This window comes from Danio aesculapii, chromosome 3, assembly GCF_903798145.1.
Source record: "Danio aesculapii chromosome 3, fDanAes4.1, whole genome shotgun sequence".
In the NCBI taxonomy this organism is placed as follows: Eukaryota; Metazoa; Chordata; class Actinopteri; order Cypriniformes; family Danionidae; genus Danio; species Danio aesculapii.
The window spans coordinates 19,793,122-19,860,830 of NC_079437.1; the positions used below are offsets into that span (position 1 = coordinate 19,793,122).

The 67,709-nt window shown below is 34.7% G+C and overlaps 2 protein-coding genes across 2 annotated transcripts; both read right to left on the bottom strand.

Moving 5' to 3' along the window:
* Positions 1 to 4,264: 4,264 nt before the first annotated feature.
* Positions 4,265 to 28,286, bottom strand: slc35b1 (solute carrier family 35 member B1). Its single transcript, XM_056453329.1, has 9 exons — positions 27,677 to 28,286; positions 21,140 to 21,243; positions 18,837 to 18,967; positions 18,728 to 18,758; positions 15,288 to 15,448; positions 13,420 to 13,546; positions 7,572 to 7,678; positions 7,337 to 7,490; positions 4,265 to 5,294 (listed from the first exon to the last, which is right to left on the bottom strand). The coding sequence occupies exons 1-9, from the start codon at positions 27,796 to 27,798 to the stop codon at positions 5,242 to 5,244; spliced, it is 990 nt and encodes a 329-aa protein (XP_056309304.1). The 5' UTR covers positions 27,799 to 28,286; the 3' UTR covers positions 4,265 to 5,241.
* A 901-nt stretch (positions 28,287 to 29,187) lies between these two features.
* On the bottom strand, positions 29,188 to 60,246 carry fam117aa (family with sequence similarity 117 member Aa). The gene is made up of 8 exons (XM_056453330.1): positions 59,764 to 60,246; positions 49,023 to 49,171; positions 44,580 to 44,675; positions 41,873 to 41,992; positions 39,938 to 40,054; positions 39,715 to 39,841; positions 36,824 to 36,977; positions 29,188 to 32,108 (listed from the first exon to the last, which is right to left on the bottom strand). The coding sequence occupies exons 1-8, from the start codon at positions 59,879 to 59,881 to the stop codon at positions 31,853 to 31,855; spliced, it is 1,137 nt and encodes a 378-aa protein (XP_056309305.1). The 5' UTR covers positions 59,882 to 60,246; the 3' UTR covers positions 29,188 to 31,852.
* Between the last annotated feature and the right edge of the window lie 7,463 nt (positions 60,247 to 67,709).

A 67,709-nucleotide genomic window follows, 5' to 3' on the forward strand; every position in this document is an offset into this window, starting at 1 on the left:
TTGCCAAGATGACAGTAAATAATATTTGACTAGATATTTTTCAGGACACTTTTATACAGCTTAAAGTGACATTTAAAGGCTTAACTAGGTTCATTAGGTTAACTAGGCAGGTTAGGGTAATTAGGCAAGTTACTGTATAACGATGTTTTGTTCTGTAGACTGTAGAAAAACATATAGCTTAAAGGGGCTAATAATATTGACCTTAAAATCGTTCATAAAAAATTAAAAACTGCTTTTATTCTAGCCGAAAAAAAATATGATCAGACATACTGTGGAAATTTCCTTGCTCTGTTAAACATCATTTGGGAAATATTTAAAATAAGAAAAAAAATTCAAAGGGGGGCTAATAATTCTGACTTCAACTGTATGTTAGTCTGTTTTTCATCATCCCAAGGTATCCGTAATCCTGGACCAGGCTGTATCCTGAGCAGATGCTGTGGTTGTCGTGGAGGAGCGGAGAGCATGAGACTGATTCCTGAAAGACCACAGTGACAGACGAGTCTCCACATTGATACTGTGGGCCAGCCTGAACACCCGCCAATGACCTATTACACATGCAGCTTCTTCACAATGGACATCCAGCATTCTCCAGCCTTTGGCGCCTACACTGCAGCTCTGCACAAGACGTTTGGCCAGAGGAAAAATGGTTGTGCCCAACTGAGCCTGTTTCCTCTCAAGGTTTTTTCCTTCACTTTCGTCAATTGGTGAAGTTTTATTCCTCGCCACTGGCTTGCTTGGTTTTGGCACTCCTGAAGCTGTGCATCGATGGATTTTCTTCAGTGTTTGGACTTTCAGCAGTGAAGTTTAAACCACACTGAACTGAACTAAACTGAACTTCAACTCTGAAAGCTGGACTGACAGTTTCAATTTACTAGAACTTCTCTGTTAAGCTGCTTGGACACAATCTACATTGTAAAAGTGCTATAGAAATAAAGATGAATTAAATTGAATCTAATAAATGAGTACTTGTATCTAATAATAAGAACTAGTGTCTAATGAGTAAACACTGGTATATTTTTGTAAAGCACTAGTATCTAATAAATTAGTAGTAGTATTAAATGGAAAATATACTAGAATCTAATAAATAAGCACTAGTAACATGAAAATAGATACTAGTTCGGATTACAGATTAAATGTCAAAACAGCTTGCCATAGAGCACTGGCTAATCTAATCTAGAGAAAAAAAATATCTAGAGAAAAAAAAGGTTTCAATGCTAGGGCCTCATACCTGGAATTGCTTAGGGCCCCCAAATCACTAAGGCTGCCCCTGTGTATAATGTAAGATTAGTATATGTGGTGTAATGTTACAATATTTGCAACAAAAAAAACATGATTTATGATTAAATCTGCATTCTGACTCGTGTTTTCCCAATTGTACTCCTCATTTGTATACATTATGTACTTAAATTGATATGTACACACAATCATGCATACACACTTTGAACTACACCACAACTTTCAGAAGCACTCTGATCCTGCTTTTTTGCACCTTTATATTCATGGCATGTGTTAACAAAACCACAGTAAAAAAAAAAATTCAATTTACATAGCCTAAAAGAGCTCGGCTTTAAAATTGAGCATGAGATTAAAATAACAGAGAGGAAGAGAAAGGAGAGCAGCTCTTGATCATGGTTTTTATCCAGGACAGCCTCGGGCCAGCGTGTTCAAACGGTGAGTGTGGAAATGTAGTTTTTGCAGCGCTGCCACTTCTCCTCCGCTGCCTCTTTTAATCAGATTGCCTTCCCGACATCCGGCCGTGTTTGTTTCCCTCCGATTTCATTTTCTGCTTTCAATTGCACATTAACCTTTCCTCAGAGTTCCTGTTAAGCAAACGACGACTGTTCTCAATCGCGAACACAATTATCAGAGGAAGAAAAGGGCTGGCTCTTGTTAAAGTGGTAGTTCACATATAAAAAATTGTCATTAGTCCTATTCTGATGAGACTAGCTTCACTGGGAGACGTTCATGTTAGAGAAATTTTAGTTTCACAGACATGCATTGTGACTTTAATCCTGTCCGAATTCTGCCATGTCTGTTTTTATCCGCACAAGACCTCCAGAGCAAATTACCAACTGTTTTCATCAAATTCTGTGGTCTAATGATAAATCTAATGCCGTCCGAATGTGAATGTGAATGCAACTGCCGAAAATGTTTATTCCAAAATGCGTTTTTTTTGTGTGTGTTTTTTTGTCAATGCGACCTACCGTAGAATCTCTAGTGTTCTGTTTTCGGCGCACAATGAATGTAGAATTGTTTGTTACCCTGCAAAGAAAAAAAAATGAAATCAACAAGAGCCTAATCAGGTAAATAGTTTAGACAGGCTACTGTAATATGTAATATAAGTTTGAGGCATGAGTAATTAATTTTTTGCAGTCAGTTACATAACGTGAAAATTATATTAGCTAAATGTATTTATTCCAGTGGATTTATTAAAAGAAGTTCTATATTAAAAAATACTGAACCACCTTGATGACAAACTTTGTCTAAGACATTTTAGAATGACCAAAACAACATTTCAGGTGTTTTACAATGTGGTCAGTCAGCTTGTTTGTCTATTATTACCTGCCTTTTCGTACCCATTTTTGCCATCAAATGATCATTTAAAAGAAAATCACATTACTTTTTTGGTGCGCATGTTAGAATTTATTTGATAAAAGTGTTTTCATCGTATACAAAAATGTTGATACTACACACAGCTGTGTGTAAACATTTTTTATGCGCATTTTCAAAATATGTTGTTGGTTTAACATGCCATTAAAATTCTCAATTTAATGTTATTGTGCAATTTGTGAAATTATCAGTGTTAAATATACAAAAACAAGGAACTGTACGACGAGAACATTAAAATATACAAAACAAACTCACCTCTTGAATCTCCGACAACATCCCTTACTTAAAACAGGAAGCAGGATCATGCCTTTTGGAGTCTCCCAACACTAGGCACTATTTGCAGAGTGTTTCTACATTTGCATGTATTTGTTGTCAGAATGTGTGTTGTCAAACTATTAAAGATGATCTTTCGCTCTGATTTTCACATTTTTCTAACTTGCAGAGTGTTTGATCTCAGCCACCGTAATGTTCTATATACACTGTAAAAATGCAGGGTTCCACACAATTCATTCATGCTGTCCCAACACAAATCAGTTACGTTTACTTAAATTGAAGTGGACTGAACACTGAACAATTAAGTTGTCCCAAAAAGTACATTTTAAATAAGTACACTACCTGACAAAAGTTGTTTTCGATCCCAGTTTTAAGAGCAACAAGTAATAACTTGACTCCTTGTTGATCATTTGTAAAAGTTGCAGAAAGTCGATTTTTCTGAATCATCTGTTGAACTGCATCACAATCACCACAAATACTACAGAAGACCTATTCAACCCAAGATTCCCTTAGGAAGCAGTCAAGTTTGGTGAAGGAAAAATCATGGTTTGGGGTTACATTCAGTAAGGGAGCGTGTGAAAGATCTGCAGAGTGCATGGCAACATCAACAGCCTGAGGTATCAAGACATTTGTGCCGCCCATTACATTACAAACCACAGGAGAGGGCAAATTCTGTAGCAGGATAGCGCTCCTTCTCATACTTCAGCCTCCACATCAAAGTTCCTGAAAGCAAAAAAGGTCAAGGTGATCCAGGATTGGCCAACCCAGTTACCAGACATGACCATTATTGAGCGTGTCTGGGGTAAGATGAAGGAGGAGGCATTGAAGATGAATCCAAAGAATCTTGATGAACTCTGGGAGTCCTGCAAGAACGCTTTCTTTGTCATTCCAGATGACTTTATTCATAAATTATTTGAGTCATTGATTGTGGAGATGTATGGATGCAGTCCTCCAAGATCATGGGAGTCATACACAATATTCATTCTTTTTCCACTGCACCATGACTTTATATTCTATACTGAACATTATTTCTGTTAAGTGACAAGACTTTTGTCCAAGCAAAGTCAGATCTTACTGTCCTAATTGAATAAATAAAAATCAAGGCAGGATCATGTTTTATTTTGGTAAAATAAGCGTAATCTAGAGGCCAGCTAGAATGATCAGCTAGAAGTCAAGTTATTATGTTTTTCCTAAACCTTAGATAGGCGACAAGACTTTTGTCAGGTACTGTAGTTTGCATTCATATTAAATTCAGTTTTTTAACCTGATTTCACAATTCTGTCAATGCTTAATCACACGATATGTTCACCATGGCAGAGATACATTTTGTATTTACTACACTTTTAAAAGGTGCGACTACAAAACAAAAAGCACAAACCCATTGATGACCAGGGTGTGTGTTTAATGTCATTTGGTAGTTTTTTGTCGTTTCTCTCCCAAGAGGAGCGAGAACATGATGCTGGCAGACATGAACAACATTTTGGCAGACGCTCCCTAATGACAGCTGCTGGACGGCATCTTCTAGAAACATGATGGAGTTTGCCTTTTATTTAAGCACCCTGGCATCCCAAACCGATCCTTCTATAGACATACAGAGTAGATGAATCTATAAAATCCCATTTTTATTCTGACAGAAGTTTACAGTATAATGCAGATGGATTTTTTTTTTGTTGTAGTTTGTAAAAATATGTCAACTTCTAAATGTTTTTTTCCTTACAGGACATGAAACGATATATAAATATGACATCTGGTATGAAAAAAGCCATGTTTTGACAAATAAGTCATCTATACAGGCATTTGTGCATTACATACACAAAGTAAACACACCACACACACTTTCTGGGGAATGCAATGACCATAACTAGACATTTTCCAAAATAAACTGCCTAATTAAAGGCCAAACAAACTGATTGTTTCTTGTCTGGGATTTACATCTATACATCTGTCAAAAGTATAAATCAGGGGTAGTTAAAAAAGTGTTTGCCCCCTGTTGTGGGGTCAGAAAGTGTGTGCACTTTTACAGTTATGAACTGGATCTTCATATGAATCTTTCTCTTTTTGATTTTTAAGCATGACAGATTATGATTAGACACAAGTGCAATGTCCCTTTGTTACCATGGATACCACTTTAGAGAGATGATGGGCAAATAGATCCCATAATTAAATGTTCTGAACATCAGCATAATAACAATATTCTAAGTTCTTAAAACGTCATCTCTGAAGTACAGTGCTGATGGAATTATGTGTGCTGAAGTGTTTAGGGATTAAGTGTCTCAGGAGGTGAAACGCAGGCGTACATGTGAGCGAGCACACACACACACACACGCATGCACACGCGCGCACACACACACACAGTCTTCAGTGTGTCGTCTTTTTAGGAGACTTTCCAAATTTGGCATCGAGTCCAAGGCCTGAAAGACAGAGGAGAGTCTTATTATACATCTGCTCTCTCTGTGGCCACACAGCTCTGCACTGATGATGACTTCTGCTCAACTTTAACAAGCTCAGATCTTCACCACACGTCAAAATCACTGGCCCAACATCACTCAATGATAGAATGTAATCAATTTATTACTAATAATTCTTCCAATTAATTTTGGAAACAAAACAAAAATAAACTAAACCTTTTTTAAAATAAAATGTAATAAAAAAATACAAAATTAAAACAACCCAAAATACATTCACTTTTTATTTATTTTTAACTAAAATAACTTTTTTATTATTTAAAAAAAATAATAATAAATTGAACCTACTTATTAAATTTAGTTTTTTTATTAAATATTCTCCAAATTAAAATTAACTAAAATAAATTTAACCTATAGGTAATGTTTACTGAAATATCATTTTGTGTATATATATATATACAGTATATATCAATCAAACAAAAATAAATTAAACATGCATATTGACTTTTTAGCTTTTTAAAAACTTAATTGTATATTTTCACATTTTTTATTACACCAAAATAAACTGTACCTAAATATTAACTTTTTAGTTTTTTAACTATTAAAATGTCATTTTTAAATAATTAAAACAAACCAAAATAAAGAGAGAGAGAGAGAGATTTTATTTATTTATTATTATTATTATTATTATTATTATTATCATCATTAATAAAACAAACCAAAATAAATTGAACATGCATACTAACTTTTTAGCTTCTTTTTAAATTAATAAATAGATATTTTTATTATATATTAAAACAAACCAAAATATACTGTGCCTTCACACAATAACTTTTTAGTTTTTTATTATTAAAATATATTTTTTTTATTACAACAAAACAAAATAAATTGCACCTACATTTTTATTATTTAAAATATCTCATTCCTATTATTTATAAACATGTACACTACCGGTCAGTGATTTAGTTTTTATTTTTTAAGAAATTAATTTTGGTTTGAAAGAATAATTGAAAGTTCATCAAGAATGACAGTAAAACATGAGCTGTAATGTTAAAATGAATATTTAATCAAATACTGTTTTCTTGAACTTCCATCAAAACAAAAATTTAAAAATATGTAGCTTTGCCTTCAAATGAATAATCTAAGATTAAAATAAAAAAATAATTTTTCAAAATGTAAAATTTTACATTAGTCAGTATTCCTTTTCTTCAAATGAATGAATCTAATTTGCTTTAAAATGTATATAAACATATGCATGTAAAGATTTCCCAGTACTGGGTTGCAGCTGGAAGGGCATCCGCTGCAAAAAACATATGCTGGAATAGTTGGCAGATCATTCCAATGTGGCGACCCCTGATAAATAAGGGACTAAGCCGATGTATAGAATAATAATTAATATACAGAATAATAATAATAATAATAATAATAATAATAATAATAATATAGTATTATTCTACTTTTAATATTATATGTGCAAGGTATTTTTTCCTCATGCCTCATTCACACTAGCAGCGACTTTGTAGCTACCAGTCGCTCTGGGTGGTGATCTGCTGCAAACGCAGGTCTGTGTAGGTCTACAGCACAGAGAATACATCTGAGAGCGGATCACGTGAGCTCTGCTGGTGCTCTTATTGGCTGTCGCTCAAGAAATTTGCTCTTCATTTGCATGAAATTGAAGGATTCTCAACTTTGTTGCATTGCTCGACACGCCCACCTGGGCGCCAACGGTAACTGTTGCTCGCATAGATGTAGGTCACTAGATGTCGCTCACTCTCCATTGAAATGAGCGGTCGCTTGTTGCTTTGCTGCTGCGAGTCGCTCACAGTGTGAATAAGGCATTATTTTGTATTTCTTTCTGTTTTGTAATTGTTCTACTCCCTTTTCTGTACTGATTATTGCAATTAATTCACCAATGTGACTTCCATTTCATTGTTTCTCATTCAATCTCATTGTATTATTCTCTCTCTCACTCTCAAAAATGCACTTGACATGTTCTATAAATACAAAAAGAAGGTTTAAGACTTGAGTTTTGAGAAGTCTTCACTCACCAAGGAAGACCAGGATGGTCCCAAACCACTGCATATGACTGATGACGTTCCCGAACAGCAGAACAGAGCCCAGGATGGTGAAGAACTTGCGCGTGGTGGTGACGATGGAACAGGTAAGCGGCCCGAAATACACCACAGTCATGAAGATGAACGTCTACGTGAACAAAACAACTGGATTAATCAACTCATTCTCAATGCATGTGAATAAATGAGCAACTACACAAACCAAACCCACCTGTCCAAGAGCACTAGTGATGCCAAACAGGAGGATATTATAGATGATGCTGGGATAGCGGTCAGTAAAAGCCAAAAACTCCCACACCTCACCCGACCACAGCACAGCTATGAAGAGAAAGAGAGAGAATTACAAATTCAATATTTACTAGGGGGGAAAACAGATTATATAACTTCCATCAGCACAATACATTAATGCCATGTCACAAAAAAAGAGAGGAGACCAATAAAAACATCAGTGATTCGCTTTCAAACACACACACACACACACAGCCAAACTTGTAGATGATTATAAAAGAATCATTGTGTATAGATTATTATTATTTATTACCGTTTTATCCTGAAATGTGGAACAGTACATGTACTGTTTATTCTGATATATTACTATTTTATACTGCTACTGTTTACTGTGCTTTTAAAAATATATACATGTATTTTTGTGAACTTTATAAATGCTTTGGCAATACATTTTTAACATTTTTTATGCCAATAAAGCAATTATTGAATTGATTTGAGAAAGAGAGAGAGATGTTTGTTAGTAGAGGTTTGTGTGTGTTCCGAATCATATTATGCTAATAGTTATGCTACGCTAATCACTAGTTGATTGATTGCGGAAAAAAAAAATTGAAACTTTTTTTATATTGCAAGCTTTCAGAAATGTTACAATTAAATATGCAAATAAGCCATTTTTATCATTTAATATGCACTCATTTGCATACATTACTAGAAACCAAAATCTGCACAGTGAATGAAGCCAGCTTCGAAAGTCTTGTTTAGTTTTTTATTTTAACACACAATTAGAGTCAACGATTTTTTTGTCTCTTTCGACACTCCATAAAACACTATAAACCAGTGTTTCCCAACCCTGTTCCTGAAGGCACACCAACAGTACACATTTTCAACCGCTTCCTAATCAAACACACCTGAATCAGCTCATCAGAAGATTAGAAGAGACTCCAAAACCTGAAGTTAATGGGTCAGATAAGGGAGACATTCAAAATATGTACTGTTGGTGTGCCTCCAGGAACAGGGTTGGGAAACAGTGCTATAAACAGCTAAAAACTAAATACACTCTTTTTTTGTAGAATAAAAATGTTGTGTTTATCCAGACAAGTTAAGTTTGAACATATCCCCCTGAAAAGCCTCCCTCAGAATATAGATATGAATAAAGCGGTGTTGTTTGATGTGTGTGTGTGTGTAAAGATTAACTGAAGTGGATATTTATGACATGATGAGAAAACAAGCTTTAAAATGATGTGTTGTAACTGAAATCTACAGAGACAAATTGATGGCGACAAATGAAAAGCTTCAAACAGGGTTTCCAGCTTTCATGGACACCAAATTTTTTTGACACCTTTGTAATTTACACCCCCAGCATTTGTAGCACCATAAAAATCTTTCCTGTACTGAACATTTCACTTACACTTAATATTTACATTTTAATGTCATGATGTCGATGCCAATGTGCTCACGGCGAACTGAGTTCGACTGCCAACCCTTCCCCTCTCTCTACTCCCAATACTTCCTTGTCTGTAACCTCCACTACCCTATCCAAATTAAAGGGTGAAAAATCCCTAAAAAAATAATGATAATGAAAAAAAATCATAATGACGATGTTTTGAATGTCATTTTAAAAAATGTTGACTGCTTAAACAACCATTTTAAAGTCATGTTCAAAGAACTTTAATACAATTAGTTAAATTCTACACTGGCAATATTCAAATGTGGTTTCTGAAGTACTGATAAAATACATTATTTCTAATAGTTCATGTATAAAATTAAAATTAATCATGTATCAAAAGATTCAAGATTTTTTAAATTAAGAATTTCTGAGTTTTTTCGTTCAGGTTTTAAAAGCAGTACCGTACAATTGTTGAAACAACACCATAAACTTTCAATTCAAGCACTTTCAATGACCTATCAATGACAATGTTTGTCAAGTACTTTCCAGGTCCTGAATTCATATGTCTGAAGATAAAGCACTTTCAAGAAGCATGGGAACCCTGTTAAAAGTTAGTTCTGACTTTGTTGTGTGTGCTTGCCTTTTCACTTTTATTTAAATATTTTTTTTAAATTGCATGTACTCCCCCATACCATATATATATATTCCTCCCATTTTTTCTTTTAAAAATTATTATTATTATCATTATTAATGTCTTTTTTCTTCTAATTCATTCATTCATTCATTCATTCTCCTTCAGCTTAGTCCCTTAATTCATCAAGGGCTGCCACAGCAGAATGAACCACGAACTTATCCACCATGTTTTACACAGCGGAAGCCCTTCCAGCTGTAACCCAGTACTGGGAAACACCCACACATTCTCACATTAGTTTATTCAATTCACCTGTACTGCCTTTGGACTGTGGGGGAAACCAGAGCACCTGGAGGAAACTCACACCAACACAGTAACATGCAAACTCCACACAAAAATGCCAACTGACCCAGCCGGGAATTGAACCAGCGACCTTCTTGTTGTGAGGTGACAGTGCTTACCACCAAGCCACCGTGTCGCCTCTTATTACTATTAATTTGTAACTTTATTACACTTATTTGTCCATACATTTTATTATTGAGTTTAGTCTTATTTTCCAAGTACTGGGTTGTGGCTGGAAGAGCATCCGCTACATATTAAACATATGCTAAAATAGTTGGCGGTTCATTCTGCTGTGACAACCCCTGATAAATAAGGGACTAAGCCATTGGAAAATGAAATTAGTTTAGTTTTATTTAGATTAGTTAAGTCAATTATTCTGTCCATCTTTAACAGTACTTTTTTTATAGATTTTTTCTTCTCATTCCTCCCCAAGGGTTTGCCGCTGGGGGTGATTATCTGATGTTCTTTTAGTTCTAGTTTGAATGAGAACATTAAAAAATATATATTAAATGCTGAATAAAATTTCCTCACTGTTTTGTTCTTTGTTTTTTATTATTTGATTTGTCTGTCTAACAAAGCATACATCACAAAAAAGCGAATTTTGGATGCTTTGATTACATAAAACTGCAAAACTAAATAGATAAAAACACTTCACCAAAAGCCAAAAATCTCAATACTGACAGGTGCATCAAAAAAAGAAAAAGAAAAAAGTTTTTACCTAAAAGAGTCTGACAACTAATTTTACTCGGCCAAATGAGTTTCTCCCTCTCATTTGGGTTTGGCGAGTGTTAATAGTGGACTGTGCAATTTTCCAATCGCAGAAGAACTTTGTAAAAAGTCATCATTATTTGCGCTAACTTCAGAGAGAGCACCACAGGACGGCTCTGCTTTCATAATGAGAGGTTTGGAAGGAAGGAAGTTTGTTGCATGTGTGATGAGATTAAAGATTAAAAGTGAGGAACAGATGCCTTTCAGAGCAGAGGCAGACAGACTGAACAGCTGCTGGAGATCAGCGGGGGGCTTCAGTCAAAGCTCTGATAAAATAAAATAAACAGCTGAGACTGACCATAGAGCCAGAGCTCCCCCTGGTGGACGACAACAGCTCTGACCTGATGGAAATGACGCTCAAATAGGCACATGCAAACATATCACACATGCATTTGCTGTGAAACGGCTTGAAAAGGTGAATCAGTTTTAACCAAAATTGCAGTGTTGCTAAAACAGATGGAAGATACCGTAGAAAGCCAGGTCAGAATTTGAGTGATACTCAGCAAATAAACCCCAGAATGATTTTTAAAGGAATATGAATGCGGGAGACATTGGCAAACATAGTTTTTACATTGTTTTGGAGCATTAAGGTGTTCTTGGAGCTTTGATTGATTATTGTTTAATCACTGAAGTCTTGTGAAATGTTTTGACAATTTTTTGTTTGCTTTTCTGGACTGAATGTCTCATAAACATTGCCATCTATGAAGGTTGAGAGCTCCAGGATATCATCTAAAATATATTAATATTTATTCCTGAAGATGAACGAAGGTCTTTTTGGTTTCTTACTGGCAAAAGAGTTCATATTTAATAACAGTATTTTCTTTTTTGAGTGAACTAACCCTTTATTCATCTCGTTTATATGTTTTTTTACTTGCTTATCCCAAATCTTTCAACATCAACACTGAAATAAAAATGACAAAAATAAGCATTTCTGAGTAATAATCCAAATTAACGTTAAGTATTGGATTAACTGTTCAAGTTGATCATTAAAAAATAAAACATCAATCCTTTAAAGTTCGATTTGCTATTTAAGTCAAACTCCAATAAAGCTAAAATATCCATCTTAATCTCACATGCACAACTCAGACATGGATGAATCTAGAAATTTGCACATTTACACAAAACTGACAGCTTAAAAGGGTTAATTTACACATGGTAGTATGATAATTTCAATGCTAAATGCTAATACTAAAATAGTAAAAAAAAAATACATAAGATCGTGTAGTCTGCATTCAGCCATTAGTTACAGAAAACATTACTTTCTGCAAGCTTTATGTTTAATGAAAGAGTTATTAAATGATTACAGCTCTGATCAATGTGTTTAATAGTTTAATTTTGTGGTATCAACGTAATAGAAAAGTAACCCTATGAAAATTTCATAACATGATTATAGTGACAAAATGATCATAGTTATCAATATTATTACACTTCTGTTAAAATTATCTGAAAATGCTCAAAAATACATGTCTCAAACTTATTCCAGCAAGTTTGGTCTCTGAAAGTGAACAAAACGTCAACTAAAATTTGCAGCTTTACACAATTGTGACATGGATCCCACATTTTGGATTGTTTTACTAATGTTTGTATTATTTCATGAACATAATTTTTTGTGTGGATTTTTATATGTAATTCAAGGTATTGGTTGTTAAACAATTCCACAAAATTGCATAAAGCTTAAAAAAAAATCCAAAAAGGTTGTGCAATATGACGAAAATATGCCATTCTTCTTAATGATATTCTGATTTGATTTGCAATTTAATTTTGTGAAGTCAAGCTTTAGCCCCGTATTCTCAATAGTGTGCAGAATACACTTTAAATTAAACAAACCCAACATGCTTGTATAAACTGTATAAACATGCATTTACATTGCAGCCTTTAAAGCTTAGCTATTTGCAAAGTTTCATGATTCAGCAAAAGTTCAATCTAGCAAAAGATTTTAATGATAATGTAAATTTGAAATAGTAATAGTAACTGTCAAAAAATTACCATGCAATTGTGACAGCACTGCAATATAGCAAACCAGATAATGTACATCCAGAGTTCACACACATTTAAACTACTAAAATTCCAGGTCTTTCCCAACCTTTCAGGTAAATATTCATGACCTACTGTGTCATGTAATGTCTAGGAACGTGGTAAATAAGGAAAAAAAAATACACATTCAAATTAATTACAGCATATCAAAAATATGTTTCAATCCAGGTAGAAGATTTATTTTTAAAATATCTTTTAGAAAAACTCTTGCTGTCTGTATGAAAATATTTTTAGAAATGTTGGCTTGTGTTTTCATAAAACATAAATTTCCATGATTTCCCCCCCCCCCAAAAAAAAATTGTTTTTATTTGTTTTTCCAAAACTTCTCCAGGCCTGGAAAATGACTTGACAAAATTCCAAGACTTTCCCAGGTTAGCCAGGACCATATGAACCCTGTACATCTAAGAGGACTGTTTTCTTACAATAAAGCCCTATAGTCCTATACAACTGTCCTCCTTGTCATGTTGGACTGTTGATAAGCATGTCAGGCGTTATTCTGCAAAAAAAAAAAACGGCGAGATGTACATTATGCCTTACATAATGAGCCTGGCCTGACCACTTGTTATCTGCTTACAAAAAACATGTGTACACCTAGTAGAAATATCTGTACTAAGTTCTTGACTTGCAAAGTGCCTTGAATAATTGAATAGGACCTCTTTTGTAATAACTCACCTATTCCTAGGACCAGCGTGGACCACATGTTAACGTTCAGCATCATGTGATTGGCCCCCGTCTGAAATCGGCCCCTCATGTGGTCCTGAACTACACCCGTCAGCCCATCCAGAGTCAAAGACAGCAGCTACAATCAAACAGACACACAATAGATCACCTACACACACAGGTGGAGTCCAAGGCAAGGAATAGATTAAAATGGCCCTAATTTGCTTTTTATTTCAGATATTATCGGTCATGTAGTGTGAAATGTAGCTGTTTGTGAACGAAAAGGTTTGTAAGGTTTTAAAGGTGCAGTATGAAGGATTGATCTAGGTATTGCAGTCTAAATTCAAAATATTGGAGGGGTTTTTTTTTCACCTGGCCCCTCCTTCGACGACTCCACATACACACAGGTTGCCAGATTGATAAAACAAACAAGAGCAAGACAATTTAAGCTGCCCAGCTAATGTTTGCGTTTATAATATTTATAATATTTGCGATTTAAATACCAAACCCTAGATTTTTATAACTTTGAACCAGTGTCTCATTTCAGAGGCTGCTACTGTTCTTCGAAGGTCGCATTTTTGGTCATGCCCATAAACAAAGGCCGTCTTAATAGCTGAAATGAAAAATGCTATTAAAAAAAGATTTAAAAAAATAAATAAATAAATAAAAAAGCATGTTTTTAAAAATTTTTACAAACCAGGGGCGCCGCTGTCCGGTATGGGCCCTATGACAACATTTCGTGGGTGTCGTGGACTAAAGTGACGGAGTGGGACTTTAGAATCATCCAATCTTACTAGGCAGTATGAGTAATATGGATGTCAATGGTTACAACATTCTTCTAAATATCTTCTTTTGTATTCAACAGAACAAACAAAAAAAATCTAGCCAGTTTTTTATTTTGGGTGAACTATCCTTTAAAGACTAGCAAAATAAACATTGTAAATTTACTATATTTTGGAGAAAAAAATCTAGCATCATATAAAATAGACGTTCTATTAATCTTCCATGTTCAATAAATAAAATAAAAAAAATGTGGTAACCAATCTAATAACCAATCTCCAATGATTTCTGATTGTAAATGGTAGACCAATCACAACAAGGCAGACAACAGATTGAGCCATCTGACCAATAAAAGCAGAGTAGAGCCTATGAAAGAACAAGTTTTGAAGAACCACCTGTTAAACTGCATCCCAATTATCACAAATACTGCAGAAGACCTATTGGAACCCGCATGGACCCAAGATTCTCACAGAAAATGCGGGAAAGATCTGCAGAGTGGATGTTAACATCACCAGCCTGAGCTATCAAGACGTTTGTGCTGCCCATTACATTACAAACCAAGGGAGAGAGCAAATTCTCTAGCAGGATAGCGCTCCTTCTCATACTTCAACCTCCACATCAAAGTTCCTGAAAGCAAAGAGGTTCAAGGTACTCTAGGACTGGCCAGCCCAATCACCAGATATGAACATTATTGAGCATGTCTGGGGTAAGATGGAGGAGGCATTGAAGTCTCCTCCAAGCTAATGGGAGTCATACACAATATTAATTATTTTTCCACTGCATTATGACTTTATATTCTATACTGTACATACCATAATATACTGCAAAGTCAGACCTTACTGTCCTAATTAAAAAGTGTTTTTTAAATCGAGACATGATCATGTTTTATTTTTGGTAAAATAAGCGTAATCTAGAGGCTTTTTATATAAGCCACTTCTTATACCAAATGATCAACTAGAAGTCAAGTTATTATTTGTTGTCCCCAAAACTTGGATAAGCAACAAGACTTTTGTCAGGTAGTGTATATAAAATATTGCTTATATACCAAAATCAGAAACCTTCAAACAGCATAACAAGGGAACTTTAAATCAGAGACCAACCAGCAACATCTCTCCAAAGCCAAACGTGTGTTCATCTGATGTGCTGGAGCCTTTGTTGGGTTTATAGAGGAAGAGGGCAACACCGCCGACGATTAGAAACACACACAGATACTTGGCCATGGGGTATTTCTTCCTCAGGATTGTGACACCCAGAATCATCACTGTAGAAGCAAAGGACAAAAGCACAATGAGGACACGTGGCCAATAACGATCTGCAGAGAGTTGTATTGTGTACCTGAGATGAACGTGCACAAACAGAGAAAACAGTTGCCATATGGCCAAACAACATAAGCCAACAAACATGGCCATATGGGAATATAAGATTTCTCTGAACGTGAGAAACACCGAAATGTTCTTCCTTAAACAAATATGCATCCAGATGCTGATGATTATGAAAGGACACTCTGTAAATGTGGATACACAAGTCACACATTAAAGGGTCAAATATGAACAGGAGGTTTAAACATGCAAACAATGTGTGCAATACAGCTTTAGATTCTGCTTTTTTATTATACATTATAAAGTGTCCCATTTACATTTTTTTCACAATCACACAATTTAAAAATGTGACTCAAAATAAATCTAGTCAAGCATATTTACAACAGAAATCATTTGATGATGCATTAAAAACTTAATTTAAGGATCATAGTGTAAAAAATAACTCCGAAAAAATACCTCCAAAATAATAGTAATTGTCGTTTTACATTTATACTTTGCAATTATATCACTAGGTTTTACCAAGTGGTCAGCAAGACGCTTTCAATTAATCATTTACTATATAATATGATTTAATATGATCAATTATTCTTTATGTATATCTACACACTAAGCACAGGTTAGAGTAAGCAATGAAGGCGTGGATTTTGGAGGCTGGATATCCGCTCCAGGACGAAGCAACACATATTCTTTTTTCATGTCTTTATGATTATTAATAAAGTCGAATGTTTAAGGACCTAGATTATATGATGACTTTAGTGTCATCAGAGTAAAACTGGACTGACATGAGTATCATTTCTTTTTCTGAATGTCAAAAGATTTGCTTCCTCAGGATCTACCAATTCAGGTCAGATGTCATGTAGACCTTTTGAGTGGAACTGGACACTTGATGGATTGGAAACAACCGTTTCCTGAGTTATTGGCCATTTTGTGTGTTAATCCTTTTTAAGTAAATTCCTTTGTATGCAAGATATGCTTTCTGTGTTTTAGCGAGCTTGGATGTAGATCGTACCAAGTTTGAACCAGTTTTGGGTAAAACTGTCTGTTCCCCAACACTACATTCTTTCATTTCAACATAAATCTATCTGTTATGCTGAATTAAAATGAAACATTACTACACTCTTATTTTGACACTCTTAGTTTTTCAAAAACGCTTGAATAAATTTGAAATATTAAAGACGAAATACACAGTTTCTACAGGTTAAGTCAAATTTAAACTTTAAGACCTTTTTAAGACCATAATGAATGAAATTTCAGACTTACACAAGGCAAAATGCTAAAGATTTTTTAATGGCCAATTTAAAACCTTACAATAACATATGTCTTTAATGTTTTTTTAAGGAAGATAATTATACCAATTTAATAAGTTAACCAATAAATGATTCTTAAAACTTATTAAAATATATTGTTAGTTTTTGGGTGGGTGTTGGGCCATTTGGGTAAAGCTTTACATAGACATAGGAAAATTAAGACCTACAAGACAACATTTCAGTGAATTTAAGACTTTTAAAGGCCTAAAATTTGGTTTTTGAAATTTAAGAAAGTAAGACTTTTTAAGACCCTGCAGATACCCTGACACAAGTTCATGCAAACACCTAAATAAATTTACTTTTTAAATAAAATGTTCTATAACGTTTAATTTTTCTAGAAAAGCACTTTTCACACATGCATTTCAAAATATCGGTAGAATTCTGACAATGTTACAACTTATTCAGTAAAATTGGTGGAACTAATTTACCGGTGTTTTTTTGAAAAAGGGTCCATCAAAGGGTCTAGCAATTTACCGATTATCATCTACTCCAACTGTACTCACTTATTATTGAATTTAAACACCCATGTACAATTTAGGCCATTTGCTTACCATTTTGTACACTACTGTTCAAAGTTATTTTTTACTATTATTAAAAGAAGTCACCATGTCTACATATATTAAATCAGAAATACAAGGACACAAAAATGTCATACTTATTTTATGTAATGTACTGTAATGTGTATTTATATTGCGCATTTATCACCATACAGCCAAATCGCTTCACAATCATTGGGGGGGGTCTTCAGACACCACCAGCAGTGTGCAGCATCTACTTGTATGATGTGACGGCAGCCACAGGACAAGGGCGCCAGTTCGCTCCCCACACACCAGCTATTGGTGGAGTGGAGACAGTGATAGAGCCAATTCATGTTTGAGAGGCCATGATTTTTAAGGGCCGATGGTGAGAATTTGGCCAGAACACTGTGGTTACACCCCTACTCTTTACGAGAAGTGGGATTTTTAATGACCACAGAGAGTCAGGACCTTGGTTTATCGTCTCATCCGAAAGACAGCACTCACTGACAGTATAGTGCCTCCTTCACTATACTGGGGCATTAAGACTGCAGGTTGGTGCTGGCCTCACTAACAACACTTCCAACAGCAACCTAGTTTTCCTATGTGGTCTTCCATCCAGGTGCTGACCTGGCTCAGTCCTGCTTAGCTTCAGTGAGTAACCACTCTTGGGCTGCAGGGTGATATGGCTGTGGTTCTTTATGCACACAGAACAGGATTTGCAAAGAAACTGGGACAAAAGATCTGTTCCACCTCTCTGTGATCAGCTGCACCTCAAGAATGAGTTTCACAAGTTTGTAGAAAAGTTTTACAAGTTTCTATGATTGTAATAAAGTACAGACGGTAAAATCGCTATGTAATTCATAACTGCTGGAATCACCATGCTGCGCAAACAGCTACAAAAACAGGTACACTTTGCTCTGAGCCCAAAATTCTGCATTGTATAGTAAATAATCTGATGGGTATTTTGAGCTGAGATTTTACCAACACATTTTGGAGACACCTTAGACTTATCTTACATCTTGCAAAAGGGGTAAATAGGAGCCCTTTAAAGCTGAATGTCACATGATGTTTCAGAAATTATTATAGTATGTTGATTCAGTGTTCAAGAAAGATTTATTGTTTGTTGAATATATTATTTCATTTATTCTCTGATAAAATGAAAGTTCACAAGAAAAGCATTTACTTACAGTAAAAATCTGTGAAATTATAAATGCCTTTTTGGCACTTTTGATCAATTTAATGCGTCCTTTCTTGCCGAAGACAAGTATTTAAGTACTCTTACTGACAACAAATGAAACAACATCTTCCTGTGTGTCTACTCGCATGTTCAACATTCTTGTCTGAAACAGGAGTTCTGTTTGTGTGATTCAAGTGGGTAAAGATGTTTTTCTCTTACCTGGAATTGGTTTACAGGATTTCCCCAACACCTATAAAACACAAAGCCTTATGAGCATGATGTTGAGAGGAACGGAATGGGAGATATTGGAGTAAAAGGCTGCACTGACCTGTGTGGGGTAGTTGACATACTGCAGAGCAGAGTTACTGGACACCATGGCTCCCAGGTATGAGAGAGAACACAAGCCATACAGCCAGCTCCTCGTGTGGTCCTGCTTCGAGCCCTCAAAAAACTGAATTACTACAGAGAACAGAGAGAGTAATAAATGACAGATTTATCCCTTGAGTGCTGTTAGGGATGTTTTCATCTACTCTGGTGTGATTTTGAGTCTTAATTTGGCCACAAGTTTCTCAGGGTTTCAGCGAATGGAATGATTTTTGGTGGCAAATCTTATTTTGACACATATTTTAGGAAAATGCTTTTTTCTTTTGCTTTGCAATCAAGAAAATGTGTATATAATGGTCAATGGGGCAAAAACAGCCGTCAACATAACGAAAGGCTAGTCAATTTGAACAGTACACAAAGGTTAAACATATGGAACGACACATACAGGTAAATGTGATGTCAAGTATTTTTCAAGAGGGTGATTCCATTATTGGCGTTACAATTTCCTTTTCAAAAATATAAAGGATTTAAGTGACAGTAATAGTTCCCAGTATCTTATTGAAAACATACTCAATATTAAAAATTCAATACATGTCAAACTAAAATTATTTCCTAATTTACTTTTATTGGGAAAAAAAAACCTTGATAAATCTTGATAACAGGATAGATGGTAACAGAACTGACCATTTGAAACCTTTCAGCCAAAAGCTTCACTAACAAACGTATCAATAATGAAATCATGTTCAAAAGACTACTGAACAACCCACTGAGTGACCTTTTGCCATGGACTCTGTGTTCTTCTTGATCTCGTGGTAAGAAACAGTTTTGACGTTTTACAAAATAACTTGGTGCAGAATTTGGTGCTTCAGAAATCACCAGTGAGGGAAAGTGGCATCATTTTTTCCTGTACACAGCAGTGGGTGATCATTTTACAAATTTAAAGTCAAAGTACAGTACTGCAATATACAGTACTGACTTTTTGAACTGTTAAACTAACTGTTTTATCTTGTAAAATTAGGAAAATACGTATATTTTTATATATATATTTATATATATATATATATATATATATATATATATATATATATATATATATATATATATATATATATATATATATATATATATATATATACATATATACATATATATATATATATATATATATATACATATATATATATATATACATATATACATATATATATATATATATATATATATATACATATATACATATATATATATGTATATATATATAAAATACATAAAATATTAAGCAAAGAATACTAAAATAAACAATCATTATTGTTTTTTTAATAATAATAATAATAATAATATATATATATATATATATATATATATATATATATATATATATATATATATATATATATATATATATATATATATATATATATATATATTTTTTTTTTTTTTTTTTTTTTTTTTTTTTTAGCATTTTTAGTTTTTTATTTTGCTTTCATGCCCAAAGCGCAGCTGCACTACTACATCTTAACGCATTGCCCATGAGGTTATTCCAACTAATGTACTATATTATATTACTTTAGTCAAATAAATTCTGTTAATAATTACACAGTAAGACACGATGGAAAAATAATGATTTTTAGCCATTTAAGACACTTTCTGCAGAAAACAGTACAGAGCTGCAGTATCTGCAGTATCAATTTGGAATTAGAAAACCCTAATAGAGTGAATGATTTTTAAGGCCTGTCACTGTGTAAGATTTCAAGCAAAAATTGGCCAAAATAAATAATTCAATTTGTAGCTTCAACAAATATTTATTGTATTTAATAAATAATAGTTTCCCAGTACTGGGTTGCAGCTGGAAGGGCATCAGCTGTGTAAAACATATGCCGGAATAGTTGGTGGTTATTTCTCTTATGGCAATCCCTGATAAATCAGGGACTAAGCTGAAGGAAAATGAATGAATGAATAATAAATAGTACACCTCCCTATCAATGTAAAACAATGACTTCTTCCAAAGCATAGTTATTTAGATAAATTATATTCATATGGCAGAAGAAAAAAATAAATAAATAATAAAATAAAATAAAATAAAATAAAATAAAAAAATAAATAAATTTAAAAAATCACAATGTCGGTTTTTTTCCAATATCGTGCAGCCCTACAGTGTACTGTTATGGCCTGTAAGATACTGTGATTCATTTAGAAAAAAGCTGAAAAAAAATTAATGGACACCAACAACGATAATGGAATCACCCATTTAAAGGACTTTAACACAGATTAGCACACGCAATCAAAGCATCTGAATATTTGACTCACAGAGTCTGGCGAAAGCAGCGTTGATGATGCACTGAATGAAAACTAAAGTGGTGGCGTAACGAAACTTCTCCTTCTTCCCTGCATGAGTGTAGTCCGCTCGTGTGCTGTGCCAAACAGAAGACAGAGGCATTATGGGATTGAAGGCAGCAGCTGTCTGGAACAAGGAGCCTTCATAATCACTAGTGATAAAAATAACCAACAGTGGCTGGGGAAGAAACTGTTGTTTACAGCAGCGACTAACTGTAGCGCTTGACAAAAAAAATTATTATAATAATTATAACAGAGGTCATCTCTTGTAGCATGTACAGAAGTCAAAATGATTAACCCTTCTGTATTTTATTTATTTACTTCTCAAATTATGTTTAACAGAGCAAGGAATTTTTCACAGTATTTCCTATCATATTTTTTCTTCTGGAGAAAGTCTTGTTTGTTTTATTTCGGCAAGAATAAAAGCAGTTTTTATTTTTTTTAAACCAATTTAAAGTCAATATTCTAAGCAATATTTTGTGTTCGATCGTCTACAGAACAAGCCACCGTTATGCAATAAATTGCTTAATTATTCTAACTTGGCTAGTTAACCAAATTAACCTAGTAAAGCCTTTAAATGTCAAACTAAATACTAGTACCATGAAAAAATATCTAGTAAAATATGATGTACTGCCATCATGGCAAAGATAAAAGAAATCAGTTATTAGAAATTACCTATTAACAATATTATGATTAGAAATGTGTTGGAAAAATCTTCATCCCATTCAACAGAAATTGGGGGAAACATACAAGGGGCTAATAATTCTGACTTCAACTCTAGATTCACATTGATTTAAAACGGGGCAAAATAAATGTGGAAATCTGATGCTGTCCCCACCTTTGAAATTTGGGCTAGAGAACTTGGAAATACGTTACACTTAAAAGAACTGAGATTCACACTAAGTGACAAATTGTGCATTTTTCAACAGATTTGGGATCCAATCATACACTGTAAAACCCAATAAGTTAAGAGAACTCAAACCATTTGAGGAAACTGATTGCAACAAACCATTTAAGTTCAAAAACTAATCCTAATGAGTACTGTGAACTTAATTTATTTGAGCAAATGAAGCAATTTGAGCACAGTAAAACCCGATAAATGAAGAGAACTCAAACCAACTGAGTACTGTTGTAACACCCAATAAGTCAAAACAACTCAAAACATTTGAGGAAACCAATTGCAGCAAACCATTCGAGTTAAAAACTAATCTATATGAGTACTGTGAACTTGCTCCGTTTAAGTTGAAGTAATGATATATTTAATTAACTCTTTACCTTTGAGTTCTAATCTCTTTTCAAATGAGTAGAATTAACTTTCAGGCAATTTTGAGTTAACTACACGCATTTCATTTGATAAAGTTGACTGTTGGGTTTTACAGTGTACTATTTTTTGCAAATAGACTGAACTTATATAGACTTTTACAAGACTATTATATGTTAATTAATTTATTTCATTATTCATTTTATAATTATCTTATAATTGTTTAATGAAACTTTTGGTTTCATTGTCCTTGCTTCAACTTTTTTATTTCCATATTAAGAATGTAAATGTTACTCATGAATAATAAGCCTTTTATTTTATTTTATATGAGCCATCCACAAACACTTTGACTAATGTTAGATGGGTGGGGTGGGAGGTAAGATCGAGTTTCCTTTTGTTGTAAGCTAAATTCACTGTGATACATTACTTCCAAGAGAACTTTGACATATGGTCCATCTCTCTCTTGTAAGGATTTAGGTTGTACTGTATGTATGTAGGTTTTTTCAAATGAAAATGAAAATAAGGAGTAATAAAAAACTAACATAAAATAACATAAGAAAACATTCACATAATTCATGTGGGGAGGTAAAAGATCTCAAATTTCAAGAGGAAAGGTTATTGTGTTTCTGACCTGAAACATCAGTAAAGCACAGTTAAGTGATGACTTTTCATTTTGTAGCACATAAAAAACCCATCTCCCATACAAACATCACAGGTTGTGTTTAGTTAGAAATCACATGTCTTGAGAAACCACAGCTCTTCTCTTAATGATATATTTAATGGAATATCAATACAAATTTGTCAAATATATTAAATAAACCACTATTTAAAATATTAAATGAACTAACCAAAAATATAATCTCTCTCTATATCATAGGTCTCAAACTCGATTCCTGGAGGGCCGCAGCTCTGCACAGTTTTGCTCCGACCCTGACCAAACACAGCTGATCCAAAGAATGATGTTCATGACTCTTTTGAACACCTTAATTTGAGACCTCTGCTCTATATAGTAGCCATTTTCATTCTAAATCCATTTTCATTTAAGAAACTGCACTTAGATGAGTAGCAATGATCCATTTTGTTTTCAGTTTAACATCTTGAGGCAGTTATTTCAAAGAAGGGAGGTGGACTTAAATTTTTAGCCAATTAGAAACACTATCAGTAAATCATTTTGCATATTTGATTTTGCAGGCATTTATTTGGTGGGAATTGGGGAAAGTTACTTTAGAAAGTAATGCATTACAATATTGAGTTACTCCCCCAAAAAAGTAACTAGTTACATTACTTAGTTACTTAATTAATGTTAAGTAATGCAATACGTTACTTTTGAGTTACATTTGCGCTACTTTATCTGACCTGGCTGGGACTTGATCTCTTTCAGAACTTGCAGGGGTTTTTCTCCTTTTTTTATTTTAAAACAGAGGAGCTCTGCAATTAACAACGCACGGTTTAACCTGTGTTTACCTTTAAAAAAACATATGAAAAATGAATGTAGGATAATATTATCTTCACAGAACTTCCTGACCCCAGCGCTCTACATGCCGTATATACAGATCAATGAAAGTTTAAAGCAATGTGTTTGCTACTTTTGTACTTTTTGTCTTATTAAAAAGTAAAATCACTGTCCATTGAGATCACTGTCCAAAATCACTGTCCTCTTTTCTTTTTCTTCCATGTGTTCAAAATAAAGAGAATATTTCTATTCGCAGAAATATAAGGCTCTGCCATCTTCCTTTCTGTCTGTTCCTGCATTCTCTCATTACGTGCGGGATTCAACGTGACTACATTCAGTTTAATTCAGCAATTTATTTCTTAAAAGCAAATTAAATAAAGTAAAAAGTAACTTGCATTACATTTCTTAAAAAGTAACTCAAATATTATGATTAATTTTTAAAAGTAATGTGTTACTTTACTCATTATTAAGCCCAGAATCTACTACACGGAATCTGCGCATGCAGATTTTTGCAGATATTCAGCCCATCATTGAGTCTATGTATTTACTTGTGTAAATGTGTGCAGATTTATATTTATTCAGTTTTTAATTGATTTTTACTAATATTATTGTGATATATTAATAGTAATATGAAAATGTTAATATGATTTATGTACAATTCAGTTTGTAAAGTTATATTTTCTGTCTTTTAGTAGGTATATTATATGAAAGAATGGCTTTGTTTACCAAATAAATGGATCTAATTGGATTTGCATTGCAAACATCAAATAAAAGTTACAAATGTATTATTTTTTATTTTATATATTGAGTTTTTAGTTATGATACTCCTAAAATTATTCCACATAAATCTGCAGTTTTTTACAAAATTCTCAGCAGAAATAGCAAAAAATGTCTGCAGATTATGTCTGGCCCTACTCATTACTTAGAAAAGTAATATTATTATGTCACTTGCGTTACTTGTAATGCGCTAACCACAGCACTGGTGGTGACATATGTGATTTAGTTGTTGCTTGTATAGATTTTCATACTAGTACCCTTAATAGTTATTAATAGCACTTTATTTTATTATATTATTATATTTTATTTTTAATGTGTGCATAGATGTATCATATTAATTCCATAAACTGAGTAATAACAAGGTTCTATCCCTTTAACCACAAGACATGAATATTTACTAGTAAAATTTAAATAAGAACTGCAACACACGAGTAAGCACAAAACACATTAGTCAAATGTATTCTGAAAGAAATCAACAAGTGCATAATGAAGAGTTTAGCATACTAGTGAAGTGAGACTGCAAAAGAGACTCTTGAATTAGCAACTAGTTAATGCATTAATACTAAGTTAACACTGCTAATGAATAATAATGGTTCACAACCGCCTCAGCAAATATTCAGAGTGGCTAAAATGAGCAAAAATTATATGAAATAAGTAGTTAATCAGTTAATAAAATGCTTATACTCATACTATAAGACTCTTTATAAGACACACAGAGGTTTGTTGAGGCTATATATTAATGCTGTATATCAAATATCTAAATGTATCATCAGGAGCTTAAAGTATTACTTTTGGTTTGAAATTATGGATTGATTGATTGACCATCAAAGTGATGGTTGTTGCTGACTAAAATAAGAAATATACAGTTGAAGTCAGAATTATTAGTCCCCCTTTAAATTTTTTTCTTTTTAAAATATTTCACAAATTATGTTTAACAGAGCAATGAAATCTTTACAGTATTTCTGATAATATTTTTTTTTGTTTAGGGCTAATAATTCAAGGGGCTAAGGTTAGCTGCCAGGTTATATAGTGCTTTTGAACCATACTATTAGTAATGTGTAATATAGTATTTCATAATAATAATGGAAATAACCAGAGCAGGTGACATTATTATTAACATGTGAAGTGAATGAAAGTGTGCTGTCGAAACTGACACCCAGACCTGAAGGGAGGGGGAGATGACAGAATATTCAATGGGAATAAAAAGTTATGTGATACCCACAAGAAGTTCAGTTTTATTGTCATTTAATTTCAGGAAATTTGAGGTGAACCAGGACCTAATGTCAGAAAAAACAATTGGTGAAGGATGATGGTGGAAGATTGGAGCCTGGTTTGCTTGATAAACAGTGCTGGGTGTCATCTGCACAACAATGGAAATGGATCTGATGTTTGCGGAAAATATTATGCGGAGTTGTTTGCAGAGGGAGAAGATAGAAGATAAACAGCAGGGGACCAAGAACTGAACCCTGGGGCACACTAACAGTGATAGGGGCAGATAATGAGGTGAATGATTTTAATAGAATGAACTGAATTTATAACTCTTCCTTAATGAATTCTACAGCATACTTCAGTATTAACTATAGAGAAATGATAAATTATCAAACACTGGAGTACCTCAGTTTTTACTACAGCAAACTGTGGTTTATTGTAGCATAATATAGTGCCAAAAACTTATGATAATGTGTTTATTACTATAGCTGTTGTATTACCATATCCAAAGAACTTCCCACAAATACTTTACTGTAGTAATTGAGGTAAGGTTGGTTTTATATTCACACATTCAGACTTTCTCCTTAATATGTTTTTAGAACAGTACAACATTGTTCAGTCAATTAAACAGTGCTAATGTTGTTTTGAAGTCATACTTGCACTACCTGACAAAAGTGTTGTCGTCGATCCAGTTGTAAGAGCAACAAATAATAACTTGACTTTTAGTTGATCATTTGGAAAAGTGGCAGAAGGTAGATTTTTCTGATGAATCAAATGTTGATCTGCATCCCAATCATCACAAATACTGCAGAAGACCTATTGGAACCCACATGAACCCAAGATTCTCACAGAAATCAGTCAGATATCAGTCAGATTTGGTGAAGGAAAAATCATGGTTTGGGGTTACATTCAGTATGGGTTTGTGCGAGAGATCTGCAGAGTGGATGGCAACATCAACAGCCTGAGCTATCAAGACATTTGTGCTGCCCATTACATTACAAACCACAGGAGAGGGCAAATTCTTCAGCAGGATAGCACTCCTCATCATACTTCAGCCTCCACATCAAAGTTCCTGAAAGCAAAGGTCAAGGTGCTCCAGGATTGGCCAGTCCAGTTACCAGGTATGAACATTATTGAGCATGTCTGGGGTAAGATGAAGGAGGAGGCATTGAAGATGAATCCTAAGAATATTAATGAACTTTGGGAGCCCTGCAAGAATGCTTTCTTTGCCATTCCAGATGACTTTATTCATAAATTATTTGAGTCATTGCAGAGATGTATGGATGCAGTCCTCCAAGCTCATGGGAGTCATACACAATATTCATTCTTTTTCCACAGCACCATGACTTTATATTCTATACTGTACATTATTTATATCAAGTGACGAGACTTTTGTCTACGCAAAGTCAAACCTTACTGTCCTAATTAAATAATAAAAAAATCAAGGCAGGATCATGTTTTGTTTTGGTAAAATAAGTGAATCTAGAGGCCTTTGTCTTTCATATAAGCCACTTCTGATACCAAATGATCAGCTAGAAGTCATTATTTAAGTTATTATTTGTTGTTATACAAGTTATTATTTGTTGTTCCTAAAACTTGGATAGGCGACAAGACTTTTGTCAGGTAGTGTACATGTCATTTTGAATATTCAAAACACCATGGTATCTATAGTGAGCTGTCACTACATAACAATGTACGAATTGAAGACCAACTTTACCTCGAAACGGCTCAATGGTTTAACTGCAACACATATATAAACAAATACAGAAAATGGCAAAGAAATCAATGAAGCAATATGAATGCTACTCACATTGTCTCCTGCAGTATTCCGTAGTAAAAGTAACACACGAACACCCCGCAGAAACAGACGGCGAACCGGACCCGTTCGTTCTGCCAGAGAGACGGTTTGCTCGCTGCCTTCCCGGCGGCCATGCTATCGTCCAGCAGTCTCGGTATGGACACGGACACCGCTCCGCTCCCCGTACCCCGCGCTCCTGCGTCCCGATCCACTCTACCGGCGATCGGTAGCCCGGAAATGATGACGCGTCTCTAGATACCCTTACTCCACTGTACTCTCCTGCCTCTGATATCACATATGCAGGTCTTGACGTAACGTAACAGTAACAACGATAATACACGTCCACTCGTGTTGTTCTGTTAATTTATTGTTTTATTTTATTTAACGTCAAAATCCAGTCACGTTAAATTAAAAATAACGAGCTGAGTCCAAACAGCCGCATCCTGAGAACGGACGCGTTTGGTGAATGCGGGTAAAATTCGTCTTTTCTTCCTAAGTTTACTGAAGTAATTCTGTAGTCGAGGTGCTACGTAAATCGTCTGTTTTTGACATTTAATGATAGTGGATTATAATTACTCCTGAGGCAGTCTCTAATAAATGTTTTCATTTGACGCGTCAAATGACACTTGAGCTGAAGGACCCGATCAAATTCAGGTACCCTACTGATATGCCTGTATCTCTGTGAGGATGCAAGGCAGCATTAAAATACACTATAACACAGGTGTATGTCGTTATTCGCTAAATGGCGTTGACTTTACTCTCCGCGCGTTTTCTGCTCAAGTCTCCGTTCATTTTCAATGCACTGCTTGCTACTTTATATTAGGCATTACCTACAAGTCTCTGTAAACAAATATGCGGGTCTTTCCTTGAAAAGAAGCACTCGGGAATTTTACGTAGCGGTATGTGTATTACTTCGATTGGTCCAAATAAGCAAAAGCTGGCGACATGCAGCGAATCACAGAGCTGAAATCCTTAGGAGGGCGGAGCTTAGAGTTCCTCAACAAGCATCGCGTGTACATTTGTTATATTCTAAACGTTTTAATGTAAACTTCCAAAAGAAAATTATTACATTTAAACGCATATTTAAATATATTTCAATGCAATTAAATAGTTTTCTCTAACTTGGAAGTGTCTATTAAAACCTTGCTAATATAACATGCTCATGAATGCATATTTAAATGTTATATAAATAGACCGATTCATAATGGCAGAGATACTTAAACATAAATAGACAAGCAGACCCACTTTTAATGATGGATGGATGGATGGATGGACAGACAGACAGGTAGGTAGGTACGTAGATAGATAGATAAGATAGATGGATGGACAGACGGACGGACGGACGGATTGATAGATAGATGGATAGATGGATAGATGGATGGATGGATGGATGGATGGATGGACGGACGGACGGACGGACGGACGGACAGACAGATAGATAGATAGATAGATAGATAGATAGATAGATGGATAGATGGACAGATAGATTCCTTATAAGGCTGATCAAATAAACAGTAAACCTATTGTTGAGCTTGTTTCTCATTTATGCTGGCCAAAACTGAGTAGCATACATACACAATACATGGAACAAGGTTTGGTGTACAGTAACTGTACTCTAGATAACATTAACAGTCTGAGAACAGTGTCATTAAAACAGCACTCTTAATTAAAGAACAAACTTAACAAGTGAAACCTTAAAAAACAAAACAAATGACGTCAAGACTGAGACACAATCCATGCAAATATAGATATAGTTATGTGATCATAAAGGTCAGTGCTTTAAATGGCAGCAAATAATCATTTGCTGGAAGTCTCAATGATGAACATACTGTACCTGAATGCAGCAGATTTGCTTGTGTCCTACGTAAAGTGTTTCTACAAACAGCTTGGAGCTCAAATGAACTGAACAATAAAGACTACTTTAAGAACAGTAGTCGAGTCTTACAGTAAATCAAACGGCACACTCATCAAGTGTGCAGCAAAATATAATCCTAATAGGGTCCTGCTGGTTTTCTCATCTTACACCTAATGGGATAATTCATTCAACTCTTCATTACTTAATTCATTACTCTAGCTCAAGTGGTTTTAAACCTTCCAGAGTTTCTTTCGTCACTCAAACATAAAAATAGATATTCAGAAAAACAGCTGATAACTTGTAACCACTAAGGAAGTCAATGGTTACAGGTTTTTAGCTTTCTTCAAAATATCTTGCTTTGATTTAAACTCAGAAAGGTTTAAAACCACTTGAGGGAGAGTAAAAAAATGCCAGAATGATCAGTTTTGCGTGTACTATCCCTTTAAGTGCGAGCAAACAAGAAATAATGACCTCTGCCCTTCCCTTTACAACACGCTTTAAAAGGGTTGGTGAATTTTAAATAATCTACAAAGATATCCCCAGCATATTTCAAAATAACATCATAACAGGGTCCTGGTGGGTTTCTCGTCTTACACCTAATGGGAGAATTCACTCAAAACTGTAAATATTACTCTACGTCAAGTGGTTTTAAACCCTCCCAAGTTTCTTTCTTCATTCAAACAGAAAAGTAGATAAAAGCTGAAAACCTGTAACCATTGACTTAGTATTTGTTTTTCCTACTAAGGAAGTGAATGGTTACAGGCTTTCAGCTTTCTTCCAAATATCTTCCTTTGTGTTTAAAAGAAACTCAGAAAGGTGTAAAACCACTTGAGGAAGAGTAAAAAGTGCCAGAATATTACATTTTTGCATGGACTATCCTTTAAAGTACGAGCAAAAAAGCAATAATGACCTCTGCCTTTCTCTTTACAACACGATTTAAAAGGGTTGGTGAATCTTAAGGAATCTACAAAGAAAATACCCCCATCATATTTCAAAACAAAATCATAATGGGGTCCTGGGGTCTTACACCTAATGGGAGAATTCACTCAAAACTCTCTTATTATTTACTCTCTCTAGTGGTTTTTTCTAACTTTCCCGAGTTTCTTTCTTCATTCAAATAGAAAATTAGATAAAAGCTGAAAACCTGTAACCATTGACTATTATTTAGTATTTATTTTTCCTACTAAGGAAGTCAATGGTTACAGGTTTTACATTTTTTTCAAAATATCTTCCTTTGATTTCAACTCAGAAAGGTTGAAAACAACTTGAGGGAGAGTAAAAATGCCAGAATGATCAGATTTTGCATGGACTATCCCTTTAAGTGTGAGCAAATAATGAAATAATGACCTCTGCCTTTCCCTTTACAACAGGCTTTAAATGGTTTGGTGAATCTTAAGGAATCTACACAGAAAATATCCCCATCATATTTCAGTCCAAGCTAATAAGATACAACAGAAAAACAACAGTCTATTTTAGCACCTATACATTTTTATATATATTTATTTTTACTTTAATACAGTAACAAAATATTCGAGTCCGAAAAATTGACGCAATGTGAAAGAAAAAAAAAAGTGATCAATTGTTTTTCCCTTTTCTTTTGTTCTGAAATATGAAGGGAGCACTTTCCTGATGAGCTTAATAAGATTCACCCTCTTACTCTCTGAATCTTAGCTTCTCACTGAACACTTGTTGACATCCATGAAACATCTGCAGTTCTGAGTTCAGCCTAATGACGTCTAAATGCGCATATTCTCATCTACTAAATAGACGAAACAAACCCGGCCTTCACAACACCTGAAAGTTCAGTAGTCGGGATGAAATGCCACTGTGATAAACAGCTGATGACAGACTATTAGTGTCTCTTTTGTGTTGCTAAAAAGAGCTGCGCCTTTAAATACTGAATTAGGAACTACACATCTGATATCGATGTTGACTGATCCACAGCTCTGTAAAATCATCATGGAGTGGATCAGGTTTGATATGGTTTATGATATGACAAAATATACTCAATGTTCAGCCTGACTATTGTCTTTTCATAAAAATATAATCTTATACAGATGCGGAATTGTCATTAATACCGATTTATAGAATATATAGCAATAGATAAATGCTATAATGTGAAACGAAATGATCGCAAGTGCCGAGTGGAGTGTCCTGAGGTCAAAAAGTCACCAGCCAATCACATCGGAGTAAGTTCACCATAGTTTTAGATCACAAAGAGTTGTCCGTTTCATTCTTCTCTGTTTGATGGCACTTCTCTTTGAGACACTTTTAATGTCAGTGTCTCTGATAAAAGGGGACAAAGGCACGACGATCTTTTGCTTATGCCCTATTCATAGAGAGTCTGGGAGGGTGCCGCTCAAATAGCCGCCCACAGCATGTCCTGCTGGCTGGAGAGGGGCGACGCTTTGAGCCGAACAGCCAGTGACTGGTGAAACCGACAGGCCACGAAATAACAGGTCCATTGAAGGGAGGAGGGGCTTGAGGAGACTGACGGGGCAGAAGGCGGAGCCACCGTGAGGCGTGAAATTCACCTTGTTCGGGTCGGGACAGGAAGGCTGAAGAGGAGCGTTTCCCTGATGGGGAAGGCTGAGAAGAAGAGAAGTTTTCAGGATGGTTAGTATTAAGGTTCATAGATCAAATTATTTAGGATGTGTTCAGATCAAGGTTATTACTATAGGTTGTTTTCACATGACGACATTGATGATGCACAAAATTCAGATGGAGGGCAGGAAGTGATTCTTCTACATAGGAACACATCAGAACATCAAAATGTTTCTGTTTTATGTTGTTTATAATAACTGAAATAAGAAATGTTGAACAGCTTTTAAAGACTTTTCAAACGTTTTTGCTTGTAAAGGGGAGAAAGTTCAAGAACCTGGCTAAAAAAAAAATGGAAAAAGGCAATACAATACAAACATGTGTACAAGCCTTCTTCAATGCTATAATTCATTTGACAGTACCAATAGTCCATACAGGCCTAGCTGTGTATAAACATATTAATGTGTTATATAAAAATCAGTTACAAACACCACCACACTAATTGAAAAGCAGGAGGGAATATAAACAGTACCCTGCCATGTAATCACTGCAATGAAATCTCCATCTAGTTTTGCAATAATCCAAGTCTTTACTGTCGTTTCGGCAGTATAAACAACTGTACCCTGAACATCGAGATGTGTAGCAGCGGTGAATGTTGACGTCAAGTTCATTGTCAGAACAAAAAAATAAATAAAATAAAACACAATAAACCTAGACAGTTATTGTTTTTCACATAACATATTAATACAGTATTTACCGCTTCGATGACAGGAAAGTATATTTTAGTTCAGTAGAAAACTCTGCCTTCTTCATGATATGAGGATCATGCCCAACATATGTGCTTATTTTATATTTATATCTCCTTTGAAATGTGGTTTAAATCACAAAAATACAGACTTTCTTCTGTCTCCCATTCAGTTTATTTACTTCCTGCCCTCCATCTGAATTTCGCACATCACCAGAACCACATGATTGAAAACAACCTATAGTTTTGTATTTTTAAATTAGCTATTATTTTTGTTTTGCCAAATATGTTTATTAACATTTTGTGCAGATACAATATAATATACATACAAAAATAAGTAATACACTGTTCTGCTTTTTTTACAACTAAAAAACAATGACCATAAAAACAATAGAGTTATTAAATAACACAGTAAATTTAAAATAAAGAAAGAAAGAAAGAAAGAAAGAAAAAAGCATTTAAATAATAAAAAATAAATAAAAAAAGCTTTATTCCTCTTCTGCTTCAAGATCAATAGTGTCAATATACTTCAACAAAGGTTTCCATGTTTTGTAAAAAGATTTTAAAGACCCTCTTAATGAAAACCTAATTTGTTTCCAACTTTAAACACAAAAAATGTATTTTATCTGTCATATGAAGGTGGAGATGTTTGTTTCCACTTAAGGAGAATAAGCCTCCTAGCCAATAATATGGTAAAAGCCACAATGTTCTGTGTTGTTGAAGGCAAATTTGACCAAAAGAAATTCCTAATAGTGCTGTTAGAGGGTTTGGAGGGGCTGATATGTTCAGTTTCCTTTATTTTTGTCATTCAAATCATCACAATAAATTGTAATGCAAAACGAAAGACCGTTGCATCAGACCCAACAAGAACATAAAAAAAATCATCAAACACAATAAAAACCCAACATAATAAATAAGCTTTTATAACTTCATAAATATATAAAAATATAGTTATACAAAATACAACCCAATTTTGAAAAAAATAAATAAAAATCCCAGAATGGAAAAAATGAATACTTAAATAACTATTGCAGTTTGTTACGATAGTTATAATATTAACAATTTGTGCTAGTTGAACTATTTATTGATTTATTATTACATCCTAGCTCAATAGTATTTAAGATACTATTATACGTATAAGGTATTATTCAAAAGTCTTATAACAATCACGAAAACGCACTGATTTGCTCCTCAGGCTTCTATAACGCCTGCTTGATGGCATGAGTGAGAGCAGATTATGGCCAGGGTGGGTTGTTAAAAGTTTTTTCAAAAGCATCAAATATTTTAGACCAAAACAGTGTCTATCATGAACAAGACCAAAATGTGTGTGTGATTTGCTGGAGATTGTTGACACCTATTACAAGTATTACTTCTGTTTGGGTATATTTTGGCAAATCTGGCATTAGTGTAGTGTGTTCTGTGAAAAATCTTGCATTGCATTAAACTGTGTCGAGCACATATAGAAGAACTGTGTACAAAATAGAGTAAATAATCCCATTCTATTTCATGAATGGTGAGCCCCAACTCTTGTTCCCAGGTAAAATCAGTTTTTAGTTTGAACCTATTTTTAAATTCGCTCTTCACTTCAGTTTAGTTTTAGTTAGGTTCTTTAATGGTTTGGTTAGTTTTAGTTCAGTCAACATTTCTATTTAGCTTTATATACAAATGAAGTTGAGTTATTAGCCCTCCTGAATTATTAGCCCCCTGTATATCATGAAGAGGATTTTTTTCAACACATTTCTAAACGTATAATAGTTTTATTAACTTATTTCTGATCATAACTGCTTTCTCATAACTGATTTATTTGATCTTTTTGCCATGATGACAGTACATCATATTTTAAAGATGTTTTTCAAGAGACTAGTATTCAGCTTAAAGTGCAATTTAAAGGCTTAACTAGGTTAATTAGGCAAGTTAGGGTAATCAGGCAAGTCATTGTATAACAGAGGTTTGTTCTGTAGACAACAGAAAAAAAAATGTTGCTTAAGAAGGCTAAATACTGACCCTAAAAAAATATTCTAGCCAAAATAAAACAAACAGGATTTTCTCCAGAAGAAAAAAATATTATAAGAAATACTGTGACCAATTCCTTGCTCTGTTAACATCATTTGGGAAATATTTAAAAAAGAAACAAATTCACAGGAGGGCAAATTATTGACTTCAATTGTTCTAGTTTAGCAGAGTTAACAGAACACATCCAGTGTCGAACAGAGGCAAGTTTAGTGTTTGCACAGCTTAGATCAACTTATAGTAACATAGTAATAAAATAATTGTTTGAACATCCTCTGAATGCAAAGCCATTAAATGCTACTTAAATAAATAAGGGTAAAAAATGACGAAGAATTAAGAAACATCACCATATTAAAGATCATATATAGTTAAACATGCCTAGTTTACATTTACAGGTTACTTTTATAGTTTACATTTGAACAAATAAAAAAAAGTTTATATAGAAAAAACTTTTCTGTCCGTCCCTTAAGCCACATGAATAAAGCTGAATCACAGCGGATACAGAGTGGTTTCATGCTAGGCAGATGGGGGATTGTCAAAAACTGGAAATCATCCCGTAGATCTTCGAGCTTTTGTAAAACTTTCCTACAGTTTACATTGAAAGACTGAAATTTATTTTGATAAATAGGGAAAATTTCTGAATTTCTGTGACCCACAATGCTAGCAAACATGTAAGTAGACAAAATAATTAAGGCTATGACATTGGCAACCCACCCACCCTCTTTTTTTCTTGCATGTGTTTTGGTTTGGATTATTTACTTAATTTATATGAGGTTTTTTATTAATTTTATTTATTTATTTTGTATTGTTCTGCGTTTATGTGAATGCTCTGTATTTGATATTCATCTACACTATTTGCAAACAAGAAAAAGCAATAACAAAAGAAAACATGTTTTTGTACATAATCATGTGCTTGACTGTTTTGTCTATAAAAGCACATCTGCAGGTTTTTTTTCTCTAAACAGCCTCGGGTCAGAACATCAGCCACAGAATGAGTGTTTATGCATTCTTAAAAATGTATTTTAGTATAGTTAGTTAGTCTCAGCTTAAGTTCTTCATTTATTGTGATTTTTTTTACTTCAGTTAACAAAAGGATTTTGATCAATGGTTTTAATCACTGTTTACTAAAATAACCTTAGTTCAGACTTGATGTTTGATTCTATTGGCCACTAATGGCTTGTTTACACTGGTTCTGTACATTAAAGGATGCATTTATTTCATTTTCATTGTAAGTAGTACCAAAACAGCGAACCGTACTGTATCTTTTTTGGACCCATTCAAAAGATTACCTAAGCACAGCAGTAGAGTAGACCCTATGCTGAATATTATTGGTTTACTGAGAATCGTAAGTTGTGTGTGCAACAAACCGGAGAAACAACAACACAGAGAGCACCTTTTTAAATACGCCACACCGAAATAAAATCTACATTTAAAATAATGAACCTGAGCATGCAAAAGATATGATATGGCTTTCTTCTTCAAGTGAGAATGATGCCAATCGCAAATTTCTGGTGTACACCATGTCTACCAAATATGTACTGTTGGCAGTGGAAATAATAATCCTAATGAGTGCTGTGAACTTAATCTATTTGAGCAAATGAAGCAATTTGAGCACAGTAAAATCTAATAAATGAATGAAAAGAACTCAACTTATTGGGTTTTCCAGTACGCAGTTAGTTTAAGACAACTCAAACTGTTTGAGGAAACCAATTGCAACAAACCACTCGAGTTAAAAGTCTAATCTTTACGAGTACTGTGAACTTACTCCATTTAAGTTGAAGTAATGAGGTATTTAATTAACTCATTACCTTCAACACGGAGTTCAAAACTTTTTTCAAATGAATAGAATTAACTTTCAGTCAGTTTTCAGTTAACTACACTCATTTCATTAGATAAAGTTGACTGTTGGGTTTTACAGTGTACCAAATCATACTAAACAGTACCACTCAGTGGATACAAGGCATTAAATGTGTTTCTGTAGCAGTGTGTGTGTGTGTGCTGAACTCACATGGCCTCCTCAGACACGCGCACTCTCTCACAGCCCTCTGGAGGCTCTCTCTGAAACACGTATGTCATGTTGGGACGAGGAGAAGACGATGGTGGCTCAGACATACATGAAGGAGGAGAGGAAGCGGGACAGAGCGGCCCGCACACAACCATATCTAAACACAACAAACACACAGACCAAATAAACACTCATCAACCAAACATGTAAAAAAAAAAAAAAAATTAACAATTTCACACAGAACTTCCCGTCACGTGCTGATAACAAAATATGTGCAAAGGTCAGTTTGAGCTATTTTTTAATTCATTTTTCTCCATTTTTGGCTGTCTCATCTCAATTTGACATGGAATATGAAAAGGCCAAATGGGGATACATGTATAAATGGTCGGTGAATAGCATAAAACTGCTACTTTTCTCTCACTCACTTTGCTATCTAGGATCACCACAGTGGAATGAACCACAAAATTACCTGGTTAGTTATGACTTTAATAATCCCAAAGGGAATTTCACATGTAAAAGCAGAGCTCACTATATAATAAATAAAAACTATTAACAAAACTGCATTCCATACTGCACCCCTTAGCTTTAAGCATAAAAGTAGACCCTAATCCACATCTATACACTTAAAATTCCACATTAATCGTCTGATTTGACATTGATTATACAATTGCTGTTGGTAAGAAAATACTTCCTGTAATGTTCTCTATAACACCGTGGAGCTGAAAAAGCTCACAAGCCAGAACTGTTTTAAATCACAATTAATAATATATTGAATAAGGCTGCACAATATATCGTTTCAGCATCGATATCGCAATGTGCAAATCTGCAATAGTCACATGGCAGTGCAATGTCAAGATGGGATTATAAGCAGTATTGGGGAAAGTTACTTTTGAAAGTAGTGCATTACAATATTGAGTTTCTCCCCAAAAAAGTAACTAGTTGCATTACTTATGTTATATTACTTTTGACTTACTTTTCCTTACCTGACTGAGGTTTGATCTCTTTCATCTCTTTTTTATAGAGACACTGCATTTAACAACAACCTATATAACCTACAACTTCATTTACCTTTTAAAAAATGTAGAATAAAATCAGATTGAGGGCTTTCTGAGTGCAGAGCTATATATGCTGTATATACAGATTATTGAAAACATGTAATGTGTTTTGCTACTTTTGTACGTTTTGTGTTATTAGTTAAGTTAATTCACTGTCCATTGAGATAAAGACTGCAATGAAGCCTAAGAGTACTAACAAGAAATAATTTAAGGCAAAAACTGATTTTAAACCTTTAAAATGTTTAATAATAAAATGAACAGCAAGATAATAAAAAACATCCCGAAATCAAAATAAATCTTTGAGCTTTACACATTGAATACATCAACGAGGCATCAACAAATGTGTAAATCCCAAAAAAGAAAACAAATCGTACAATATTAGTCACGTCTACAGTAGACAGTGGCTGCATCTCCTCAACAATAAAAGCAATAATCTTTTTTTGAGTTTAGTTGCATTAATTATTTTACCTGGAGAACGTGAACTGATGTCAATCATCTGTTGTTTAGCTGGAGGTGGAGTGTGGGTGTAGGGCTTTGCATTCAGTTTTTTTTTTGTGTGTGTGTTTTTTTTGATGTTGTGTTTCTTGCAGTTATCGAGTTTTACTTTCACATAATCTACATTTAACAACAATTCACTTCTTTTCTTCGATGATTTCCAAGTTACAAGAATCAATTGCAAAAATGTAAGTCTCCTACCTGCCATTGTTTCTGTTTCTGACTGTCTGAATCGTTTGTTTTAACCGGATCTTCTATGTGAACCTGTCAAACCAGTTCATTGAATTGAACTGAGTTGTAGTGAAACAGTTTGCATCTTCAGTGCTAACATACCTGGTACCCCCTCGGACTCAAAATAAACCAATATCCTGAGTTATTCAGTTACTAGAGGAGTACACAGACTCATCTGCTGTAACAAAACAGACCTGATGATGATGATAAGTGCGAGTTGACTCACAGTGTTTCCTCACAGCACTCTCTCTCAATGAGTGTGTGATTCAACCTGGCTAAGGTCATTTTTATTGAGCAATATATTTAGTAAAAGCCAATTAAGCAAGGTAAAAAGGTGAAAGGTGAAACTCGTGTTACATTTTTTTTAAAGCAACTCAAATTATATGACTTATTTTTAAAAGTAATGCATTACTTTACGCGTTACTTAAAAAAAGTAATATTATTACGTAGCATGCGTTACTTATAACGCGTTACCCCAACACTGATTATAAGTAACAAGAAAACACAGTTCAGAACATAAAAAGTTCTAACTCTAATCTAATAATAAGAAAGACTTTTATTTTTATGGTTTTTTTAAGTGCATTTCGTTGCCTTGTACTTGTACGTGTGATGACAATAAATTGAATCTAATCTAAAAATCTAAGACCTGTGACTGTAGGGTTTCAAATGAAATTAAACCATTTGAGCACAAGAAATTTGTTCTTTCGCATTGTATATATTGAATTTTTAAACTTAAAACTGTTCAACCCCTCTGAAAACCATTACATTTGATTTTTCATCTTTATCCTTGTTCAGTTGTTTTCATCAGTCCTCCAATTTATTTTATTTTGTATAATTTTGAATAATTTATGCAGACGCACTCCTCTACATATTCCAGTCGATATAAAATGAGGAATTCTCTCCAAATAGTCATCTTGTGAAACTATATTCATATCACAATATACAAATCGAAGAAAAACGAAACATCCCAAAGTCAGTTTTTTCCAAAATCGTGCAGGCCTAATATTGACTAATTTGTCGATCACTTCATATTGTGCTATCTTTTCTATAGTATAATTAGCTGCTTTCAGGAAATGAATGAAACACAGTGTTTTGAGTCAGCTATAGACTGACCGGTGTCTGTGATGGTGCAGGGCGAGTGTGAGGGGGACAGCTGGGCAGGAGAAGGGTCACTCTGTGAAGCGCTGCTGTACCTCTGGACTGGAACGGGGGCTCTGTGACCATCTGGTACATCCAGAATCTGAACACGCACACACAAATCACATGGGTTATTAGCAATGATTCCTTGCAGAAACTGTGGGTCAGATACATCGGTAAAACACAAACCCACACTGACTTTGTGCTGTTCTTTTGCAGTTTCAGACACAAAGACTCCCTCCAACTCCAGGTTCAGTCCTTCCACACTGCGCCTTAGTCTGGGAGCCAGTCGACTCAGAGGAATCAAAGGCATCGTCTGCATACACACACACACACACACACAACTGTTAGACTGTGTAAAGTTACAAAAAAGCTGTACATCTAAATGGGTGTTCTGGTTTGAGGATAATCAGGTACATTGTATACAGAAGTATTTAAGTGCCTACTTTAGTACTGTATATTTTCCCTACTATGGTACAGCAGCGGTTCCCAAAGTGGGGGCCACTTGGTGATTTCCAAAAATATCATATATGTTATTAAACTATTAGAATTACCATATTTTATCCATAACCTACAGCAGAAAAAAACAGTATTTAGTAGTTAGTAGGTAAAAAATAACATGCAAATAAAACGCTATCAGCCTTTCAATTGTTTTCCATTGGATTGGGACCCCTGGGGTAATTAACCTAGATTAATGACACAGCAATAGTGTTAGTTGCAGCAGATTGATTTTGTAGCACAATGTTAAACTTTGACACCTTTACGGCACTCACGTACAATAAAAATAAAGGCCACGACTTTAAACCAAAGAATATTCTTGTCTGTATACATTCTGCCCACCATTCTTATTGAGTGAGGTTAATATTAAATTAAACAAATGAATAATGACTATTAAAAAGTTATATGGTTGTTAGACTTTTTGTGTTGTTAATAAGCTTGTTTATATACCGTTAAAGTCAGAATTATTAGCCCCTCTTTGATTTTTTTTTCTTTTTTCTTCTGCTGAAAGTCTTATTTGTTTTATTTCGGTTAGTATAATAAGAACAGTTTTACATTTTTAAAAACACATTTTAAGGTCAAAATAAATTTACATTATTAGAACAGGAAGTAAAGCCCGAGAGGGAGAAAGAGTGGGAAAAGATCTGCAACCCAGGACTCAAATTCAAGTCACCCACGACGTTATAGGAGCTTTCAAATTAAAATCTTTATTATTAATTATTCCAAACTTTTTGCATCCATACACTAGCACTGACAACACTTATCACATTGATTCACTTGTATCACACTGATACTGATGTTTTGATTATGCTGTTTTCAATTATATGAAAATAAATAGGCGACGCAGTGGTGCAGTAGGTAGTGCTGCCGCCTCACAGCAAGAAGGTTGCTGGTTCGAGCCTTGGCTGGGTCAGCTGGCATTTCTGTGTGGAGTTTGCATGTGTGGTACAGGTGAATTGGGTCGGCTAAATTGTCTGTAGCGTATGAGTGTGAATGTGGATATTTCCCAGAGATGGGTTGCGGCTGGAAGGGCATCCGCTGCATAAAAACGTGCTGGATAAGATGGCCGTTGATTCCGCTGTGGCGACCCCAGATTAATAAAGGGACTAAGCCGAAAAGAAAATGAATGAATGAAAATAAATATTATTGTTGCCTCTTTTTGCTGTGTCGTCTCCCTTAATGTTACATGTTTGAGTCAGGTGTAACAGCCTATATGTGTATGCTTGTACGCATGTATTTATTTATTTATTTTGAAGTTATGTTTAACCTCAACACACAATTTTATCAGTAGAATATAATAGACATGTATAAAACGAGTGATTTATACATATCCTCACGTCTATTTAAATCTACTACTGTACAAAACAGAGCCAAACAACCAGCTGTGTGTGTGTGTTCTCGCCATATCAATAGCTGTAGTTCACTGACACCGTCTAAATAAAGCTGCTCTGTTTTTAAATCTCTGTTGCTAGTGAGATGAGGGCCAATTTGAGAGGCTTAGCTCATAATCGCAGCGCATAAACAAGCGCAGCCTTTATAAATGCCCCCATGCCTTCTATTGATGCTCCTACTATAAACTAACAAGCTGGTTGAGACGCATTCTAAAATTGTTCAAGCCTGTGGTTTGTGCTTTTACCTGTGTACTTCCAGGAGTGTGTGTTTGGCTGTTGTGTATGTTTTGGTGTGTGTGTTCACAGTCCATGGCAGGAGGCGCATGTCTGGAGCGTTTCTGTAAGGACTGGCGAAGTTTAGCAACCTGAGGGAGAGAAACATGAGAATTAGAGCAGCAGTTGTGAACTTATAAATGCGAAGAGTAAGTAGAAACCTAACCTGCTACGACTTTAAAGTGAATTCGATTCTTTATTTGAACTTAATTTGATGTTCAAAAGTATGCTATTCTCTGTGGATTGACTGAAAAGGCAGCTTGGTTACAACAAAAAAGTCAAATAAGTAGCTAGAATTAGAATTAGTACAAACTTATTACCGAAAATTTGTGGTACTTAGTGGCCAAGATTAATTTAAGTAATAATAGGCTGAAAACAATTTGATTGCTTTGGCTTATTATTATTATTATTATAAATCAGTTTATTGATTTGGGTTGTCAAATAGTTCGCTATTTTTCTCAAAATTTGCTAAAACTGTAAGGACTCCCGTCGGTATGAGCAATATAATTTTTCATTCATATAAAAGTAGCAAGTTTATCTTACATATTGTTATTACACCATGCAATAGTGTCAGTATGGCTTTTCTCTGCTCAATAATTGATGCTTTTTTAAACTTTGTGGCTTTTCTTACTTTATTTGCTAGGCATGTAATTTTATTAAACTGGAAGAGCCCCCAGCCACCCTTACATGTACGGTGGCTGAAAGATGTTTTGTATTTAGTGAAACTAGAGAAGATTATACACTCGCTTCAAAGACATGACAGAATGTGTTACGTTTGTTAAAGCCTTTTTTTAATGTTAAAACCCTAACGCTTGCTAGCTGTTGACAATAATAATACATCAGTTTGTAATTTTTCATTACGCGAATTGTAACATTAAGATTTTTGCATAAATGCATCTCCTCCTCATATAGTTGTGTGTTTGGGTTTTATTATCATTTTAATTTATTTATTTATTTTAATTATTTCTATATGGGTTGTTTGATATGTTTGTGAAATGTAAATATGTTAAATAAATTTAAAAAATAATAATAATTGAGGTTTTTAGTCAGCAAAAGATGCATTACATTTATCAGAAGCGACATTAAAGACATTTACAATGTTACAACACAAATTATTTTAAAGTACAATGTAAAAATGTACACAATTTTTTAAATTTTATTTTTTAAAAGTATATTAAAGTAGATTGATTCTACCGAATTGGAAACTAAAAGATCTTCTCGTTGCTTCACATTGACAAAAAAAAAAGTAAGTCTTGCCTGCAACTTGAGAAGCTAAGGCTTTCCCTTAAAAACAAAACTAAGAACTAATATGGAATTCATTAATGAGTACTTTAACAAGAAAGTAGTGATTGAATCCTAGTAGAAACGCCCCAAATCCCCCACTTATATCGTTTTTTTCTCTTCTTTTTTTTTCCTCTTGCCCCCACTTTTCTCTGTATGTTATTAGTTCTCTTATACATATAATATTAACATGATGTAACATGATTGTTTAAAAGAAAAGCATACATATGTAAAAGTTATAATTTGCACTGATGTAAAAAATTTAATAAAGAAAATATATTAAAATAGAAATATTACTTTTTACTTTGTAAAATTGTGTTGTATAATGACTGTTTTACTGTATTAATGATAATGTCTATAGACTAATTAGCTACTTTCAGGAAATAGAAAAAAAACAGTGCAAAAATAAATAAATAAATAAATAATAATTATAATAATAATAATAATTATCATTAATATTATATTTATAGACAGATAGCTAGATAGGTAGGTAGGTAGGTAGATAGGTAGATAGATAGATAGATAGATAGATAGATAGATAGATAGATAGATAGATAGATAGATAGATAGATAGATAGATAGATAGATAGATAGATAGATAGATAGATAGATAGATAGATAGATAGATAGATAGACAGATAGACAGACAGACAGACAGACAGACAGACAGACAGACAGACAGATAGACATATATAAATAAATTAGGAAAATCTACGTTAACATACATAAACTAAAGAGATATTTCAAAGTGCATCGAATACACAGTTGCACAAATGGATTATAATTATTACTATTTTTATTATTTATTTATTTGTGTGTACATTTTATAACTATTGGTTTTGCATATTAAGAAATGATTTACATCTTTATGGAAATTCATTATATATTTTATCCCCTGTTGATTGAAATGTAAAGGGTATTAAAAGGTAATGTGCCTGGGCCTGGAAATACTGTAAAGTTTGTTTGGTTTATGAAGAGTTGAACAAAAATGTGTTGGATTTAAAGCTTGTTTGCTTTTGTTTTCTCCTTTTATTAATGTAAATTGATTTGATTGGTTGAACATTTGATTTTGGCTTACTTGATTACATAATACATTTGCTGAAACTTTATTCATTAATGAGGTTTTCCTGAAAATATGACTGTATTAATGATATACAATTATAAAACAATTGCTTCCATGGTTTTAAATAAGACATTTTTAATAACAATTTGAAATTTCTAAGCAAGGATGTTTTAAAAGGGTATTTTATAGAGACTAAAATGGCAAATTTTAGAGTAAAAGCAAAGTAAACGTAAATAAACAATTATACATTCACAAATGGCTTTCATAAGGAGAAAAAAAACATCCTGGGCCTTACAGTGAAACTACTTTGCATCTCAAATATCATAAACACTTACCTCTCGTAGGTGTTCGGCGCTCCCCCATGATGCCGAGCGCTTATGTCCGCCGCCTCCTCTCCGCCCCCGCGTCTCCTCAATCCAGGAACTGGGAGTCTAAGAAAAGAGACAATGGCTGTTTCTCAACATGCGTTCTTCAGAGTTCTTGCTTTCTCGTGTTTTCATCAACTGCCAGAGTTCAGTTCCAAAACTCAAGACCACAAGAACGGAGGACGCGTGAAAGTTCCCGAATGTGTTCTTGACATCGAGGACACATCAATGGAGACCTGAGCACAAAACTCGCTCGAGAAGTCCCAGAAGTCATTGCGGATGAATAAAGGAGGTGGGAAGTGCAGCATTTTAAAAAGATTGATTATTAAAATTCAGAGATATAACTTATAGTTTCCCCTAAATGAGATGGTCAAAGTAAACATCACCATGAAAATCTTAATAGAGGCATAAACACACTAAGGGTGTATAATTGCTGAAATTTATATTAAAATCTGTTTTATTTGTATTGTGCACCGTATATTTGTTAAGTTTTTGTGGATGTTGTGTTTATTGAAAAGGGGAAAATCAATAAATCGTTGTTTGAATGCTGTAATGTTTCAATTATTTTCTATTAAAAATGCGTGAAGGTCATGTGACCATCAGGAAGAACGCAGCATCTCATTTCTCAAAGGATGTGTTCTCGGTTCTCGCGGTCTCCCGAGTTCGTTCTTTCGAAGTAACTTGGCAGGACCAGTCTCTACAAGAACACGAGTCCGTTCTCTGTGTTCTTGGAATTGAGAAACAGCAATTGTGAGGACTGATTTGACTTTCAAAGTGACCTTATTTAACAGTTACTCTATTCCAAACCTCACACCCACATTGCATTCTCATGGAAACATCAAAGCTCGTTCGGGATAACCCAAACTCAACCACCCTTCAATGAATACCAGCTATCCCAAACAGACTCAAAGACTTTACATAAAATAATCCACTGAACTCAAGACAGCTGATAACACACCCTCGACTGAGGCACACACACAAAGCCAAACCAAGCCGTTCTTTCATGCACCAGTTCCAGCAAAAGCATCCACTCCTGAGAGGTGTGCACCCCATTCGCCAAGTGTTGACATGTTTTCTGTACTTGACAAATGGAACTGAAAGCTGCTTCCGCGCCTCGATAAACGTATTTGAATACGAGACAGAATATTTGACACACCTGGAGCACACAGATACACCCAAAAACACACACAGACATACACAGCTGTGCGGAGACATGCATGATAGAAACCACAGACTCTCCGACCACCGGCTGCACCACATTTCAAAAGATGCAGCATCAAAGTTAGTTTTCAAGTGCACTTACAAAAGACAGACACGTGCATACCGTCATATAATCCTGCTGAGTTGACTTGGGTTGAAAAGTCCAACTAGTGCACACTTGTGTACTATATCAAACACTAAATTATTTTCTGCCAAGTGGCCCAATGAGTGATCACCATCTCAAAGCTTATCATAGATTCACACCCCCCCCAAAATAAAAACAAAAAAAGTGTCCTCCTTTGGTGTCTCGGTCCCTCTCTTCCGGTCTCTGTCAGAGGTCAAGATTATTCAGTGCGCTTGGGATGCTAATGTAACAAACAGGCAGTTGAAGTGAGGCGTATTAAAACATGTCATCACCTCCAGCCCCCAGGGTGCAAGTTTGGGAGTAAACCGCGTCCGCTTAGTGGCTGGAAGTTTCACACGGCCGAGTTGGGGGGCAGGGGTGCGAGTTGATTTAAATTTAAATTCGGCCCTTGCTTCTTTCTGCCTGGACACCCACTCGTCCACCCACCCACATCAGGCTGTGGTAGGATTAGGCCTATAAACGGACATTGGGTTTGAGGGTCTGTATGCGCAGCACGCTGGATGCTGGCTAAAGTTTCAGAAGTCCCCGTTTGCATTGGACGGGATGAGCTCGGAGAGAGAGGGGGGGTTGGGAGTGTCTTAAGACTGTATGATGGTTAACTGTTGAATGCCTACTCTAAAGTAGGTTGAGTTTGTCAGTCAAGAACGGGATGATTCAAAGTGAATATGTGAAAATAGAGTGTGAATGGGGGTTACGCTTGGGCATTGTATGTGTGTGGCAGGGGTTGAGGGGGACGGTCACTATGAAGGTCATGTTAAACAAAACCTTTTCTTGGGTGACCGGTCATCAGTGCAAGCATGGCAGATCACCTGCTGAGAGACACAGACGGTCTGGAAGGGGCATCTATGGCTACGTCCACATGAAGCCAGAGCTTTCCTTATACAATCGTCTCAAAATATATGTGCATACTACTGAAATATAACTAAACATTATGTAATATACATGCCAGACCAGTATAATGCGCTGTAATTCTACCACAGAGATACAGTGGGGGAAATAAACATTTAACATCACCATTTTTTTTATTTGCTCCGGTGCGATTTTTTTCAGACTTCAACCGTGTAAAAACCTTAATGGTTCTATGGGTTTCGTCTATCCAAACTGATCTTTATTTTATATTTATTTTACATTCAACAGCTTGATTTTATTTTTCTGAAATAATTTCAGAGTTTCCTAGGCTGTGTTTTGGATCATTGCCTTGCTGAAATGTCCACCCTGGTTTCATCTTTATCATCCTAGTAATGTAGATGTTGGACTGAAGCAGTTAATATTTATTTACAATGAAGGCAGAGGGTTGCTGAATAAAAGAGATTTCAACAGCTGTCTGGACTTTCCGTGCCTTTCTACACCTCCGTTTCTTCATGTGTTCAATGCTTTGCCATTTCATTTTATTACACATAACTTAATTTGTAAACTATTCATATTATTTTTCTTTTCATATATGGATTTCTTTGGCTGTTACCAAAATTGCAAGTCAACGGCATCTTTAGAAATAGGTCTTCTGAGAAAAATGGTGACGTGATGAATACTTATTTCCTGCACTGTACATAAAATCTGAGAAGATTTGAAGCATGTAAATAAACTTTACACAATGTATGGAAATGAAAAAGATGACAAATATTTTTAGTAAAGCTGTTTAGCTCAGTAGCTTCTGCAAGACAAGCACAAATATGTAGTCTGTCTGTCATTGTTGTTGCTGTTATGCGAGTGTCTGACTATGGTCAAGGTGGTTCACACAAAAACACTAGGGCATGTAATTTTCAGATTTATCCACTCTAGTAAAAAAGGGAGGTTTCACACTCCAAAAACAGCGCTTCCATCTGGATAAATTGTGAAAAATTACACAAAAATGCAGCAAATACAGCTAAATGTGTCTCTATGTAGATTAAAAAAACAACGATGACCTTTGTAAACACACTACTCCAAGCGTTTTTAAATCACAACACAAGTGTTAGTTCAGCTATTTCTATATAAAAATTACTTATTTTTTCTATTACCATTAAGTCTTCACTCTCACATAATCCTTTATAAATGATTTTAATATGCTAATGTGGTGCTCAAGAAACATTTCTTTGTTTATTTTCAGCATTGTGGACAGGAACTTTAAATTGTAACATTATAAAATGCCTTCATAAAAACAACTTTTAAACGGTGCAAGTGCCTCTAATGAAACAATATTTAAACAAAACTAATACCAGAATCAAATTCCAAGTAAAACTATAAAATACAAAGCAAAAGCATGTGAATGAGAATCTAATCAGTATAGTTCTACATACCAAACTTTACTTTATACAGCTCTTACATCATTTTCTCTGAGATTTTTGTCTTTTTTTTTTAATCATCTACACAGATATTTACAACTCTGTTTGCTTAGTAACAACATTCAGACAACTCTCATATGCAAGTAGCATAATTTGAGGTATCATTCATGCCAATGCCACAAATCAGTATCAAGAAACAAACAGGTTTTTTCAAGAGTGAACTTGAACAGACAGGCACCATTACATACAAGTGCAATCTGGCTTTTCTTATATTATCAAACTTTGTTAACAGTGTGAAATCTTTACAAACTAACTGAGCTAAATCTGAATTAAAATGAACAGCCTCAGCAGTGGGACTTCCACCTTTTGTGTTTGACTGAATACAGCAAACCCCAGCAGGCATGTTGGAGCAGTGCTCCAGGAGCCCATATGGAACCCATTTGAAAAAAACAATATGGCTGCCGTTCCCAGCCGAGTTTTACTAAAGTTCTTCCAATACCAGCCAAAATCTTTCTCCCCAAAGCCAAGATCTTTCATTAGCAACCGCTTGACTTCAGCTTTCTAAAACAAACATGAAAATCCCCTGACCATTTGAAAACTATACTCTGCAAACAACACAAGTGTTAAAACAGCTGTGCGTAATTTTGTATGTGTATCATACCGGCAGATCAAACCAATGGTTTGTTTTACTCCCCACTGAGTAGTAACTCCACATGGTCGGACAGGACCTCCTTTGTTGGCTAAATATATCGCAGCCCATGTTCTCTCAAAAATAAAAATATAACTATTCATGTGAAGAGATCTCACCTGTGTGGCTTTGTCGTTGACACAGGTAACAGGCTGACACTCTGGTTCTCTTGGCCAGTTGCCCTGCAGGTACGGTCCCACCAAAGTGTCCAGAGACAAGGTCCGACGTAAGGTTGGCTTCGGCGGACGGCCCTTTGTCTTGCATTCAGCTAAAAAGTCACAGATAATCATTACTTCGAGATTAGTTTTTAAACCATAAAGAGCTAATTAACATACATATAGACGTGGGCAAAATTGTTAGTACCCTTAAATTGAAGAAAGAAAAAAAAACACTGGTGACTAAAATTACTTGAATCTTGGGCTGCACAATATATAGTTTTTAGCATTGATATCACAATGTGCGCATTCGTAATAGACACATCACGACTACACACATTGCAATGGATTATAATTGATCATTTCACACATCATTCAGTGTTTTTTGAGGCCTGTGACTGTGTGAGGGTTTTAAAAGCATTCAGGCCAATGAAATTGTACCGTCTGTAACTGACACATTGCCATACACATGCCACATGCCATATCGCCCAGCCCTACTATGTAGTATTATTTTACATTTGATTATTCAACTACTGTATACCAATACAGATCAACTCCTCGGAAACAATAAAACGCTGTTTATTAAATATATTTCTTTTTCATTATTAAATGATCTATGCTTGTAGATTGTTTGTTATATTTCATGCAGATGCACTCCCCTACAGAATCATCTCAATCGATCTAAAATTATACATTTTTTTCAAATAGTTATTCAACAAATCTAGTGAAATTGTAATCCTATCGCAATATATAAATCGCAGATTAAACAAATATTGCGATGTTCGATTTTTCTAATATCATGCAGCCCTACTTGAAAAAAAAAAATAAATAAATAAAAAATAAATAAATAAATAAATCTATCTATCTATCTATCTATCTATCTATCTATCTATCTATCTATCTATCTATCTATCTATCTATCTATCTATCTATCTATCTATCTATCTATCTATCTATCTATCTATCTATCTATCTATCTATCTATCTATCTATCTATCTATCTATCTGATCCAAAAATTGCTCAAAATAAATGAATGAAAATCAGATGCTTTTTGAATTGTGGTTCAACGAAAGGATAAAAAGTTAAACTAATAAAACTGGCCTGGATAAAACGGTCCATGTCTGTATGAACTATTGTAGCTCATTTCAAAAGTACATTTTAACACTGAACTGAATCACAAAATACCTTCGTTATTTGTACTCAAATAGCTGGAATGAAAAATGAAGGAACTTTTGATGATTGTCATGAAGATGCTTGAGTTTCTGTGTGCGCATATGATTATGTTAATTCTTAATTAAAATGATTGTGAAGAGTATCATTATTCATCCAAAACAGTTGTTGCTAGTTCGGATACGGTTGCGGCCGGAAGTTAACGAGAATTATTTATATTATTTATTAAATTTCCCATTTATTGTATTTTATTAATTATGCATTAATAATGCATAATATGCATTATTGTGCATATCGCACTTCCGGTCGGCCGCGTATCCAATCTAGACTTTACCATGCAAAACTTCTTGAATTGTACAGAAAATTAAATTTTAATGACTGGATTCTGCAATCCAGTCTGCATTTTCTACATTATGGTAGGATTCTGGCAAATGGTTAAAACATTTGAACACAAAACTTAATTGTAAAGTAAAATGGTTTGTTTTCCAACATGACAACTGAATGCCCAACGCGTGCAATTCGGAGCCGTTACATACTGAGACACAGTATTCAGAAGAACATCAAGTCAAATAGCTAATTATTTGTTTTATGCTTAAAAACTTTACCTTAAGCAAGTATTTTTATACCTATTTTAGCATTTCGTTATTTAAGCATCAGGTAGGAAATAGGATAGGATAAACTTTATTTGTCCCCGAGAGGAAATTTGTCTTGGGCAAAAAGATGCTACAACATTGCTTTAAGCAGACAATAATATGAATAAAACAAACAAAACGATAAAGAACATACATTGTTTACAGAATAAGACCATATATGAATATGAAATATGTAAAGCACAGAACACAGTCAGGAGGTAAAGTACTACAAGTGCATTGTTCTTGGTAGAGTTCAACAGTTTTATTGAGGTAGGAACAAACGAAAGCTTCAGTCTATTGGTCTTACACATTGGCATTCTCAGTCTTTTTCCTGATGGTAACAGCTGATATTCACTGAAAAGAGGATGTTTGGAACTAGCACTAATATTTACTGCTCTTTTCATGATCGCCTGTTCTGTATGGGCTCGTATTGTTTTATTCCTATGATTTTCATGGCTGTTTTTTGAATTTGAAGCCATTTATTTTTTAATTGAACAGACAAGATTTCCAAACCATTAAAAAATAAAGCCTCTGTTGTAGTTACGTGCACAAGCTGACAATGTGTGTTCTCCAACAAATCTGCTTAACTTGAATTTAAAAAGTGATACATAAATCATTTAATTAAACAGTGTGATGGATGACAAGGAGGTAAAAATAACTTCTTATTTTTTAATCTAACTGAATTGCCAAACATAGCCAGAAGGGAGGAAATGCACACACACACACACACACACACACACACACACACACACACACACCAACTAACCGCTGCACTACTGACCATAACTCTCGTTTCATTCTGACAATTTGTTTGTCTATAATATCCTTTTCACATTTATCCCATGAGTTGGCGCTTTCAGCAGCTTGTACATCAAACTGGCACACATTCCCTGCATGAAAGACCTGTTATAAATAGATGCTGTTGTCGTAGCGGATGCTGAATATCCTGGTGCTTCACTAACACACTGTGGTTGAGGTAGTTATCGGACTCTTGGCCAAAAAATACTTCAGAGGATCACATTTGCACGCACAACAGATCGTTTTCTTCAGTGCATTGGTTTCGTCAAAGAAACAAATACAACACTACACCTGATCTCTGACCTTTTCAGGCTGGTCCTCGATCCATTCAACTCCTCCCAGCCCCTGGGGTCTTTCAGTGACTTCGGGAAACTTTTTGATGGCGACTATTTACTGTCAGGCGTTAAACAAGGCATACTTGTCTGGTACAGAGAGTATTTTTTCATGGAGGTTAAGGGTGTGGAATCAAGCAGGTTGGGTGACTATGTGCATGAATGTGAGACATTGTAAGGGTTGAGGTTTGTGTGTGTAGTCTGATATGGATATGCAACTAGCGTGCCAGTGAATCACAAAAATATGCGCAAATTACAGTGCATTTAACCTCAAAATTAAGAATAAAAATGAGATGTACATGTACAGTGCACAGCATATATAAATACACTCCTCACAAATCTCTTTTAAATTCAAAATTTTAATAGGATATACATTGCATATACATTAGCCAAACCTGGAGCTTATCTAACAAAATAACTTGGAATAAGGGTCCAAAAACTAGTACACCCAAATTTATATGTTAGAGAAAAACATTAAATACAAATTCTAAAGTGGAAAAAAAATCAAGAGAAACAAAAAAATTGAAAAATTTAGTTGAAATGTAGTTTGTAATTTATTTTTGCAATATTTTGCTTTAATTTAAATGTATTATCTTTCCATTTCTGAATATTTTTGGTGACTAAAATACGATTTTAATAAATGTATCTGTTTAATAAATCTGTTTTGTTCAAATGCACCAAAACACATTGCCTATAATCACTTAGAAATGGATAAAAATATTCATTTTCAAAATGGGGGTGTACTCTATTATGCTGAGCACTGAATATACAAACACACGCAAATACACTTTAAAAGTAGTTGACTTAAAAAGAGAGTAAACCTATTGCTTTTATACCCCAAATACATGTAATATGTGCATAATTATAAAAACTAAGTCAACTTAACAGTTCTAAGGGTTTATTCACTTATTTCAGTTCAAGTCAACTTGTCACTTTTACAGCAACAGGTTAACTCACCTTAATTAAAATTACCGATCGCTTTTTATGGTGTTTACATTTACAGGATAGAGCAAAACTTTTGCATGCACTCAAAAACTATGTTTGTTTGTTCAAACTACTTGTATAAAATGAGCAGAAACAACAGTTCTTGCATTTTGGGGGGGAATAACTTAATTGTTTTAAGTTCAATCCACTTAAATTTGTAAAAACTAATTAGTTAACTTAATTCCTTCATGTTATAGCAACAGAACTCGATTGTGTGGAACCCAGCATCTTTTACAGTGTGTGCTCTGTATTTCAGTTGTTTAATTTGTGATCCATTTTAAGTTTTTTATTTGTGATAATGCATGCTTGCTTAATGAGGAAGACTCAGAGAATGGCTCTTTGTTTTTCTATCCATATGGAGTGCGTATAGTAAAATGAAACCAATAATAAACTATTAACTGTAGTTCGCCTTTTTTGACAAATAAATTCAGTTATGTGTAAATGTAGTGTTTTTCTCTTCCAAATAAAAAGATTGTCATATTTTTATGGTTTAACTGAAGTTGTAAGGTCATTAAATGAAAACACAACAAATATCCACATCTGACTTTTAACTAATACTTCATATATGATACATTTTCAATACAGAATCGATAAGGGATGCTCTGATTGATCAGCCAGAGATCAGTATTGGCTGATAATCACATTTCATCACTCAATCGGTACTAGCTAATCTGGCCGATCTCATGAACCGATTGCAAGTGTTTATGTTTATGAGTTTACAAGCAGAAGACGATGCACGTGTGCACACATATTTTACACATCAGCAACTACAACATGTTAGGAGGTAAATAATGTGTGGGGGTGTGAGAGAAAATGTGCTTTATGCAACAAAGTGCTTATCACCATGATAAGGTATCAGCTGCAAACATTCTGATCGGAGCATCCCTAGAATATATACATATATCTATATATCCATGTATATATGTATGTATGTATATGTATGTATGTATATGTATATGTGTATGTGTATGTATATGTATGTATGGAGATAGAGAGAGAGAGAGAGAGAGAGAGAGAGAGAGGAGAGAGAGAGAGAGAGAGAGAGAGAGAGAGAGAGAGAGAGAGAGAGAGAGAGAGAGAGAGAGAGAGAGAGAGAGAGAGAGAGAGAGAGAGAGAGAGAGAGAGAGAGAGAGAGAGAGAGAGAGAGAGAGAGAGAGGAGAGAGAGAGAGAGAGAGAGAGAGAGAGAGAGAGATAGATAGATAGATAGATAGATAGATAGATAGATAGATAGATAGATAGATAGATAGATAGATAGATAGATAGATAGATAGATAGATAGATAGATAGATAGATAGATAGATAGATTTTTTTTAAATAAAGCACACTAAAAAAAAACATTCAGGTATACCAAAGTGCTGTACAGGAAGAACAAAAATCCTAATGATGATACCAAACTATAAATAACAATGCTGAACTATAAAACAAATGGGTCTTAATACATGATTTAAACATTGGCAGAGAGGTCGAAGAGCACTATAATCTATATCTGAGAATGCAAGATCACCTCTACACTACATGGAACCTTCAGCATAATCTGTGAATTTGATCTTAATGATCTCGAGGAAGATTGAATAATTAACAGATCTGTGATGTACTCTGGAGTCAAAGCATTTATGGCTTTAAAACTATTTGCTGTTTAACTGGTAGCCAGTGCAAATAGGCTTGATTTGGAGTTATATGGTCTAGGGATGGGCCCATAAACAATATTATATCGAATCAGGATAAATTTGTCAATAACAATAATAAGCTCTGGACTTTTTCACTCTATATTGATTCAAGAGCCAATCACACAGCAGAAATGTGCAACAATGGGAATCTAGAAGTGTGTTGATATTAGAGATGTACCGATTCTTCGGTCACCGAAAAATTATTGACCGAAAATGTTGCCATTTAATGGACCCTCTAATTTTTGCGACTTTAGTCATTGTTGGGGTACTCTTTTAAATCTGGAAGGATTAAAAACGTATCTCTAAATATATATATAGTTATTGTTCTATATGGAAAATTATTATTTTGCATTTTTGCTATATTGCCCAGCCCTAATATGGCGTCTCTTCAAGGTATAAACCAGCATTTTGAACCAATTGTTATCTCGACAGGGAGGACTGACAAAACTTTTGCCCAAAGCGACTTGCAATTGAGGAGGCATTCAGTGATTCAAAAAGAAAAGGCAAAACAGAAGAATTATACAAAAGAAACTGTTAGCACCCAGAGAATTAAGAACTAGAGTAATGAGAGGGAGATGGCTTTTTTAAAGAGCAAAGTGTTTCTACAGGTTTGTCAAGCCCACTCACTTGTGTGAAGCACACTTTATTAAAGATATATGAAGTTATTGTAAGAAAGTGTCTGGTGCAAATGTGGAAAAGTGGTGCAATTGTTGGTTAACATGCTTTACAATAGCACATTACAATAGTCCAAATTTGAATGCCTACATGAAAAGCATGTATCTTTTTTCAAGACCATCTTTCCATAAACTGACTGAAAAACAACCATTTTAACTATAATTTTTATTTGCCAATTGAATATAACATCTTTAATGCAAGAAGTAAAAGTTCAGAAGATTGTTGGTAAGTCTTTCGCCATCTCCAGTTATTTATCAATCTTAAATTGTTAAAATATTGGTGTCTGTGATGCAGCAAGTTCAGAGACTGTTGTTTACACCATGATTTTATATAAAAGTCACTTTAATGTGTGATATGACAAAAACGTGGTCATAAAATGAATATTTTCTCAATTTAAACGAGTAGCGGCTTGAACCTGGAAACAGCATTCCATACAGTACATCACGACTTAACAAGCGGATGTGGTTGAATCAGACTGCCATTTTCTTACCCTAAGAAAAACTAACTTATGACTTGCATCAGAAATCTAATATTTTCAGACATATCTGGAATCCTCTGTGGGAGTTTTTGGAGAATATATAATAAGAGTATTTTTGTTAATTTTGTTACCCTTCACAAAAGACTTGATTTACTAGCCAATGGAATATTGTATAATAGATGGCTGTATTATTGCATATGATGACATGACACCCTTATTTTGAGGGATGTAAACAAAAACATCCCAACGTATTCCTGTTATACATTTTTCATTTCTATAGCTTCCAAGAATTCAAAAACAGCCGTATATTGATAAATAATGTTATGGTAGATGTTTTAACATTAGGTTATGATTGAATTTCCTTGTTAAAGTAATGAAATACTTTCATAACAAGCAGGAAATGTTCATGGGCAATGACATTACCTCACTGAAATAGTCTATACCACTGTTTTGTCATGGCAAATCTTTAAATAAATGTTTTTTAAAAAAGCACTCTGAAAAAGAGGATTCATTGGATTTACAAAATGTTTTTAAGGTAAGTGGTTGCAAACTATTTATATGGGCTGAATTTAAACAAACAAGTTAATTTTATTGATGTTCAACTTAAATTGTTTGTTTAAATTCAGCCCATATAAATAGTTTGCAACCACTTAAAAAAGTCTAATAATCATTTATTTTTAGTGTATTCATTGAAGTCTTTTTTGGGTCATTTTTTTGATTTTACATTTGGTGTTTGGTGTGAAAAAAATGACCTGAACATATTTTTGACAGGTTTAATAAGATCATTTGTGTTTTCTCAATGAGGCTGCACATGTATGTTTTACAGTCTTCCTGAGCGCTCTTCCAGGCACGGTGAGCAGGGTATAAAAATACACACACTTGCATATGAACTAAAGTTACATGCAGCCAAACACTTTAAACACAACCTCTGAACCCCCCTCCTGAGCTCCTTTGTGTACCTATATAAACACATGCATGACACTGGGCTACATTTAACAACAGCTAAAGAAGCTTCTGACCAGTTATGTGTACTTAAAGAAACAGATTCCACATAATCTGATTTAAAATAATAATAAAAAAAAAAACATACTATTTTAAAAATAAATTCTGATGAATTCGGCACAAAGGATTCTCTTAGTGGCAGGTGAAAGAGCTGTGAGGGTGTCTAGATATTTAACGAGCAAATATGTAAGGAAGGCATGTGTAAAACTTCTTGAATGACTGGTGTTCCAGTTCTGTGGAAATCTACGAAAGTGGCCTCGGTCTGCGTGGGCTATAACGCTTAATGAGCAACAGCACAATGTTAAGAGACCAGAGGGATTTGCTGTTGAGCTAAAGCATGATAAAAGTTTTTTCAGTCAATCTGTTCGCAAACTCACTGGTGTTCATTTGTACATTGTGAGGATGAGAATCAAACTATCTTTGTGATTAACACACTGTACTATAAACAAGTCAAGACTTTTTAAAGTAGGGCTGAGCGATTAATCAAAAATCGACATTCTGAATCTATAATCAAAAATTTACAGGACAATTTTTTCAAGTACTTTCCCTACCACATGTGGAGTCACATGACCCCGCTCTGTTTGCACTTCTGCGTTGAGTGTATGGTTGCGTATGGTCTGGAGCCTTCACGCGTTCGCATAGCCCTCGCTGTGACTGATGCCGACGCTGACCTCTCAAAAAATTTAACTACACGTTGCGACGATGCATATCGCAAGCTCTATGATTGGTGAACTTGGTAGCGTTGACGAGTGTAGGTGGCACGGAGAGGGCAAAAAATAAATAATTAATTAATAAAATAATCTTCATCAATCGTAAACGAATAAAAATGTTCAATTAATCAAGATTTGATTTTAGGCCAAATCGTCCAGCCCTATTTTAAAGTATTACAAATCTGACAATATGTAGATGTAAAATACATGAAAGACCCAGGCACTAATGAAAAGAGTCACACCTACACAAAAGTTGACTATAAAGTAATGCAGGTTATTAAAAACAGAGTTCATACACATTTTTACTACTAAAATTCCACGAATTTCCAAGACTTTCAAGTAAATTTTCATGACCTAATGTTTCATGCTATGTCTACATATGAGTGGTAAAAGAAAAACAAAGCTGTTCAAATTTATTACAGCATATCGTAAAATATTTAGTTTCAATTTATATTTCTATCTGTGTAAAATTGATTTAGATAATGCATACACCGCACTAATAATGTGAGAGTATGTGATTGGCCAAGGACAGAAAAGAAATAAATAACCTATATTCAGGTATACAGATATCTGTTTTCCATGACTTTTCTAAAACTTTGTGGGTTTTTCTAAAAATTTTCCAGGCCTGTAAAATGCCATGTCAAAATTCCATGACTTTTCTAGGTTTGCAACAATTGTTTGATCGAAAAGTTACTTTCGTGAAAAAAGTTGCAATGCTAGGCCTGTCACAATATCTATTTTTTGTCGTACGATATATCGCACCAAAATACATTGTGATAAATGATATTATTGTCATTTTAAGACAATTTAATGCCAGAATAACAATATAATGTCACAATGCAAGTACACTCCACCAAAAACACATAATTATAGTTATTTGAACAATTTAATAATTAGGCATTGGAGTCAGAATGTGAAAATGCATATCCTAAATAAATAATCATAAATATTAACAAAAAAAAGGTGCAAGATGTAAAGTAACAGAGGCTGCGATATCTGCTATCAGATCTATTTTCAGTCGTCAGACAACCACATGAAACATACTATAGTAATTTATAGTAGACACTATAGTATTTTTTAACCATACTGACACTGACACCTCCAATAGAGATAGAGATGTTCAATCAGATAAAATGTTTCCAGAATTGTTTTTCACGAATGGCCAATGAAACGCAAAAATGACTGAGCTCATGTCCATGTGTTGTGTGATAAGTCGATATATTGATTATTGTGACAGGCCTATGCAATGCAATAGTAAACTCCTAAAACAAAAGTTTGTTATTCGTGGTTCAATGAAAGACTTTCATCAATGAGGAATACGTTTTATTCCACAAAAGTTCTTTAAATTGATAAGATTCCCCAAAAAATAAGTGATACAATTATTATATAAAACACTATTAAACTAAAATATAGTATAAAAACTAACTGGTTCTTCACTGAACCTAAAATAGTTCTGCCATTACTATGAAACCATAATTTTTGAGTTTAAACAACTTGTATATTAATATACATGTTATTATACACCAGGTTTAATGTATAGCACACATATATTACAAATTAAAGTCCTTCCACCATTCTTGAAACACCAAGGAGGTCTAGAAAAAGGTTGAAGACCCCTTATACATGATACTAAACAAGCAATTAAAATAGTTCTGTACAACACAATGCTTGAGCGACATAAAACAATGCGAGAACTGTTCACAATCTGACATCCTGGTGTGTAAGTGCAGATCACTGGAATGTGACAGTTGTAATTTGTTTTTCCTGATGCTGCCTGGCCTGCAGATATTTAAGCTGAAGCAAAACAGACCTCATGAGCACTGGTGGACACACACACTGTTTATAAGCTGAACAGTGGACGAGAAAGCTTGTAAAACACCGCAGGCAAACAAAAACACCTAAAACAGACATCAGAAATGTTTTGATACAACAGACCTGCTATGTTTGTTCAGTCCCATGCCATGCTTTTGTGAGCACAAAACATGTAGGGAATAAGAGCGGTGGGGGTCGTTCAGTGCACTGGGAAATTTCTTGAACACCGTTGACTGAGCACTGAAGCCATTGAAAGAGCAGCTGCTGAAGCACATATTACATCTGTAGTTTTTCCATTCACGTTATTATTACCATTATCGGCTAATTTTAATAATGTAAGAGTTCTAACCAACAAACGAGAAGTGTTCAAGTTGATAGGAAAGTTGAGCATACTACCAAGTCAACAGCACGTATTTGTAAGGTGTTTTTCTTGCGGTTTTTACCTGTTTTGGTGTCTTTGCAGCGCAGTGCTGATCGGTTCTGCAGCTGAAACGGAACCGTGGCTCGGAGGGGCTGCAGTCCTTGATTACCCACCCGGGCCACTCCACTCCGACACGACATTCCCAGTCGCTTTTGTGCTCTAAAAAGTCTTTCAAAAGTTCACGAATCTCGCAAACTCCAACGTTTGCCCACAGCTGACACCACAGGAAGGTTTTTCGTCCAACTCAGCCGTCAAAAATAAAGTTTCTATGCAAATATTTTGATTTAGCACAGTCGCTAGCTAGTCAGCTACTTTCTTTTGTCATGGTAACGTTAGTTAAGTTCTTCTAAACTAACTAATTTAACGAAATGCGGTATTGTTACTGTGTGATTAACCATCTAAACCTCGTATGCACCGTCCTGAACGGTTTATTCCACTTGGCCTAGTAAACTTATAGCTGAGGAGCAGAACTTCATTGTATGGGCTGCTGCCAATTCTTCAATGCACAATCTGACAACAGCCAACCTACACGCTCGTGTCGGATTCAGAGCACCGCACAGCGTCTAAACACATGTTTCTATTCTGATTGGCTACTGAAAAATACTACTTACTCCCCATTGGTCGTTGAAAGCATCGATCTCATAGGGGCGGGTCTCATAGTTGCCATTCCCCGCCCACTTCATTAAAATTCAGGCTTTCCACAGACTTGGAAAGTTCTGCCTCCAGCAGCGAGAAACACAATGCGTTGTAAGTTACTAAATGGTCTCCCGAATGAAAGAATATTGGTATATTAAGGGAAAAACGGGTTATGTTTTATGTTTATAGATTTTTAAAGGCTTTTAATTTGACATTTACTGTCCTTAATGGGAATGTATGAATGAACGGTCGACCAATATATGTTGTTTTCCAATGCCTGACGACTAGTAGGCCTAGAAAACAGAGGGGTCATAACCAATATAATATAATTCATATAATAAATGTAATAATATATATTTTAACTAATACACTGGGGAATTTGGGATTTGAAACGCCAGTTACAAGGCTCAAATAACACTAGCAGGACTACACTTAGTCAAATAAGCATAATAAATAGGCCTAAATACACTAAATTAAATACACTAATTATTCTCTTTATTCTCAATTTTCACTTGGGGATACTCTTGCCAAGGCCCTCAGACTATGCAGAGTCATTGATTCAATCTAAGACCAACGATGAGATGATCCCAAGGTTTCCATATCCTGGACCAGGCCGTATCCTGAGCAGCTACTGTGGTGGTCATGGAGGAGTGGGGAACATGAGACTGATTCCTGTGACGCTCCAGGGACAAGACGAGTCTTCGCTAAGGCCAACTTCCTGTCTCCGCCGCTGAGACTGCAGCTCTGCACAAGACGTTTGGCCAGTCTGGTTTCTCTTAAGGTTTTTTTTTTCTTCACTTTCACCAATTAGTGAAGTTTTTTTTTTTTCCCTCTCCGCTGTCGCCACTGGCTTGTATGGTTTGGGATCTATAGAGCTGCGCATCGTTGGATTTGCTCTTTAGTGTTTGGACTCTCAGTAGTGATTATTAAACCACACTGAACTGAGCTAAACTGAACTAAGCTTAAACACTACAAACTGAACTACACTGTTCCTATTTACTATGACCTTATTTGTGAAGCTGCTTTGAAACAATCTACATTGTAAAAGCGCTATACAAATAAAGGTGAATTGAATTGAACTAAATATTAGGACTAGTCGATATGTCAAACATCTCATTAAATATCACAGTATAACACATTATACACATTATAACACATGTTAATTCAATCAGTAGTTTACATACATGTTGACCTTATGGAAATGACTACTTTTATTTATTTTAAAAATGTTCTCATTCGTATTTGATTATTTTTCTCACTTCATTCAGAATTTCAGGGCAATCGATTGATTCAGAAGATAAAAATATTAAATAAATATTAATGACATTTAAAAACACTTTAAAAAAGTGAATGATTATATGCCCAACATAAAAAATATTGCTACAGTAAATAAGAGTCTAAATGTACTTACAAGGATGCAACTCTCTCCATGTTGTTATTCTCTTTTACATCCCTTTGGTGTAATATTCTGCTCATCCAAATGATAAAGAACTATTTCCGTAAACAATGTATTTTGCATCAAAATAAGTAAGAGCACAATATGAAATGATAGATTTGTCAATATGATATTATTGTCATATTGCAAAGCCCTACTGTATAGAGCGTTATAGACAATTGATCAAAATGTTTTGTTCATGTTTTAACTATTCTAAAGTAAAAACATCAGTATTGTGTTGTCTAAAAATTAATAAACAAAGTTGAAATTTAAACCAATTGTAATTGTATTTAAAAAACACTCTATGTGAGCTTTTTCATTCAAATTTAAATAAAATATCATCAGTAGTTTTCATGTTTTTTTCCATAGCTGTATTGAGACAGAAAGACACACAGTGACAAACAGCTAGCTAGCCAGACAGACAGACAGACAGACAGACAGAAAGACAGACATACATACATACATACATACATACATACATACATACATACATACATACATACATACATACATACATACATACATACATACATACATACATACAGACGCCAAATCACAACTAAAATTTGTCAAGTATCTCATTTGAGATTTAAATACACCTCTAAACATCCATCCCCTATCAGTATATTTTTCTCAGTGGTTGAACTGTGGTATTTGTTTCTTCCGATCATCAGTATAGCTTGAGGTGTGTGCGAACATGAGTTGGCCTTTATGAATGCATTTGGACAAACAGGTGGATGCTATTTCTGTCCAGGCCCACTTCTGTGCCACCTATCCTTCACCAGACATTACGAAATGGCTGTTAGGTGATACACAGAACTGTACTGCATTCCTGCAATGTATACAGGCAAGCAAGTATATACATGATGCACAAGCAGGGCGGGTATTGACCACAATGTGCCATATAACCTATTTCTTTAAAGTCAGACTACTATAATATCCATTAGAAAATGATTGGAGTTCTTTTTTGTGCAAGTCCTAAATATTATGTGTGACCTTGGACTACATAAACTGTAAAAAAAAATGCATTGTTTCACACAGTTCATTCACGTTGTCCCAACACAAATCGATTAAATTAACTTAACACATTTAAGTGCTTTGAATATTAAACGATTAACCTGTTACAAAAAAATCTCATAAATTGTGTTGTTTCAACTCTTTTTTTTTTTTATGAGTGCAAGGGTTTTTTTTTTTTTTTTAATTGAGAGTTATACCTCATCTGAATGCTGAATAAACAGGCTTGTCATTGACAAAGGATAGGACAAGACAATATCTGGCTAAGACCTGGAATCTGAGGGTTCAGAAAAATCTAAATAATATAGAAAATCGCCTTTAAAGTTGTTCAAATTAAGGCTGCGTGATATTGAAAAAAAATCAGACATTGCAATATTTTGTTTTAAATAATAATAATTTTTTATAGCGCTTTTCTGGACACTTTGCACACTGGGGGAATTTTTTCATCCACTACCAGTGTGCAGCATCCACCTGGGGTGCGTTTTCCAAACAACGACGTAACCTGTGGCTGAACTATCATAGTACGATGCATCGTTTGGGAAAAGAACAATGTAGTGACCAGTGTTTCCCAAACCCGTAGTTTCTCTGTCGCAGATCCATCGTTTGAACCATGATAGTTATAACGTAAAACGCCCATAATGATGCTCTAAATGCGGTGGAGTGACAACTTCTTCAGAGAAGAACCCCATCATTTCTTTGTGCAAATTATATTGTTTTACATGCACACGCATTTTTTAAAAATCCAATATTAGTTTTGGTAAAAACAAGCACTCGCTTTCTATATTAATTGAAATATATGTAAATGGCACAAATAGGGACTATGTTTCCTTAACAAAAATTATTGAAAACATTACATATTCTATTCTAAAACATAAAATCAATTACAAAAGCTATTCAAATATCATATTTAAATCACATCAATAAATAAATAAATAAATAAATAAATAAATATTGAGGCTATTTATTAAGAAATGAAATTTAATATTTATTATTTAATAGGAAAAGAAAAAAAATCATACTTTAATAATAATATTAATAATACTAATGATGATGACGATGATAATAATAATAATAATAATAATAATTATTATTATTATTATTATTATTATTTAGTAGGATATTTTTTATTTTATTTAACTTTTCTGAAAAGTCTACTTTTACAATGTATACCACTGCAGAAATGTGCAAACCAACAGGACAATGTCATATACAGTAGGCTACAGATAGGCTACTTAATAAATAACCTACTATAAATTAAAAGCATTTGCAGCTGCTCTTGTTTTCACACGCTTTGGAGATGTAACGTAAATTCCGCTTTTAAAAGGTCACCTATAGCTTTCGTCATGAGCCATGACGATGTTCTAAATGGCATCAATGTTTTCAAAGTGCACTGCGTAGGGAGCGCAATTGTAAACATGAAGATTGCTAAAACTGAACTGTAAAAATGCTTTGAAAGCAAATTACACCTAAAAGAGATGACTTTAATGCCTTATTTTAAAAAATTATTCCAAGTTTAAATGTTAAAATGTTCTAAGTGAATAGGGCATAGAAGGATAACAGGGAGTACAACACAGCCATGAACTATGGTTCTAACTACAGCTCCAAAGGTGTAGTTGCAAGCATAGAAGTTTGCGATCCAGTTTGCGAATGTTCGTTGGAACAATGCATTTGGGAAACACCAAATCAACAAATGTTTGTAACGACACAACTTGCGACTTTACTTGGCTAACGATGGTTTTCGGAAATGCACCCCCTGGACGACGTGACGGCAACCATATTGTGCCAGACCACACACCAGCTAATTGGTTAATTGGTAAAGAGGAGAAATAGTGAAGAAGCCAATATGGGGATGGTTTGGAGGCCATGATGGACAGAGGCCAGTGGGCAAATTTGGCCAGGATGCCGGGGTTTAACCCCTACTCTGTTCGAAGGACATCGTTTTAACGACCAGAGAGTCAGGACCTCAGTTTAACGTCTCATCCGAAAGACGGAGCTCACAGACAGTACAGTGTTCCCTTTACTTGGGCATTAGAACCCACCAAACCGCAGGTAACACTACTTCCGGCAGCAACCTAGCTTTCCCATGTGGTCTCCCATCCAGGTACTGACCGGGTGCAGCCCTGCTTAGCTTCAGTGGGCGGTCATTTGAGAGTTGCAGAGAGCTAGCTGCCGGTGTTATTTTACTTCGCTCTATCTGACTAGTAAGTAAAAATTCACAAAATTCACAATTTAGCCACACAGACTCCTATTCGTCCCACATAAATAACAGTAATGCATACCTAGCTAACCCCATAGAGACTGTGTCTGTTCCTCGTATTATTAGACCAAGAAACAAACGTACTGTGTGCTCCAGAAATAATCTATTAAGAATTAAACCAGAAAAAACACTAAAAAGTGAAAATACAAATTTCATGAAGCTTGGTCTCCTAAACATCAGGTCACTAGCACCTAAAGCACTTATCATAAATGAAATAATAACAGATAACAATCTTAATGCACTCTGTCTCACTGAAACCTGGCTGAAACAAAATGACTATATTAGTTTAAATGAGGCAACTCCTCCAGGATTCTTATATAAGCATGAGGCTCGTCAAACTGGTCGTGGTGGTGGAGTCGCGTCAATCTTTAGTGATATTCTTAATGTTAATCAGAGAAACGGACTTATGTTTAGCTCCTTTGAAGTACTAGCGCTTAATGTTGTCCTTCCAAACACTATGCAAAAACCTATGTTATCTCTCGCTCTAATCACCATATATAGACCTCCAGGACCCTATGTCAATTTTCTAAAAGAGTTTTCTGATTTTATCTCTGACTTACTAGTTAAAACTGATAAAATACTAATTGTAGGAGACTTTAACATCCACATAGATGACGCTAACGACACATTAGGGCTCGCGTTTACGGACTTGCTGGTCTCACTAGGAATAAAGCAAAATGTTATTGGTCCAACTCATCGCCTAAAGCATACACTAGATCTAATTCTGTCTTATGGAATTGAGGTCACTAATGTAGACATTATACCACAAAGTGATGATATTACAGACCACTACCTCTTACTATATAAGCTGTGTTTACCTGAAATTAGCAGATCCGCTCCGATATATCGCCCTAGTAGAACTATTGTTCCGTCCACTAAAGATGAATTTATAAATAACTTACCTGATCTTTCTCTACTTCGAAATGCACCCGCAAACGCAAATGACCTTGATGTAGTAACCAGCAGTATGGATGCCATCTTTACTAGCACTCTAAATACTGTGGCACCCATCAAACTAAAAAAGGCTAGAGAGAATAAAACTACACCATGGTATAATAGTCATACCCGCGCTCTCAAAACAGCAGCCCGTGCCCTGGAACGTAAATGGAAAAAAACTAATTTAGAAGTCTTTCGAATTGCATACAAAGACAGTATGTCCAGCTATAGGAGGGCTTTAAAATCTGCCAGGGCTGAGCACCTCCGCAAACTGATAGAAAATAATCAAAACAATCCTAGATTCTTATTTAACACCATCGCTAAATTAACAAACAATCTGCCATCTTTGGAACAAAACGTTCCACCGCAAATTAGTAGTGATGACTTCATGAATTTTTTCAGTGATAAAATAGAAGGCTTTAGACAGAAAATAGGAGATATTAAACTTTCTGCACCGCCTTATACTTCAGATCCAGTAAACACGTCTCTGAATCTAAATAACCTACAGTGCTTTAAAATCATAGAACAGGAAGAGCTAGACAAAATTATAAATAGCTCTAAATCAGCTACGTGTATATTGGACCCAATTCCAACAAAGTTACTGAAAGAATTGCTACCTGTTATAGGAGAACCTCTTCTTAACATTATCAACTCTTCTTTATCTTTAGGCCATGTTCCAAATCCTTACAAGTTAGCTGTTATTAAACCTATTATTAAGAAACCACAACTGGAACCCAGCAACTTAGCTAATTATAGGCCTATTTCAAACCTTCCATTTATATCTAAAATACTAGAAAAAGTTGTTTCTGCTCAATTATGCTCCTTTCTGCAGACCAACAATGTTTTTGAAGTGTTTCAGTCAGGTTTCAGAGCTCATCACAGTACAGAAACTGCATTAGTGAAAATAACCAACGATTTACTCTTAGCTGCTGACCAAGGGTGCATCTCGCTATTAGTTCTACTCGATCTTAGTGCGGCATTTGACACCATTGACCATGGTATCCTTATTAATCGCTTAAAGTCTACAGGTGTCCAGGGACAGGCCCTACAATGGTTTAAGTCATACTTATCTGACCGTTACCAGTTTGTAAATATAAATGGACAGCCTTCACAAATCAGCCCAGTAAAATACGGGGTGCCTCAAGGATCAGTTTTAGGCCCTTTACTGTTTACAATATACATGCTACCCCTGGGAGACATTATTAGAAGACATGGGATCAGCTTTCACTGCTATGCAGATGATACTCAATTATATATTTCAACTAAACCTGACGAGACGTCTAATCTGTCCAAGCTAACTGAGTGTATTAAAGATGTTAAAGACTGGATGACCAACAATTATCTTCTCTTAAACTCAGACAAAACAGAATTATTACTTATTGGGCCTAAATACTGTACACAGCAGATCTCACAACTCGACCTACAATTAGAGGGATACAAAGTTAGCGTTAGCTCTACTATAAAAGATCTGGGTGTCATATTAGACAGCAATTTAACTTTTAAAAATCATATTTCCCATGTCACAAAAACTGCTTTCTTTCATCTGAGAAATATAGCTAAGTTACGAAGTATGCTATCCATCTCAGATGCAGAAAAGCTTGTCCATGCTTTTATGACTTCTAGGCTGGACTACTGTAATGCACTGTTTGCTGGCTGCCCAGCATCCTCTATTAACAAACTTCAATTAGTA

Coding starts and splice junctions, on each gene's coding strand:
- slc35b1 (XM_056453329.1), bottom strand. CDS start 27,798: ATGGCCGCCGGGAAGGCAGCGAGCAAACCGTCTCTCTGGCAGAACGAA. Junction 21,244..27,676: donor GGAATACTGCAGGAGACAAT/GTGAGTAGCATT, acceptor TGTTTGGCACAG/CACACGAGCGGACTACACTC. Junction 18,759..18,836: donor ATGTCAACTACCCCACACAG/GTCAGTGCAGCC, acceptor TGTGTTTTATAG/GTGTTGGGGAAATCCTGTAA.
- fam117aa (XM_056453330.1), bottom strand. CDS start 59,881: ATGTCGTGTCGGAGTGGAGTGGCCCGGGTGGGTAATCAAGGACTGCAG. Junction 39,842..39,937: donor CTGCAAAAGAACAGCACAAA/GTCAGTGTGGGT, acceptor GTGCGTGTTCAG/ATTCTGGATGTACCAGATGG. Junction 32,109..36,823: donor CGCGTGTCTGAGGAGGCCAT/GTGAGTTCAGCA, acceptor TCTTCTTCTCAG/CCTTCCCCATCAGGGAAACG.